The sequence below is a fragment of the Gavia stellata genome, chromosome 2 (assembly GCF_030936135.1).
Source record: "Gavia stellata isolate bGavSte3 chromosome 2, bGavSte3.hap2, whole genome shotgun sequence".
NCBI lineage: Eukaryota > Metazoa > Chordata > Aves > Gaviiformes > Gaviidae > Gavia > Gavia stellata.
In genome coordinates, this window is record NC_082595.1 from 31,987,077 (window position 1) to 32,057,765 (window position 70,689).

At 45.4% G+C, this 70,689-nt stretch overlaps 3 protein-coding genes across 5 annotated transcripts in view; 1 reads left to right on the forward strand and 2 right to left on the reverse strand.

The window, feature by feature from the left end:
• Positions 1–3,606: 3,606 nt before the first annotated feature.
• AGT (angiotensinogen) lies at positions 3,607–8,939 on the reverse strand. The gene is made up of 4 exons (XM_009813541.2): positions 8,123–8,939; positions 5,281–5,545; positions 4,658–4,802; positions 3,607–3,798 (listed from the first exon to the last, which is right to left on the reverse strand). Exons 1-4 carry the CDS (start codon positions 8,913–8,915, stop codon positions 3,607–3,609), a joined length of 1,395 nt encoding a protein of 464 aa, XP_009811843.2. The 5' UTR covers positions 8,916–8,939.
• Positions 8,940–23,912: 14,973 nt separating this feature from the next.
• On the forward strand, positions 23,913–50,424 carry CAPN9 (calpain 9). 3 transcript variants are annotated; one of them, XM_059835850.1, is made up of 20 exons: positions 23,913–24,125; positions 28,857–28,926; positions 29,390–29,508; positions 30,114–30,247; positions 30,835–31,003; positions 32,595–32,678; positions 32,932–33,017; positions 34,851–34,928; positions 38,901–39,061; positions 39,754–39,911; positions 40,572–40,780; positions 41,409–41,445; positions 42,468–42,542; positions 43,046–43,103; positions 43,683–43,747; positions 46,124–46,192; positions 47,607–47,685; positions 48,366–48,482; positions 49,516–49,574; positions 50,398–50,424. In XM_059835850.1, the coding sequence occupies exons 1-20, from the start codon at positions 23,913–23,915 to the stop codon at positions 50,422–50,424; spliced, it is 2,067 nt and encodes a 688-aa protein (XP_059691833.1). The 3 variants fall into 3 exon arrangements, with proteins under 3 accessions (XP_059691833.1, XP_059691835.1, XP_059691836.1); XM_059835852.1 differs by lacking the exon at positions 34,851–34,928; XM_059835853.1 differs by lacking the exons at positions 28,857–28,926; positions 29,390–29,508.
• Positions 50,425–69,785: 19,361 nt separating this feature from the next.
• Positions 69,786–70,689, reverse strand: part of C2H1orf198 (chromosome 2 C1orf198 homolog) — a 24,404-nt gene continuing 23,500 nt past the window's right edge. The window contains exon 4 of the mRNA XM_059831263.1: positions 69,786–70,689. This exon is cut by the window's right edge and continues 1,572 nt beyond it. The gene's annotated coding sequence lies outside the window, so the exon portion shown is untranslated.

The window sequence follows — 70,689 nt, forward strand, 5'->3', positions numbered from 1 at the left end:
ACAAAGAGCTCTCTTGAACTTAAAGCGATTTGCCTATTGACACTTCTCTTTTGTATGTGAGGGACAGGTGACATAGTCTGGGGACAGTAGGAGGTGAATCAGGGAAAAGGATGCAATCTGTGTACCAAGCCCAAAAGGCATGAAAAGGTTACTTGCCCTTTTCTTGCACATGATCTCTCACGTCTTCCTGCAATACCAACGCTTCCTACTTGTCATCAGCTTGCTGAGCATACAGGCTGAATTCTGTTCTTTTCCATTGAAGACCAGCTTTACTTTCAGGGCAGGAAATAACATTGTATAGCAAATCAAAATTATTGAATAGTCCTGTGATTGCTGTAAATGTCTACATCACAGGTTTTAATGTCAGTTCCCCATCTTTTATTTTTGTTCACTTGAATAGCATTTAATTTTCTTTCAGTGGAATATGACATTAATTAAAAATTTCTGTGATACCCTTATTGAAAGAAAGAAGAGGTGTGAATCGGCTTTGTCTTTGGTAAAATGAATTTGAGCATTTCTCAAATACTGTAGATCAGTCAGGAGGAGAGGATCTACTGTGTAAGTAAGTGCTTTCTGATAGAGATGTCTCCTACTAATCCTCTTTCTTCTATTCATCAGATTTTTTTTTTAAGTGCACTTCACTTCATGACAGTAAGGCAGATTTTGTGCCTGTTTTTCTTCTTTCCTTCTAGGACTTCTGGAAAACTTGCTATGCCTTTCTAAGTCTGGAAGGAAGGAATTTAGCTGGTAGAGGTTTTGTATAATAGCATTGAGGAGGGAAAGACTGGTGGCATGTTTTCCTCTAAAATGGTAATTTGATTCTCAAGTTTGTGGGTTATACCAGAAGTGGATCAGACTGTTTTTGCTTCGTCACTTAAAGATAACTAGCAATATGTGTATTTGGCTGGACCACATACTATAGAATATTGAGGAATATTTACTCTCTCCTTTTTCTGTCAGCAGTTGTAGTTTCATGTGGGTTTGTTTTTTTTTTTTTTTCAACTAGAGGGATGAGGAAGCAAACTGCCTAGATATTTTTTTTTTTTAGGCTTGTCAGCATAATTGTTAGCTATGCTCAGGGATAAACTATGTTGTTTTGATGAAACTTAAAAAGTTTGTCCTTGTCTTTGTTTTTGTTCTCCAAATCTCCTGTCTGTTAGAGCATGATTTTTAGGTGCTTCATTCACTAGACTGTTGAGCTGTAGACTGCAGCTGAGAGCTCAGAGTGTGAATGATGCTTGGGTTACTTGGAATGTGCATCACTGTGTGCCTGGCAGAGGAGTTTGGTGGAACTGGAGAAGAGTGAAGAGTATAAAATGCCATAAAAATTTTAGATGTAAAATTGATGTCAGAAACAAGTCTCAGGAGAGTATATATTGTTGGGGAAGTGGAGAGATTTAGTTGGGGTTCTTTTGGGGTGGATTTTTTGTTTGTTTGGTTTTTGGGTTTTGGGGTTTTTTTTTAAACCATTTGAATATCTAGGAGAAGGGGTACATGTACAGATAGCTTATCTTTTTGGTACGGTAGCACTTGCTCCAGCACCTCTCTCTTCGCAGTCCTTGCTCTGGCCAGTATACTTTTAGTTCCCTGTCTCAGCCCTTTCTTCCTTCGTTTTCGTCTCCAGGGTGTCAGTGGATAGGTGGTCTCCACCACAAAGTTTCTTTTCTGGAAAGTGGTTTTCTGCATGGTGTTTGTTTTTCTGCCTGTAACCACTGAACAGGGTATGGAGTCCTCCAACAGCATGCAGCCCCCACCTGTGTATAATGGCATTTTGTTCCAGAACTTACTGGCAGTATGGCCAGGGGCTCACTTTCGTTATCCTCCAACTTCATCATAGAAATGGAACATTCTGTGGTCTGAAATTTTATTTGTGGCTAATGCTATCTTCTGACTTCAATGAGTAAATGGGATAACTTTTAAATTAGTATGAACACTTGGAAGCTGCCTCTTTCATGCTTACAGCTTATCGTTGGCTGTATTGCATGATAATTTGCAACCTACTGTCTTAAAAAACATAAATCAGACTTGGAGCAAATTTCAGAAGCCAGAACAAGGGATGTGGTTATGGACATAAACCCAATTGAACTGTGGCAAAGCAACTTGGAAGTGGTTTTATTTGCATCTTTCTGTCTTTGCGTATTTATAGTTAATTGCTTCTGTATGTAATACAAGTGGAGTATTTAGATGTTAGAGCATCTGGAATACATACAGTATAATCGGATAAATACGTGGATGCTAAATCATAGCACTTGAAATCCTAGTATTCTTGAGAGTTGTGCTATTCATTAGTCTTTTCCATTCAGCTGGAAAGATCTGTCACATATCTACATCACCGATAGCAAGCCACTGGCATTAGTGAGTTTGGATTAGACAGACATTTTGGCCACTGTGGATGACAGTGAGCTGTCTCTGTAGGATACATCTGGCATCATATGCCAAAGAGGTTTGCAGTTACTTTCTAAAAGCCATCAGTGCTAAAGACAAATCTAGAGATAAGAGGTGGAAATCCTTGTTCCACTGAGAGGCTTTCCTTAGTACCAAGATTTAACTCCCAATTCCTCACTTCCTAATTCAAGAGATGTCTAATAATCTATTGTTCCAGTTTAATGTTCCAAACCTTTACCACTCTGTTAAGAGTTGACTTGGACCACTTTTTATTCACGTGTAGCAGCACATCCACCATTTATACTAGTATAGATTATCACCATTAATACTATTTTTTAAGAACATATGTTTTGGATATATTAAAGTTTACAGATCTGGGCTCTAACCAGTAATGTTCTTTTTTACTATAAGGATGTAATAAATGCCTCTCAGGTTAGAAAGTAATCAAAGGAATGGAATTGTATTGGAATAGTAGGCCCTATTGTTTTTCCTAAAAAATACCAGATAATTCTGTCAGGCTATGACAATTTATCCATCACAGTTCATTAATGCTACCAAACCCTATTTTTAGCTTTTCCATGGAGTTAAGAATTGAACGTATCCATCTGGGCTGCAGAAAGAAGAAACTTCCTCTAAATGTGTTTTTGCTTCCAAGGCAAAAAAAATCTTGTCTCAGTGGGACAAGCCTGCCCATGCTGTTGGCAGCATTTTAAAGGAAAATGTTGCTGATGAAGCTAGAAATCTCTGTGGATAACTGTGAAACTCTCGCTGTAATGTAAAAAGGGTTCTCTCTTGCAAAACTGACCAAACTAAAAATTAAAAAGTGACCTCTTAAGGAATGAAGAGGTCCTTTTCTATACCTTTCTATAGTAAATGCTGCTTCTGCTTATAAGACTTTTTTTTTTTTTAAGTCAACACCCTGCTGGCTACTGCTATGTCTCAACTGCATCGAAAAAGGGAGCTGGGGGCAGAAGGGTGACGAAGGGGGAATAAGGAAAGAAGAGAAGCTGGAGGAAGAGTTTGGGTCACCTTGTGTGAAATAGATGACCAAGGATGAAATGTTGCAATGTTTTAGCTTTCAAAAAGCTGTATTTCAAACACTACCTGCTTCATCTCAAAACTAAGAGCATTCAACAAGATCATAAAAATACCTGATGAATAAGAAAAAGGTGATGGGAAATGTGCATCATTCCCCTCCCTCCCCATCCCCCGTGCTTGCATTTAAACCCCATGCAGTGGGTTTGTTACTCTGCCAAGGAAAAGCATTGCCCTTGACTTTTCTTCAAAAACGGCTAAAAGGAACGGCTTGTTCAGTGTTACTTCCAGGAACACCAAATCTTCCTTCTGTGCTGTGGGGTCTTCTGGCTGATCTGTTCCATCACTGGTCAGTTTGAAAAAGGCTTTATTTATTACCTGTAAGGCAAAACATATGAGTAAATCCAGAGTCATCAGAGCATGATAGTGAAGAAATGAATGACGGTTTAAGTGCTTTCTAGCGCATGAAGTAATCGGTAACTTAGATCAGCTGTAAGCAGCACAGGACAGACTCCATGGATGTTTAAAAAAGACCTTGGAGTACTTCTTCCATAACATGTGGAAAAGCTCTACAACTGCTTGTACACTTGGGCTGTATGAAATCCTGCTACCCTTGAAGCCCCTGACAGAACTTCCAAGGAGGACACCTTCTAAAAATAAAATTAAATAAAAGTAAAGGCACTGGAATTATACTTCTGGAACGTAATTTGCCTTCTTTTTATGAAAGGCAGCGCTCTCCTTCAAGCTCTCTCTTCTTCCCCTTGGGACTTGAATGCTGGAGCCTGTCTTCAGGTAAGGTTGTGTGCTGCATGCACCTCTGCGTTAGCAGTTTCTGGGAGTTAGTCCAAAGTGATGGAGGACTATCCTCAACAGCCCAGTAGCTGCAGCCTCTACTACTTGCTCCAGCTGCAGTGCCTGGAGGTGTTTGAGCTGGAGGTGGTAACGAATGCAGTCTAATTTGTACTCGGAGTACCTAGCACGCTCAGACATTAAACTTCGTCTCTCTGTTGCACATTGTTTGCTGCAGTGATGAAATTTGAATAGTTTAAAGCAAACCTCTTCCTGCTGATGGGTTAATCTAAGAAGTATTCACTATCATTCAGTCATCTGGACAGTCCCCTACTAGCATGTGTCCCACGTGGCTCTGACTGGTTAGTTTTAGGTAATTTTATACAGTTAATGAGGCTGAAACCGAGCAGGAGGCATATGTTTTAAATGCCAGTGATGTATACTGTACCTTTCCAACTGTTAGATTGGTGTAGCTTATTTTACTGAGATCTGCCCCCTTCCCCAGAAGTGCGGGCAGTTCCATATCTGCAAGAAGCTCCTGTAGATCAGAGCTGCCTTCGATTGTTAACTCCGGCAGTGTTAATTTAATTTCTCTGCAGAAAAGAGAGAGAGAGAGACAAGTGAGTGTCTGCTCTCCACTATGAAAGCATGGTGTTTGGGCAGTCCTGGGGAACGGGCATGTGAAAACAGACGCAAGACGTGCTCAGTATGTGGGGACAGACAGCTACCAAGGGCCGATGGGCCTCATGTTACTGTTTCCAAGTGGGAGGTCACCCTAAATCTGGCCCGGGTACGCTATTTAACCCCAGATCATTCCACTTTATGGGTGCTGTGTTGTCAGCTATGGAAAGGTGCTTGCTTGTTTCTTTGAAATACCCCCAGATAAAAGGCCAATCCCACTGAAGTCGCGCTCCCTCAGAGTGAGGTCCCCGGGATTTGCAGGTGTTTCTCTTTGTACTCGGTGTTAAACCCTTCCTGGCAGGATCCAACCCCGTCAGCACGCAGGCAGGCCTGCGCAGGGCACCCTGGCTTGTTCATCCCTACGGGAGGGCGCACGTGCCCGAGCCCTACCTGGGGGACAGCTGCTCCAGCCAGGCCGAGGACTGCAGCGGCAGCTCGCACTCCACGTGCTCCAGGTCGCTGCCATTGATGGGCTGCAGCAGCACTAGCAGCGCGGTCTTGCTGAGGGGGACTTCCACCACAGAAAAAGTCCCGCTGGCATCAGTTTTGTACTTGAATGTCCCCGTGACTGACAACATGGGGACCAAGGCCTTCGCGTTTGAATCCACCCAGAACTCCTGAGGCTCTTTGAGCCGGGAGGCTTGCTTAACATTCACTGAAAAACAGGTTGAGAAGAAGAAATTGATTCTCTCTCATCGCTCCTCCCCTCTGCCCCTTAGCAGGTATATACGTTTGTTTCAAAACAACAGACTGTGCATTAGACAAGGGCTGTGTGTATAAAATCACGTTCAGCTACTGTAAGCATATGTATCCTGCCCTTATTATGCCTTCTGGTAGCATCAGGCAGAGGCTGGTGCAGGCTCACAGCACAGGGACTGCGACCATCAGGACTGCGGACAGATATATACGTTGTGGTAAAGAAAGGACCTCCTTGCATTAAAGTAATTAATATTGCTATAAAATAGGAGCTGGTCTAGCTGTACTATTAACTAGTCTATTCTCCAATAAATCCAGTTAAATGCTGGACCCTAACATATTTAATATGTAGTAAGTGGTTTTGCATAGGAACACTTGCCTCTTAAATGATCTTGCGTAAAAAGAGCGTTTAGGCATTTTCACCTACTCTAACTTCACCAAAAAGAAGCAGCAGGTAGGAGAAGTGAAAGGTGTAAGCAAAACAAAGAACGAGGAGGCAGAGTTGTTCACCTTTTTTCTTATAAGAACAAGGGATGCAAGCAGAAAGCAGAAAGGAGCCACTTTCACCGGGTCTGCATAACCTGCAGAATTTATTCTCACAGGATAGCAAAAGTCAAGACTGTAACAGAGTTAAATAAAAGGGAAAAAAGAGTTGAGCATTCAGATAGCTAAATGCATTAAGGTGGGATAGTAACTGGTTTTAAATAGTCTTGGGAAAGATACTGCAAAATTTCAAAGCTCTGCTATTGACTTTGGGAGTGAGTCCATTAATATAGTGCCAGTCATGAACCATGACAAATCAGCACCCTTGTATTTGCAACGGCTCCCTGTGGCCTTCTGCTAGGTGAGGGTCTGGACATCTGTGCCCTCAAATGTGTAACTAGGCGTGCATTCCCCTGTAAGTGTTCTAAAAGATGTTAGTAGTCTTAATGTGACTATTTGTTTCTTACAGCATTTTTTTAGGACATGGGAGAGATGTATTTACTAAAGAAACCCTGCAGCAAGTCTACAAATGTGAAAGCAACTGTGTGCAAGCGAACAACAGTTGAGACCATTGGAACATTTAGCTGTTGTTTTGTATGTATTTCTGTCACTTTATCAATCCTGTGGCTGCTAATAACATCTCAGGAGCATATACAATGTGTTTCAGACCAAAAAAATGTACTTTGTCCTTTCTGCAGCTATAGGGACAGACATGGAACATGACAGCGTTGGTTGTCATGGTTGCCTCTCCGCAATCAAATGGCAAAGCAAATGCTGAAGTCATCTCCTGTGTTTATTAGAAGAGAGCTGCTTATCTAATTCATTTGTTCTTGAGCCAATTTTCTCTATCCCAAGTGTGGAGACTACAACATCTCAAGTGCACCCTTCTAAGAGAGAGGAGGTACTAGAGCTGACACAGTGACGCATGTGTTCCTAAGCTAATAAAACTACAAGTTTTCAATACAGAAGAAGTGGAAAAAATTGTTCTGCTAAAGGAAAACTCTGATCTTGTGACCATGCCCGAATCTGTAACATGAGAATTATTTTTGCAGTATCTTCTCTATGCTAGACCTTAAACTGGAGAGAAGGCTGATGCTCACAGCTCCCTGAGGAGTTGGGATCAGTTAATGACAGCAACCATGGAAGGTAAAGAAAACCTGATACCGAGTTTGCAGGTGGGAAGATGAAGGCACAAAAGCATTTCATGGGCACCAGAGCTCCACCTTTAGCAGTAGAGGCCTGCTTAGAAACTTATGGCTCACTACAAGTTTTCTGAAATACCGTCACTGGTAGGCAAGCTGTCCTAAAGCGTGCGATCTCTGGTATTGCATTCAGTTGCAAGGATGTTGAAAAGCAGCTACACTCAGAAGAGGAGGCTGGGTTGTGGTACAGGGGGATTGCTGGGACAGCAGCATGGAACGACCCTAGGTAATTAAGGGATTGCCTTAATTCTTCTAGTTTTGTATATGCTCCCCACTTCCATAACTGGTAGCTTGTTCGGTTACTTCCTGAGCCAGAAGTTGCCTCCAGACTTCTGCATTTAATAGCCACTAGAGGAGTCATGTCCATCGTGGTTTTTTAGCCTTTCTTGAATCTGTACCTCCAGTGTGTTACCCCCAGCTCCCCTGTGGAAGTACAGGTTCTGGGGAAAGGTGTTTCTTTGGCTTGCTTTAAACCTACTTCCTGATGGTTTTTGCTGGATGCCCCCCATTACTGTTAGTCCCTTTTCAGTCAGAAATGCTGCGCAATCCTCTCTTATTCACCTTCCCACACCTTTCCTAATCGTTAGCTTCTTGGACAAGGAATATTTCTTGGAGGCCATCTCCCTCCACCTCCTCCTCGTTGACATTGCTGGCTCATGGCAGAGTGCAGGCAGGACCCCCAGCACAGCAGCGAGGTGTGGGGTGCTGTACACAGAGCAGCGGTCCAGCCTTTCATCTGAGCCCTTCCCTCTCTCTGCTGGCCAGGCATGACCTTGCTTCCTTGCCGGGAGCAGGACCGCTGCCTATCCTCCACCCAGACTGCCCCCGAAATGAGCAGTGCTGCCTCGTACCTGCCAAGCGGACATCCACTGCAAACAGCAGGTCAGCAGATGGATTGATGTCTGTCAGTAAGCACTTGCTTTGGCCCTCACTTTTGGCCTCCACAAAGGCGTTTATTTGCTTTGCTGCCTCGCTTGGGTTTGTAAAGTCAACAGCTCGGACATAAAGAGCATCAGCGGAGGGGAGCAAGTCCTGCATGAACAGTTGCGATAGAGGTATGCCAGGGGCAGAGAACAGGCACAGCGTCTTGAAAAAGAGCAGCTCCTTATCCTGGCTCTTTATGAGGCTTTCGATCATCCTCAGGCTAGAAAGGACTTTGTGTCCATCTACCCTGGAGGTGCAGTCAGGGTCTCCGGAGGGGGGAACAAATCCCAGCAAACCCTGCAAATCAGCTGCCGTCTGGTTTGAGGCACCCAGATAGAAAGACACCAAGGAGCCATAAAGACTGGTTGGGGATAGGAGCACGTTTTGGCCCCGCCGTGCTTCCCGCAGCTTGCTGTAAAACCGCGCACCCAGGACGTACACAAAGTCCTTCAGGTAGCTCAGCTTCTGCCTCCCCTGGCCACTCAGGCTCGGGGCTTCCAGCTTGTCCTTGTCATTCAGGTCAGCTTCATAGGCAGGTGTGGTTTGAGACCCGATCGAGACAGGGACAAAAGTTTTCTTTTCCTCCTGGACCGGGCTTTCCAGATCCTCACAGGTACTCTTGTCAAAAGAAAACAAATTGAAAGGGTGGACGTAGACCCGGTCACAAGTCACTGCGGTGAGGCACGCCAACAAACAGAGAAGATCTGCTGCTAGGTTCATGTCGAAAAATTGCTTCCACGGTGTCTGCTGAAAGATAAAGTGGGGAGGAAAAAAGCCTGATCAGCCTGTTGTAAATACAGTTCCTTTTACTCATGGGGGGAAGTGCTGCTAGTGCTATGTTGGAGTTACAAAGGCAGCAATCTCAGTATTTAGTGCCGGCTGGTCTGACTCTGCCCCCTGAAAAGCCCAGGATGAGATGGCCACCAGTTTCAATGGCGACAGGTGGGGAAATTCTAAGCACAGATTTGACTCCATTACCCGCTGCAGTACCCTAACGATTTAGCGTGGGAAACAATATGGTTGTGCATGCTGACTAGTTAGGCTTGCAAACTAGAGTGTGCTAGTTCTGGCAAAACATTATAATAATGCAAGTATATTGCTCCTGGGACCTGGTCAGAGCTATCTCTGCAAACTGCTGCACTAAATCCTGCTGACACACGGACGGGCTAAGCGATTTGCCTGCTGTTACGCAGGAAGTGGGTTTGGAAACCAGGTCCCTTAAGGTCCGACCACTGAACGATCCCGCTTTGTATGTCTAATCAGCATAATACTTGGCACTAGCAGAGCATTTTCTGTTTTCATAGCCCAGTGCAAACATTCATTCTAGCTGCTAGGCAAACACGCTCAAGGCTTCCTTCTACAAATGTGCTAACACTGAAACCATTTTCATAGCGTCTTTATCTGAATACAGAGTTAGAAAGGGTAAGCTGAGTTTTACTCCACTGTACAGGCAGTCTTCTCCCGCGGTAAAAGACCACCTGCTGCTCTTGTTTTTCCTGACAAGAAGTAGAGAATTTTACTGGATGTAGATGTCACTGGTGTTTTGGCACAAAGGGTCTGGTGCATATTGGGAATGAGATAGTTATGGGGACACATACACACACGCGCGCATGTGTGCAAACACACTGACAAATTTTGCATTTTTATAATTCCTATATCTGATTTTTTTATAACTAATAGCTCTGCTGTACCTTCCCTGAATTTCTAGTATTTGACTTTGAATTTGTGTATTTGAAATCCAAAGGTGTTGGAAATTATGCGTCTATAACACTTATCATTGGCCAAAATGCTGTTGTTCAGAGCTGTATTTTTATTCTACTAGTCATTTCTTGTTTACTGTAGCTCTGCTCACCCTCTTTTGCCCTTTCCAAGCTCTGCAGAGCTCAATGGATGGGCAAATGCTAACAGCCTTGCCAGTAACTAAGCTCTGCTCTCTGCCTTCTTTCTCCAAGATTTTTTGAGTCATGCCCGCCTGTCAGATATTGTAATTCTGGTAGCCTGAGCCTTTTGAGAGGACGCAGTGCAATGTCTGTCCCACCAACACTTTAATTTACACAGGGTGGAAGTGTCTGGGTTTAAATCCAGCCATTTGAGACCTGTTACCTTCCCAGCCTGATTTACAATGTATGACCATATTCACGTCACTGAGGGATCCCCAAGTGTTTCATGCCTAACAATACTCTGGTTTGCAGTATCACCCCTCTCTTGCAAATACAAAAAACGAGATGCACAGATGCTTGGTAATTAGGCATACCTTCGTAAGTATATATGCCTGCTAACGTGCACATCTACATTCCCAGGCTGTAGGCTTCTGTCTAACAGCTTGGTTTCCAAATGGAGTTTCTGCTGTTGTGATGGTTCCTCAGGATGTCTGAGCATCTTCCTAGTGGGTGCCTGCGAGTCTGGCCTGAAACTATTTGCTCCCCAGAGGCATGATGGGGAGAGGACCTGCAGCCCTGTGCCTTCATCCAAGGATTGCTCTTCCCCATTAGCTCCCACCCCATCCTCTAAATTAGCGTGTAGGCAGTGGCAGTTGGTGCTGCCGTCCCCTCTGCTTCCTGACATGTCTTCACCTCCCCAGCCCCGCTGGCAGCGTGTGATATGCAGCACTGCAGGGCTTCCTCATTCCTTATGACGTGTTAAAAATGATCTTGGGATGTGTCCTCCCAACTTCATCTTCACAGTTAGCCCAGCCGCTGTGGATTTCTAGTCTATCTGCATTTTCCAGATTGGGACAGCTCAGGAAAACAAACCAGAAAGCCACGAATTAGAGGCACTGCCCTTCCCACCCTGTTCTCTCCATCATACAATTCTTTTGAAGCATTTCTTAATCCTTCCTGTAGCAGCAGTGAGGATGACTGTGTGCCACCTGATCAGACTGTGCCATTAGGCACTGCTGGTGCCTGGTGGCTGCTTCTCTATGGCTGCCGGAGCCACCATGTCAACCCTTTTCTCATGAGCAGAAACAAGAGGGGCAGTTCTCACTGCCAGCACTTACACAAAGCCCCATCTGTGGAAAGCCAGTGTGGCTTATTTCCCTAAAGAAGTCAGCCCAGAAGCTTTCAGAAAAGCACAAAAACTTGAGCTGAAAAATTGGCGTTCAAAGTAAATCCAGTACGTGTGCTTACTTGCCTCTGGTGTGTGCCGCACCTCCGATGCCGTCCCGCCTCAGCCAGGCTCCTCGCGACACCTCTTCCCCCTGGAGCGGTGCGGCGTGATTGCTGGTGGATTTATGCCCTTTCCATGGGAGAGCCCTTTCTACATGTCTGCCGTGGCATTGCGCAAAGCTACTTTACATCACAGACTGGGGGGCTGAAAAAAGTTAGCTCAGGCCAGACAGGACCCCATGAAACCTGAGCACAGCTTAACACCGGCTGCATAGAAAGTTCTAGGGATGGATACACAACCTTTAACCAGGCCCAGCACATCTGTGTAGTCTGCAGTTACACATTTACTAAGACAGACACAGGCATTTTACTACGCAGAAAACCCGATTATAGGAGCTGAAAATAACTCAGCTCATTTTGTGCCAGACTCAAAGAAATGCAGATTTCTTTGTACCTGTATTTGTTGTACAGTCAGACCAGATTTTTTTTCTTCTCAGATAAATTGCCTTTAATCTCTACCGTGCAGCTTGGGTACCCATCAGTAAGTGAGTCATGAATGCTACTGCAAAGTAAAATGATTACACTCTCAATTTTTACCCTTTCCTTCCCTCTTGGCCTATCCAGAAGATCAAAAAGTTTGTTCTTTTTCCTCTTCAAAACAAAATGTGTTGAAAAGGAGAGGATGAAGGCTAGATGGGTTAGGTTGTCAGAGCCAAATCACCGAGACGTCATCCCTCCCAGTCTCAGCTTCCCAAGTCCTATTTGGCAAAAGAGGGGGGGATTTGGAGACCTTTCTGCTGCTTTTGGAATGGTCCTCCAGTTTGGCATGCCCCTTCTTCCTCTTTAAGCAAATAAACAGTGAATCAGACCAGGGATGATGCAGTTGGGTTAGACTGGGTCTCATTCAGTGCCCCTGTTATAGCTAGTAATTAAAATCCCATGGCTCTAATGGGACTAGGGCTGATTTAACATCCATGCTCTGATTTTAGAGGGCCAGTCAGGCATGGTTTGTACTGCAGTGCCCTGTTACGTGTTGCCTTCAAGGAGAGAGCAGAGAGAGAGGGATGTTTTCAGTGCACCTGGGCAGTTGGAGCTGGTGGAGTTGAAGGTGGAGACAGGGAAAGCCAAGTCCTGCCGGCCCGAGTGCTGTGTGCCAAGTGAGTAACGCCAAGGGATGGGACATTTCTGTCTCTGCAGCCCTGCTTTTCATTTAAACAGTCAGATTACTTTAGCTCTAATGAGGTCTGAAAGTGGTTCTGAGTGCAGGCCCATATGACATGCTATCATGCACACAAGGCTTAAACAAACAGCTTGAAATAGTTAAGGTGTTTTGTCCTCTTGCTGCCTGAGCATCTCAGTCGAAGAAGCATCTGGCAACAGACCAGTCCCTGAGCTTTTGTACCATCTCCAGACAGCTATAAGATGCATGCAGCCCAGCCACGGATCCAGGCTATGGGAGTAGTTCCTCCATTAAAAATGCATTTTGTTCAGGTAAATGCTAAGAGAATGAGCTAGTTTTCAGGTTGCAGGCTGGGGTAGAAACCTGGTCCCTTAGAGGCCAATGGAGGTGAAGGTGGGATGTGTGACAGCACAGCCCAAGTCTGTGTCTCCTGCACCTTCACCCACGAGGGTCCACATGAAGCACTAGGCACCAGCGGTGTACATGAGTGGCCAGACCGCAGCGTGCCTGTGAGCTATAGCTGGTCTGCTACGTCCTCCTAGGCGAGGCTTGAACACAGGGAAAAAGCAAACCCAGCCTGAAACTCTCAGTATCGAGGACACAGAAACCAAGGCTGTTTCAGTGAAAGGCACCTTGTGCTCTGTTAAACACTGAAAAGTATCCTTATTAACAGGAATTATTGACTTTGGCCAATAAGCTACAAGTGATGCTAATAACATATACATATACATATACAACAGCTACCAGACTAGTGGGTTTACTGTGGGCAATAAACACTGGAAGGGGAAATCACATAACCTGCACACACTGTAATTTTTTTTCCTTAAATCATTATGCCTTTATGCATGATTCAGAAACGCTGCTCTAGCACCCGGAGGGCATTGTTGTTTGGGTATCTCCTGTTTCCAGCTCCCTTGCGGTGCATGACCAAGTCATGCTGCAACTCCTGGTCTCCTTTTGCTACGGGCACCAGCCCAAAGGCAGGCATCCCTGGCTGCAGGGAATGCTGCCCAGCAGAAGAGGGGGAGCCGGAGGCAGCTGAACAATTACTCCTGTGTGGTGCTCTGGTGGCTCTGTCATGTAAAGGAAGTTCAGGTTTTAGTTGAACGTTGTCAGGGTTTTTAGCCAAGTCGACCTTTGGGGCTCTTTTGGTGTTTGTGCACTCAGTTCTATTGTTTTCTGTTGACAAAAGTTGTCAACATCTTTGGGAAGCACAGGAGTCTTTTTTTTTTCCCCCAACTCAATCAATAAAGTAATTAAAATAAAATACCCAGCTTTCTCCCGGAAAAAAGTTTCACCAGAAAATGTTCAACGACCCACTTTCACCACAGGGCTCCTCCTGCTTCAGACCAATGGGAATTTGGCTGGCCTCAGTAATGAGGGAGAACCTTTGATTTCAGCTTATATTCGCGCCCTACTACAAAGCTCAGACACAACCCCCCCCCAAATTTGCTGGTCCCTTATGCTCACGCAATTAATATTCCCTTATTAAGACGCATCATGCACTAGTGCTCTTCTTAGATCTTCTAGATCTTCTTAGATTTTTGTCTGAAAGGAGAAGCTTTCAGACTATGAAGAACATACACTGCTACACCCGGAACGTACTTTACCCTAGGAGGACTTAATTACAGTTAGTCTTTCGTTTCACTTCTGAGCCATTTTTAAGCAAAAGTGCACAAGCATTATTTCAATTACTACATATGGACCCTTTTGTTGGGCTTTTTTTTTGTTGGGTTGCCATGGTTTTAGGAATGAGCGTGTGCGTAAAGATAGAGCTTTGACTTCGGAAAGAAGAGAGTCTCTATCCTGCCCTCCGGCTCCGGTGTCCAAGGATTTGGCTCCCCAAAGAGAGCTGCACCAGAAAACCTGTGTCGGGCCAAACTTGGATGAAAAGCATTCCAGCAACTAAGAACTGAAGAAGGTGAAAGCAAGGCTGTTCCTAAAGGCAACCCCTATGCAAAGCAAGCCCAAGGCCCACACACATTTTCTAACAAATCTCGTCCTGCAACAGCCACAGTAAAGGTAAAAAGAAACACAGACCTCTCAAACCTGCTCTTCAGCGAAGAGGTTTGCACTCTCCTTTTGCCCCCCTCTTCCTGATTTGGGGGGGAACTCAGCTCCCCCTTTTATACCCAGTCTTGCATAAGCGGGGCCCTTCCTCCCCCCTCCCCGCCACTGCCCTCATTTCTCTTCAAAACCTGCCTCTGTTTTTCCTGTTTGTTATTCATGGTCGCTGCTGAGAGGGAGCAAAGAGGGGTGGAAAAACACTGGTGCTGCAGTTATGGGTTCCCTTGCAGTCCTGCTCCTCACGTCCTTTGCTCTATTGAGATCTCTATTGAGAAGTGCTAACAGGGAAGCACTCTGCTGCCCGGTGAAAATTTCTCAGTGGTGGTGCTGCTAGCGCTACTTCGTGTAAATCCCATCAAAAAGGCTTTGGAAATTTTAACCCTGGCAGAGGAACACTAAACCTACAGCTGGCAGCGAGTAATTTGGTCTTGAATGGGAAAATGATTCTGTCCAAGCTAGAATTTCGATTGATTGGCCAAGCAGCTATTCTTTCACTGAAGAACATTGCATTTCCGTGCTGCCGAAAAGTGTTTTCATTGATCCAGATTGTTCTGGGAAAGGGTATATAAAATTCAGCACTTTATGCAGAGACAATAGTAAATATTTTATTCTGTTTTGTTCAGTTTGTTTTCCAGCCTTCACAAATTTTGCTCTGAGATCTGAACTCAAAGGGGCCAGACGTATTCCTCTGATGATGTTCTTGTCTGCTGTGAGGTTATGGTGGGAGTCAGGGAGGAGGGATAATAAATTACTCTGCTCACAGCTTCGGACCACAGGCCTTCACATGAGCTCTTCCTAGGTTGAGTTGCCATGTCTGACCTACATAGATTATGAATTAATGTATGGTTAACTCAAACATAATAGCATGTACATGGTCATATATCACTCATTACTAAATGTGAGGGTTTTGGTTTTTAAGACTAAAAGTACCTTGAGTGAGAAGTAGGCCACAAACAGTTCGTTTATACAACCTGTGGGTTGACGTTGGTAACCGTAAATGTCTGGACCCCATCCACATTCATAATGTTCTCTCTCTCTTCCGCTTTGTTAAGGGAAGACAGCATGGGGTCTGGACAAGGCACCCAATGGAGAGGGCAAACAGGCACTGGGAAAAGGACAGGAAGGAAAGGAATGCCCATATGGGAGTATCCAACAAAAGGGAAACAGGGAATATCACTTCACCGGCTGGTGCAGTGGTTGCCCCAGCTGTGGCAGGCAGTCGTGATGGTGGAAGACCCACCGAAAACTTTCTAGAGCAGCCAAGTGCCTACAGAGACCAAGACGCTTCAGTCTGGAAGAGCAATCACTGGTATGGGGACTATAAATGTAAAATGAAGAAGGTGGACAGAAAGTCCTGAGTCACTGTTTTGTAATGATGCCATTATCAGCGGTTTCCCAGTAAAATTATCAGGCAGCAAATGTAGATGAAAGGAAGGGCCCTTTCACATATATAAGCTTTAGGAGGCACTGACATATGATGCTGCGGAGACCAAAAATCTTAGCTGGTACAAAAAGAGATTAAATGAAATCACAGAGGGCACGGCCATTGGAGGCTGCACATCATGATGGCCCTGGTGCGACTGCTAACTTGGGAGATCCCTGGACAGCCGGCTGTCTGAATTTTAGCTTGATCCATATAACAGCTCTGGTGCTCCTCTCTAAGGGCTTGTCTTCAACTTGCGATAGAAATAGAGATGTCTGAGCTGAGGCCAGATTATGCTGGCTCATCTTGCAGCACAGATTGGAAATAACTCTTTCAACAGAGCTATGCCAATGAAACATCACACCCAGCAAACCCCACCCTCAGCCCTGGCATTGCTGGTCTGCGCTCCTGCGCACAGCGCATTTAGGAACCCACTGCTATCTCTTCAAAATCAACATAAGCCCTGGAAAATATGAACAATTTTAAAAAACTGTCGGTAGGCTCTTAGTATTAGTTAGCCACTTTTCAGGTGTTTTTTCTCTCTTAACCAGGGTACATGTACTAACCAGTGGCAGAGTTACTACACTGGGATCTGAAATGTGGCTCTGTGTCCTGCCAGACCTTTGGGCTCTGTTCTTACTTCAGCTGCACACAAAGTACTTGGTGCCTTTTTCCAGAGTAAATAAGCAGGGAAGAAGGGGTACAGCTCTGGTGATGGGTCAGGCAGGTTTTTCCCCCCATTCTGTGAGAACTGTGGCAAGCTGCCATGGGCCTGATTTTATTTGTTTATTTTTACTATCTTTGGTGGGGAAAGGCTGTGCAAAGTAATTTTTTTTAAAACTGTTTTAATAAAAATTTGATAAGGAATAGGTTTGCATGTGATTTTTCCCATGTTTTCTCTGTACACCTGACCTCTGCCCTTTTTGGCTGGAACCACTTCTCTGTGAAAGCAACTGGTGAGCACAGGGGATGTACTCAGCTTGCCCAATTTTTTGTGTAAAGAGGATTGCAAAAATGCTTTTCAATAATACATTCAAAGTACAGATGATGAAAGGGAGAGATTATGCTGCTTCTGCTGCAGGTTCTCACAGCAAGGAGCAATGGAAAAATTGGTAACGCAGCTGCTACAAACCCCAAGGACCATGTGTGCCACTCCTGTGCTGGGGCGGACGGACGCGGCGTGCCAGCCTGGACGATGCCAAAATGCACATGGTGAGTGGGTGGCAGGAGAGCTGACTCAGGTAGCTGGGGCCTCCCCAAAAGGGCACATGTGGCACAGCACTCCCTCCTCGCAGGAGCAGAGGGGCCCTGGCTGTTCCGGCTGCCCCAGCAGCCACCACCCTGGCAGTGCCGCAAACCCTCCGTGATAGAGGAAGGAGCATCACCATCTCCTCATCTCTTTTGCTGCTCAAGGAACGGTCCCCTTGAGGGACGTCGGTGTGCTGATGATCTCCTATCTGTGGAGCTCTTCTAACAATTAAATACCCAAATGAGCTTATCTTAACACTAGCATATGTTGTTCCAGCTTATAATTACATTTGGTTTGTTATGGCTTCTGTTTGCAGGCCCTCAGTGTAGAGATTGCTTTGAATTTTTGCAACCCTTCCCAGTGGAAAATGCAGTTTTTAACAGAGTTTTAAGAATGGTCCATGCACAGCCTGCACATGCACACACAGGCATGACCGTGTGCACACTGTGTATGTGGGCAAAGGGAACCTCCTGCCCTGAGGACCTCAAAACACTTTGCAGTGTAACAGTTATATTGGCTATCTATAACTGATTTTGGGTCATTTCCTGCAGCAGGTACTGTACCTGTGAGGAGTGAGAGACAAACCCGGACCGAAGCAGCCAGGACAGAGAAGCCTGTCCCAAGTGGGAAAGCAGACACAAAGAGGTGACATGATTCACCTTCAGTCACACAGCAGGTTGGTAACATCTCAAGGACAAGCATCCGGGTTTCTTGATGCCCAGCCCAGTGTGTTACCTATTTGATCACACTGTATCTGCATCCCTCAGGTGAGAGCTGCAAGGCAGAGGAGCAGGGACGGCAATGCCTGCACAGCAAGATGCCTGCCTCAAAGAGCTGGAGCTTTGTTATCACAGTTGATATGCTTTTTATGATACTCTCCTGCCAAATGCCTTTGTATCAGGGAGGGAGTTTGCACTGTCCCAACATTTCCCAGCTGGGTCAGCCACTGAAGTCTTCAAGCTGTTCCCCAAGGTGAGTGAGGGAAGCAGCCAGGTGACCGCTGTCTGGGAGATGCTACAATATTCAGCTCCAAAAGGCTCCACCACCAAACGTTCTGCTCCTCTCAGTATTGCAAGGTTGCTGCATAAAGCTCAGTGAAGATTTACTCCCTGGGGATCTTCGAAGTAAGCCCTTGGGAGGCTAATTCTTGCTGGCAGTACTGGGATTTTGACACTCTCATTGCACTTTTTGGTCCCGAGCTAAATTGTCCCCAGGGCACCATGCAGGACGGTTGTTTTCTTCTAGCGTGGAAATGGCTGCTATTCAGTGAAACTAAAAGCAGAGCCATAGAAAGACCTTTGGAAGCTGGGATACCCCTACTCCCCATGCAAACTCAGGTTCCCCATCATCTTCTCCCCAGCCTCCCTCAAGCCATCTCCACCCCTCCTCTGGCTCCTCTGCCCACAGCTTCTTGCCCTGGGTGGGCAAATAGTTGCAAGCAGCAGGACTCCACTATTTTGGCTGCTATTCCATGCTCCTCTGAAAAGACTATCTGTGGTGGTCTCCTGCCTCACTCGAGGAGTGGTTTTAATCATGTATGGTTTATGTAGTTCATTAGCCAGAAACTGACTGGCTCCTTCCCCACTGTGGGGGTTACGGGACTCTTCTGTTATCTGGAGTCATAGCCACTGAAAGGCAGCTCCCACACAGCCAGCCAGCTACAGAGGCAAAACTACAGCTCTCTTGCGCCAGCAGCAGTAATAATCTATGTTATAAAAAAGGACAGATGCCTTTTGCGACCTGAGATAAGGGCGTGGCTTTCAGGTTCACTTTAATTTGAGGGGTGCACAACTGATGACAGCAAAATTGTTGGACTCCCTCCCACTTTCAGATCCTGGTAGAAAGATGGAAACGTAGAAAGCAAAGAGAGAGACTGAGCCAGACAGCATTATGTTAAGGCTGCCCAGGTTGCTAGAGCCTCGCAGGGTCTCTCTCCTCGGAGCTGCGGTGCAGACCCACCACCTCCTTCAGGACCAGCGCCAGCCACTCCACGCAGAAGTGGGAGCCGACTTCCCACACCAATGCCCATGTGGAACTATTCACAGGTCTAAAGTTTACACTAATCCAGGCGGTTGCAGAACTGCATGGATTGCTGCAGACTCGTCTCTCCTTAGCTGAAGCTGCCTCCGTGCGGAGCGCCTCCGCATCGCTGCTCCCAGCTCAGTGGGGCTGCGCTGAGCGTGTGCCGTCACAGCTGCAGTGCCAGCAACATCTGGAAATGTTATTACCTTAGTGCACTTTGTTAAACCAGTAATTCTGAAAACAAGAGGAGGGAAAAGTTAAATTTATACCCAGTGGTGGTTTTTTACAAGAAAAAATGAAAGAGCTTGTAAATTAGGTTTCTGGGGTTTCAATAAGTGGCAAAAATCAGTCTTTTTGCAGATCAGAATTTCCTGCTCTTTTGTTTTTACTGGATGATTTTTAAGCAAAGGCTTAAATGTTTGTTGCAGTTTTGGGTTCATTTTATTTTTACTTTGCTTCATTTTTCCACCTTCTCAATGTTAATTGTAAAAACATGAAATAACATTTTACTTTACTGCTTAAGGAATAAAGCTGAGGAACAGTAAATTCAGCCCAGGATATTCCTAGTGAGAAAAGAATTAAGATTGCCTCCTGGTCAGGATGCTGAAACGCACACTGACGAAACCCTCTGAAAACCATAAGCTCCCCAAAAAATTATCATTGGGTGCTCTTACAGCTATTCTCCCAGGAAAAGCTGAGCTCCCGTAGGGATTGCCTCTGACTCAGGGGTTTGAAGACATGCTACAACTTGGCTCCTCTCCCACACTGCCACTTGGTGTTTCACAGTCTAAAGAAAAAATAAAAATAATCTTAAAAGCCCTCTTTTGTTTGTAAAATGGCCCCTCCTCCAAAGTACTGAATTAATACAGTGGTGTATGCTTAGCTCTGACAAAAGCCTGAAACAACAGCTCGGAAAGCCATGGCTGTTTGTCTGAGTAAAGCACTTAGATGGCTGTCTAATGATAATATTTCAGCTGCCAGCACAGATAATGTTGTCGTTACTTACCAAAGCACACAAGAAGGCATGTTTCACTTTTCTTTCTGGGTGTACAAAAGGTGGGGTAGCCCATCGGGTGATGCTGGGCAGAAAGGGGACAGGCAGAACAGAGCTGCCTCCTGGCCCTGGGGTGCCTTAAGCGTCAGGGTAACCTGGGCAAGGTGGGCTATAGAGGGGGAGCTGCCCCAGAAGGTGACTCCGACTCAGGGTGGCAGCTCAGCACCCACCTCCCCTCAGCCCTGCAGCATGTCTGGCCCATGTCAGCATTTCATAGCCAGGCATGGCAGTAAGGGCAAAGCTGCAGGTGACATGAGCACAGATTAGTCCTAAGATCACATTTGGGACTGACACCTCTTTAGGAGAAGGACCTTTTGCTATTACACAGCACAGTGAAAGCAACCAGGCTGTGGCCTCTGGCTTCTCACCACTATGCAAAACTATAATGAACATTCACTGTAATTTTAGGATCCTCCTTTGAATGAGATTTTGATATCCTGCAATTCCTCCAAGATATTTTTTTTTTCTTCCATCAGCTCAGGGCAGGATTTTCAAAGGGCACTGCTTAAAAACCCTCCCCTTGATTTTCAGTACCCTTTTTCTCATTGCTCTCTGGCATTTTTCACGAGGCTGTCCACAACATTTTGTAAGGCAGTCCAGTCCTCGGGTCTGGCTTGCAGTCCCTGCACAACCCCTAAAGCCCTGCACAACCTTTCTCACCTCCCCTCCCTCTGCCTCGCTTTTGCCTCTGGAAATGAGGGAGAGAAGGATGCTCCAGCCCCTCTGTAGCAAACACTGGAAACACCAGAGAAAGCATGTATTACCTTATCGCGGGAAGCTGAAAGAGAAGTCCTTAAAAAACCAGCCCCAGGCTAGGCTCAATTTCATCTGGTCTCAGCTGTTGTTAGAACAATATAACATGTCCCCAGTTAGCAAAGATGTGTGCAAACCCCACCAGGCTGCAAGCCACTGGGCAAAAGTCCATGCTCTGCATTGAGCCAAAGTAATGGAAAGTATAAGGAACAGCATGGTTTCATGTGACCGTGACTGTGGCATTTGGATTGAAATCAATGCAAGGTTCAGAGTGCGCCAAGCAGTATGAAATGAGACTAATCTCAGAGACAGAACAAAGATGTTTTATATAACTTCATACAAATTCAGAGGAAGAAGGAAGGACAGAGAGCTGCTGAGCTTCACAGATAGTACCTCAGTCCATGTAATAACATCTACCCTTAAATCTTTGCAAATATAAAGGAGCTATAAAGGGACCAAGAAAAAAACAGTCATGTCTCTCAAACCCCTGGAGAAAGAGCACAAAATGAAATCATCTAGCCTAAAACAGTGCCTTAGAGAAGGTCAAATGACACTGAAGTGGCTTAGCCAGCAGGCAACAAGCACTGGAGAACATGGGATCAGTTAGGTCAAAGGCTATGGATAAACCCTCCAACGTTAAACTGAAGACAGGGCATGAGGTTTAATGACAACAGGGTTATGAAAGACTTAATCAGGTTGCTGTCGCTTGAATAACCAACCTTAAATCCTGAATGACCAGGGTCCACCTGATGTTAATGGGGAAGGAATTACATAAGTGTGACTCAGAAGAGCACATGCCAGATGCTGAACAGCGGGGGCTGAAAAGCAGAGCTGTAGCATGGTGCTAAGCAAGGAGGCCAAGGAGAAGTGGAAATCATAGTTTCCTACATCAGGCCTTTTGGGTTCCCTTTATGTCACCTTCTACTCCATGAATCACAGATGAAAAGAGAGAGACTAAGAGTCTCTCTTAGGTAAAAAGCAGTTAAAAACACAGAAAACCAAACCAGACTTTCTGCTTTCTTGATGAAAACAAGAACATCCAAGGAAGTCTGACCCAATAGCATTGATGATAGGAAAAAGACATGTCAGAAATGACTCTGCTGCTATTCCTATCAGCAGTAAGTGTGCCTGAGGCTCTGCTCTTGGCAGAGGATGCTCGCCCTCTGCCACAGCCACTGCTGCTTCAGTGCAACACCCACCCAGCCCCCTCTGTGGATGTCGTGGGATGAGCAGTGTGGCTAGGAAGGAGGGCAATGCCTGAGGGTTCACACTCTCTGTGTGCTTTGGAGCCATGGCTGAAGGTAACAGAAAAAACTCCTGGTGTTTCAGGAACAGGCATTTAATGAGGGTGCCTGGAAGAAGACAGTAGCTTGGACTCTATTCTGCAAACCTAAAGTTCAGTCAAATGACAGCCACGTTTGGAGCACCAGTCTGCCTCTTCTCACACGTTTGGACAGTGTCCATACATTTGGACAATGGGAACTCAGTCTCAGCAGGGAGCCTGCAGGCATCAACAATGGATGCAATTATGGAGAATAAACATGGGAATATATGCTCTGAAAAAGAAAGCTTTCCTCACAGCACTGCTGTGAAAAATAGCAGAACAGAAAGGAACTAATTCTGTTTCACCTAATTGCTCTCCATAAATCATCTCTTGGCAGCAAGCTCGACTGGTCCACCAAAGGGCCAATTAAAGCAAAGGAAGGCTGAGCGCTGTTTGTACTCAGGGCTGTGTTTTGTATTACAGGAATTGTAGTTTGTTCCAAGAGGTTGGCATCTCCTCCCTTTCCAAGCAGAGAGGAATATCCATGCCCATCTAGCTCTGAGCCTTGCCGTTATTCCTTCAGAGCATCCACGGCACGTTGACTGTCATCCTCTCCAGCACAGTGTTTTTTCTGTCCAGCGTGAGATACGATGCTGCAGGTAAAAGCTGCGTAGCGGAAGAAGCACAGTGGGAAGCACAGTGGCAGATGAACAAGGCCATGAGGCCTGAAAATCAGTGGCAAGCATGTATGTATTTGTTTTTAAAATCCTGTGTTACAATGCACACAGAACACCTTCAATGTGCAGCCCATTAAAATCCCTCCTCAGGACAACATTTTCTGACACTTTCCCTGGGTTTGCCCTGCTGCTTGGTACCCGCCCTGCTCTGAGGCCTCCCCACTAGCTACCACCACCCCTCCTGTGCACGCCCAGTCCTTGCCCTGTAGCCAGACCCCCCCGGCAGAGTGGCCCAGGCCCTGGCCACATCTTGGCCCTGCTCTCCCTCCTGGGGGTCATCTGGTGAGGACAACACCTGCCCGCTGGGATGGCCCCCCACCCGCCACACCGGGCTGCTCTCCCGCCTGTGAGGAACAGCAGTTACACCCCGCCGTGAACCTCTGGTTTCCCTCCCAGGGCTCGCCACCGCACGATGGAGGGCTCTGGCTGGGTGCTGGGTACCTCAACGTCAGCCCTGGCCCAGCGGCAACCTCCTGCCCAGCCCGTGCCTGCTGGGGAGTGGCACCAGGCCCCGCGCACACCCTTCCCGCTGGGCGCTCCCGTTCCCGGCTGAGCGGCTGGTGTGGCCGGGGCCGACCGCTTTCCTTCCCTGTTTGTTTTCAGGGTGTTCACCTCTGCTGCTGTTGGGAGCAGCTGGGAGGTCGGTCTCGCGCTGCGGTTCAAGGAGGCGCGACGGAGGAGGGCTGGAGGACGCCACTGGCTTCCCCACAGCACGCTCCTTTCCTCCCCCTTTTCCTTCACAAGGCACTAGAGGTATGTTTGCTCCCTCTTCCTTTTCCTCCTGTTCCCCCCTCCTTCTGCCCCCACTGCCTGCTCAGCCTCAGGTCCCTGGGATCTCTCTCCGGCAGGCAAGAGGGAGCCATGCGCCACCTGTACCGGGACTCAAAGCCCAGGCCGCCCGCGCTGCCCGGGGACGCACATGCCACCCACAGCTCGGGGAAGGCCTACGAGGAGCTGAAGCAGGAGTGCCTGCGCAGGGGGGTCCTCTTCGAGGATCCCGACTTCCCCGCCTGCAACTCCTCTCTCTTCTTCAGTGAAAAGCCACCTATTCCCTTCATCTGGAAGAGGCCCACAGTGAGTATGCCCTTGTGCAGAGGAGGGTGAGCCTTCCTCTCCTTTCATCCTGCAAAAAGTCAGACGTTGCCGTACTTTGAGATCGCACCAAATGCGTGGTGTGTTCACAGAGGAGTGGAGGCAAAATGTGGGGGGAAACACTTCCCACTTCAGCGGCAGCAGCACGGGGTCGGGATGTTACCCACAAAGAGCTCAAGCTGTGGGATGAGAGGGCTGGAAGGCTTCACCCCATTTTTTAGATATAGGTCATTGTATAGCCACACTTTATGCATGTATATAAATATATACATAAACAACTTGTAATCAGCCTTCTCTCTTACATTATTGCCAAACAAAAGCAATGTTAAATGAAAATAAGAGGGCAGGCAAGAAATTAAGGGTAAAGTACATTATGATGATGTTCTAACTTTGTAAAAATCGTGTCATTAATGTAGGAAATTCATAATTAAGGTTAAACTTAAAAAATCAAACCTTTTAACTTTTAGAGACCCTTACACTTACTTGCTCACTTCCATCATGAAACACTGAGAGATGACGAATACATGCCATGGTTACTGAGCCATTCAGCAGTAGCCAAGGGCTTGATGAGTATCTCTTAATGCGTCTTGCATAACAATCATTAATAACACAGCAAGTGCCTGAAGCTTCACTAGTCACATGCTCTCAGCTCACAAACCCAGCATCACTCCAGGTTCCTTCTCCCCACTTAACTCTGTAACTAATAGCCACAGAAAATTTGTGGCTACATTTCATTTCTTTGCTAATGACTGACATTCATTCTCTTTTTCTTCATAGTCTGAAAGCTTCTCTTTTAGTAGAAAACTTTCCTTTGGTGATAGTGATACCAAGAGAGACAAAGAACAAAATAGGCTTAAAGATGGGTTTAAATTTTGGCTTAACTTAATCCACAATGATAGGTGTTCAAATGCCTCAGCATCAGTTAATGTAGTGTAGAGCAGAATTAGAGCTATTACTCCTGGACAAGTTTCAGCTATGAAAAAATAGGAGATCCCTACACATGATAAGTGCAGCCCCTGCAGGCGCTGCTGCCTGCCTTGCCTGCCTGTGCCCCAAAACCCAGGTGGGCTGTAGAGCTGTCCCCTGGCACAGCATGGAGCTGTGGGGCTGAGATGCTTTTGGTGCGGTGGCTCTCGAGTGCTGTGGGGCATTAAAAATGCAAATGCCTGGGACACTAAATCAGAAAGAACGGTTTTTCTTTGGCCAGCCATTAGGTGCTAGTTCGTCTTTTTTTTTCCATTTGGGGCTTCACAATAGTTAAACTTTGCTGTAAAATGTGACCAGGAGCAGCTGAGAGCTTGCGTGCCCTTGTGCGTGGTACCCAGGGACAGCAGAGAGTGGTCTGTCTGTTGTAGTTGTCGCAGTCTTCTTCAGGATCTTTGTACACTGAACTGGAAACATTTCCAGGATGAGTAAGTTACCTGAAATAGGATCTGCCTTTACACTCCAGTTCCGACAAGGCAAAAAGATGAATTTATGTGAGCTGCACGGCAAGAAATAAAGCTCAGGGGAGACTGAGAGGATGTGTAAGGACAGGGTTTTAGTTATGCTCTTCTCTGGCTCCTCAGCATTTAAGATAAATCAGTTTCATCTCTATTATCCATCAGGAACAGCAGCAAAATAGAGGCACTGTAACACCATTTCAGGTTAACACTTTTTACTTTGCAAGTGGGATATAGGCTTGGAGCATGTGCCAGGTTAATTGCCACGGCTCAGCTGGTGAAGCTGTGGTGCTGGAGAGGCTGAGCACAAGAGTACGGCCTCTGTGTAAAGTATCTGTGTTCAAACTACTTTTCATGGTGACTGGTTTTTACTGCCTCTCCTACCTGTATTTTACAGTAGTTTGGATGAAGTGTAGCACAATACATGCAGGTAATTGCAGGGCCAAATAATGTTAGTCTTCAGCTTTACACCCTGTTAGAGTTTAATATTTAGTAATGAGAGTAGAGAAGGCTTTCTCATTATTTTGACATGCATATACCTGCATGTATACACATTTGTATACAGTGTGAACAAGACCCTCAGCTAGTCATAATCTGTAAATCTCCCACTGCAATCAGTGAGCTACGTGGATCTGCACCAGATGAATATCTTGCTTTCTACATAAATCTTAAGTAAGTGCTCTAAGATTCAGAAAGATATTTACCAATTTTGTTTAGCAATCCCTTTTCATTACAAATTAAACCTTTGAAACTGTACCTTATCAAAATTTTAGAATAATCTGATGAACAGGAGACCCTTTTCTCATTGTATTTCCCCTTCCCTTCCCTTCCCTTCCCTTCCCTTCCCTTCCCTTCCCTTCCCTTCCCTTCCCCCTTCCCCCTTCCCCCTTCCCGCCTCTCCTTTTTACCTTCTTAATTTATACCTAAATTCAACTGTTGGGATAAATTCAACCGCTCAGTGTCTGGAAAGTTAGTCCTATAGGTTGAAGAATGAAAAGAAAAAAAAAACAAAACAAAAAAGGAAAGACAAATGTGTTTCACCAATGCCAAATGAGTCTATGGTCTACAGGAGGAAGTAAGAAGGAAATTCTCCTAATATGAACCACCACTGGCAACTGGTATGACAGGTACTGTATGCTGGAACCAGGCAGAGAAATTTAATCACAGAAATAAGGCCACCTAAACAGCCTCACCCTCAGCCTTTCTTAGGTCTCCATGTACCCCCTCTACCAATGTGAGACAGAGGCACAGGGGATGCAGTTTTCTTTTGAGTCTAAAAAGGAGAGTGACGGGTCGCCTTGTTTCATCTCTCTGAAGATTGCACATCCCTGCTTCTAGGCAATATCCTTGTGCAGGCGAATCCTTGAATGACTGTGTGTGAATGCAAGATCCAGCTCTGGGTTTTATCCTTTAACATGCTGAAAGCCCTGATACACAGTATTATACCATCCAGTCTGAAAATCCCTTTAAAATTAATGTTAGTTTTGCAACATCCACCCAAAAACTGTAGAGCGTGGTTTTCTTTTGTATAGCAGAGAACGTGGCAGAGGTCCCATTAAAATCCTTTCAATTCCTTTTTATTGATTATTTTTTATTATTTTTGTTTGCTTTGGACATAGGAGATTGAAAATAGTTTTCTATGTGTCAGTTGTAGAGCTGTGTAATAAACAATGAGCCATGAATCTAATGTTCAGACCCATGTCAGTGGAAAGGTTTTTTATTTTGTCCCTTGCTAACACATGGAGTTTCTTGGTAACAGCTAAATACAGTTCTTGCCATGAGAATTATGTTCCCCAGGAGCAGCGATGCTAAACCAAGGCATGTTATTGAAGATCAGCTACTTTATCAGCCATTCTTATATTTATGTCTAAAGGCAACAAGCTGTTTTTTTTATTGTTCACGTCCAGTCCCAACAAGGCTGAGTGTATTTAACAAGCAGGCGGGCCAGGTAAGGAGGAGTTGCTCTTTGATTTCCCTTTGCTCTACACATTGGGGACACGACTTGCTGCAGTGCCCTCTCCCCAGGGCACTTGTGGCTGCCGCACAGCCTGGCTGCCACCTCCTCCCCAGCAAAGGCAAACAAAAAATATGCAAACCAGCTTCCTCCTGAATATCACCTCTGCAGGGTGAGCTTCGCAGGAGCAGTGCTGGTTCACTGGGGACCATGTCCTGGCTCCAGCAGTGGCCAGCAGCAGATGCTTCAGCAATAAGTGCAGGAAGATGAACAACACTCTCAATATCCTGCTCTGATGGCCTCAAAAAATGCGGTGATATGAACCAAAAGCAACTTGGTTTCCTTCTAGGCAAAAGCAGGATTTAAATGACTGAATGTGTTCTTCTATTTGTCCCCCCCTTTAGTTTTTTTTTTTTTTTTTTGCAAGCTTCTGCTGCTTAGGCAGAAGGGTCTGTTTCATGCTATAGGGTCTGCAATAACGTATTAGGGCAGACTGATTAACTACAGGCATATTCCTCTAGTAATATATTACATACCTTCCTCCTCCCTTTTCTGTTCTGTGCAATCAATTAAATTCAATTTACAGTTCTTAGGAAAAGGGAGGAGAGAGGGGAATTCCTGCCACATTTGTTGGTTTACCACTGTAATTTTTCTATCCAGCTGTGGTGCTAGTAATTGAACTAAAACAGTCAAATGAATGCTTGACAATTGCCTTAATGCCACTATGAGCACCAGTCCCTCTGACCTCAGACCACAGAAGGGTAGGTAGAGTTATCTCCTCCTAAAAATTAACTCTGTAAAACAAACAAGGCTGGGTTCTGCCTTTGTTTGCTTATTTGAGGAGGAAATGGTCTCATAGTTGTCAGACACTGTATGTTCCGGGTATCATGTACAGGTAAATAAAAGGCTTACTAGTGCATTTAAAGGTAAATTGCCAATTTTAGTTTTTCCAGCCATTGGGGGAAAACAAACAAACAAACAAAAAACATCATTAACCAGGGTTGTAGCCTAACGATGAGATTCTGGACCAGGTTGTGCTATGGTATTTTAACAATTGCCTACAGATGAAGAAAGAATGCCAGCCTTTCATTAGCAGCCAACTAATTACAAACAAATGAGGATAGTTGATTCTTTAATTGCTCTACACTGTAATTAATTAGCAAGGATTCCCCACCTATTTTTTTGTGGTGGCTACACTGCTGCAGGATAATATAGCTCATATGGCACACACCATGCTGCATGTCTGGGCTCAGAGTGATGGTGATACTTTGCTGGCATGTTCTAAGTAATTTCTGTGTCTCTCTCCCACTCTTGCAGGACATTGTCAAAGACCCCAAGTTTATCCTTGGAGGAGCCACAAGAACTGACATTTGCCAAGGGGATCTTGGTGAGTAATTCCCCCTGGGTGGATGTGTTCAAGCCTAATACCCTGTGAGGAACAACAAGAACATCCTCGCACATGGGGGGATGTTGTCCCTCCTGAATTGGTGGAAGCAGTGAAGTTGGAGGTACCACCTCTGCTTACCTTGCCCGCAGCTATGTCTGTGGTAGCCTACTCCCATCCCTACCAGAGACCACCCTGGTGCAGTGGGATTCAAGATCAGGGAAGGATCTCCACATGAGGGTACTGTGAGCCCAAGGGAGCCTTTTGTCTACCAGCACCTCCAAACTGCAGCACAGTCTGCCCTGGCCAGGCAGGGACACGATTCCTGGGGACACACAGGCTGTCTTCTGGATTTCAAGAGGTGTGGCAGCTAACTGCCATAACAACTCCTCTGGCCCCTACACCTCCTTCTTCTCCTCCTGAAGGGAAGAAAATGAGGGTTTTTTCCCCCTTTCTCAATTAACAGGTGACTGTTGGCTATTAGCAGCCATAGCTTCTCTCACACTGAATGAAAAAACACTAGCAAGAGTGGTGCCACTGGATCAAAATTTTGGGCCAGATTATGCTGGAATATTTCACTTCCAGGTAAGATAAACATCTGGCACAGCATGAACACATTTCTGTCATTACATGTCATGATCTATTTTGCAGTGGGGTTGCTGGTTATTGCAGAGGAGACATTCAAAAAACAGGGATTGCTGAGCTTACACTGCTGTTCCTGTTTTGAGTGACAATCTAGAGGGCTACGTCAGCCTCCCACAGGCATGCACATAGCCATTTCTGCTCTATGAAGAGATATATGGCTTTAGAAATCATTTCACATCTTCCTGGGCACACAAACCCCACTTAGGATATAAAGCTTTAAAGGAGTTGGACTGGGATGTGTATAATACATGTGTGTCTTAAAGGTGTCTTGAATCATGTGGTGACCACTTGTGTAGCTACATGAGTGACACTATCCGGACAAGGAGCTACAGTACAGCTCTACGCTTTTAGTCTTTTCTTAGGATAGATTACCCTTCCTTCAGATCAGCCTAGCATGGTATAGTGGGAATGGATGATTTACATATGACTGCTAATCAAGCCTATGATTGTCACTAACTTACAATCAAAAGTGCTGGGACACCAGAGTCCTACACTCAGGAAATGACATGCTGTCAGCAGACTCATGCCCCATCCTTTCTAAATAGTTTTGGCAGCACAATGAGTGGCTGGATGTTGTGATTGATGACCGATTACCCACCTTCAAAGGCCGGTTGGTTTTCCTGCACTCAGCTGAACACAATGAATTTTGGAGTGCCTTACTAGAGAAAGCCTATGCCAAGTAAGTCACTCTGTGCATACATAATTCACTATTTGTACATACATTATTCACTACTCAAGTGAACAGTTTCTATCCAGTATTTTTTGTGGGGTGGGGGGTGTTGCATTTGCTGCTGCCCTGATCTAAAGACGTTATGTCTCTATCTTGTGAGCTGGTCTAGCTTCCAGCACATCATTAGATATAACTATAGCTGATAGCAATAGAGTTGGGTCAAAGCCTGAATCCTGCCATTTGTGTCTCTGCTGAGACCTCAATTGATGGTTCTGGCTGAGTCTGTATTTTTAAATGATTTGGCAGGTAGCAAGCCACTGACACTCAGTGACAGTCCTTGCCAACCTGACAACTGACACTAAAGAAAGAAAAACCCCAGGCTTTAAGGATATGGAGAAATGAATTAATTAAAAAGGCAATTAACAAGGAAAGCAGAATGATCTCAATACTCTTCCCATATATCCTGGGTACATTTTGGGGTACTTCTTTGACTCCAGTGCTGTTGCTGCAATTTAATGCCCGTGTGAGAAAGCTCTCAAACATGAGTGTCTTCAAAGTTTTGAAAGCATGTCTCACGGTCAGCATGTGTTTTCCAGGCTGAATGGCAGCTACGAGGCTCTGAAAGGAGGCAGTACAATAGAAGCCATGGAGGATTTCACTGGCGGTGTAGGAGAAATGTATGAGGTTAAGAAGGCTCCTGACAATTTCTATGAAATCCTAGAAAAAGCTCTGAAAAGATGCTCAATGGTGGGCTGCTCTATTGATGTAAGTAAGAAATGGGGTCTGAATTTCTCAGTTTAGTTTTGTGGTTTCTGCCTTTAAAAAAACCCTACATTTTAAAGACTGGTTAAGTTAATGACAAGTAGATGGATATGCACTTAACTCTGCAAATAATAGCATATCTACGTAATATCTACAAACTGATAGATATGTAATATTAATGTAGTCCTTAGTACAGTTTTTTAAAAGAGAAGAAAAAGATCCATCACTTTGCAGCAGGTGATGGCCACTGTATTTAAGGCAATAATGACACGAGTATGAGCACTCAGTGAGAGTGAACTTTATTTCCTGACTTATTTGGTCACTTAGCATTAAAATTGGCCATAGCTTCTTGAGGATTTGCTGATTCCAGTGACTACAAAATTGGAATTTTTTCAGCCCTGAATTCTGTAACAACACCTGTGGGGATTTGGGGGACTCAAGACAATTTTCAGGATCAGTGTGTTTGTTTGTAAACAGGGGCTGGGGTTTAGGGTATGTCAGGTTTATCCCTCCAGAGACTAAAACCTCTAGCTTTCCCAGAGAAAAGGTTGCTGGTGGGTAGCACCTGCATAGGTTATTTACACTGCTCTGCCAGTGTGTCTGACCTAGGGTAAAAGGAGCCATCCATGTGTCCTTGGCTTTCTGGTGAAAAATGCCTGAGCTGCTCAACAGCAAGAGTGAAAACCCTTTTGCTGTTCCCGGCTGACTGTGCTCAGCAGAAAAGGCAGTTCGGAAACAAGTGTGCCAGGTTTCTCCACCAGAATGAGCAGCTGGAGAAAGAGGTTTTAGAGCAAATGAAAATTCCCACCAAGCACAAAATGTTTCATTTTCCTTTCGGGCACTTGTAACAAAGGCAAAGGAAGTGCCCAGACTGGGGGAGAAGAAGAGAGGCTTTCGTTTGCCCCCTGCCCAAGAGCCTCATTGTTGAACACTTGGCTGGGCTGAGGGAGACCTGTTGTCTCAAACCCATTGCCTTCCTGACTCAAAGCAGGGCTTTTGACAACCTCTTTTACTCAAGACTGTGCCCTCAACTTTAGGGTTCAGTGTTTTCTGATTTGAGTTTCCCACTCTCTCCTGATGAAGCTTTGCTGCTTCCAGAGACTTAATTAAATAGTTAATGAACGAGAGAGTGTGATACTCAGTTGGCTGATGGGACCGTTCACTGCCATCACTGCTCCATCAATGTCTTTTTACAAGAAATGAGACCCTATCAACACCTGATCTCAGTCTGACAGCACGTTTTCCCATCCCTTAGTTGACACAAGCTACATTTGAATGGGAGTTAAGATTGAGATCCCAGAAATGTAGATGATGTTGATAAAAAAAATCACAGAGGCAGAAAAAGTATTTCACCCTGGAACCACCTTATTTTCCCTCTGAGTGAACAATGCTAAAAAAAAAAAAAAAATTAATCCTTTCCTCAAAGGGCACTATTGCACCATCACTGTCTGCACTGAGCAGACAGGCAAGTTCCCTGTTCATAGTACTGATTAGCCACTGACCTTCCACCTGATGCTTAGAAGGAATCAGGTGGCATCACTTGCAATATCACTCTGAAGAGAGAGATTCACATTTTTTTTTCCCCATATTTCAGATCAGCAGCGCTGCCGAGTCAGAAGCCAAAACCCCCTTTGGCCTTATAAAGGGCCATGCTTACTCTGTGACTGGCGTCAATGAGGTATGTTCAGCAGCGCGGGGCAAGGAAAGACCTGGGGAAAAGATAAGGGAGTGTCCCCGACCTCAGGTGACAAGGGGGAGTTATCCTGGGGGAGTTATGCAAATTCCCATCCATCTTTCCCTCCTGCATCTCCTGTAGCAGTCTGTACCTTTTGCCCAGCTGTTACACCAGCTTGCCTAGCCTCTGCACACTGGAGAAGTCCTTCTCCCTAGCTACTGACACTTGGTATTTTCTCTGTTTCCTTCTTCCTCAGGTGAACTATCGGGGCCAGCAAGTGCAGCTGATAAGGATAAGGAACCCCTGGGGACACGTTGAGTGGAATGGCCCTTGGAGTGACAAGTGCGTGTGCTGTCCCATACATGCTGGCCTTGCAAAGGCCACATCTCAGCTGCTGCTCCACATCTAGCTTTCTGCAGTCCCAGCTATTCCACAGAAAATTAAATCAAGAGTTTGCTCATGCGTAACAGTATTACTGCCATACTAACACGTCACCCTCAGTATTTTCAAAGCTGCTGAATTGAGGGGACACCGTCAAGGTTGTTTAGCCCCCAAAATCTAGCATTAGCAAAAATCATGCATTAATATAAATGGGATAAGTTAATTTTGAGACACTCTCAATTGGAAAAGTTATACATTTGGAGTGATTTTTTTGTTTGTTTATTTTCTGCAAGCCTGTTGCTGTAGTAGTTGTAACACAACATCCATACTTTTTCCTACTGTAGATAAGTTGGAAACTGACATTGTATTACCCCCTCTAAGTAGCTTTTGAGTCTCTAGTTGCATTTACTCTTCTGGGTTCCTAAACATGTCAGGAATAGGCAGGAACCTTACAGGTTACATATAACCATTAAATGAGACCCTCTCCATGTGGTACCCACCAAAGTTGTGGAAGGACCCAAAAACACAACAGGATTGGTCTGAAAACCAGTCTGTTTTTACTACCAAAGGTAAACATAGTGCAAATAATACAAAAGAGAAAAAAATTATATAGTACAAAACAACACTACATTCCCCCAACATACACTTTTCAGTATATTTTTGTACATACGCATGGCTTCATTTTTTGTTTCACTTTCTTCCACTAAGTTGTTGGGTTTTTTTATTCACACAGTTGTAGAGGAGAGGAGCCATAACCTGCCTGGCCCTTTAAAATTGCTGAGACATGTAGTTATCTCTAGGACTACTTTGAATGTCCCTGTCCTTAACATGACTCAGAAATAAATGAAGTATTTCCACATCAGCTCTGATCCTTTGTTATCTTGAAAAAGAAAAATTTGGGTAATTGGCATATAGAATGAGTGATTAACCTCTCCCTTTTTTTTTTGAGCTTTAAGATCGGGACAGGCATCTGGCAATTCATGCTGTTTATTGAAAAGGCTGTCTCTGCAAAGCAGAGCTCTGATTCTGCACTTAGGAGGTTTTCTGGAACTCAAGATGCAGAGGAGCTTGCAGGTCAATACAGGAATATGTATTAACATTTCGCAGTGGTTGCTGGAATTAAAAACCTCAACATGAGGTGCCTGCTACTCCCCGTTTATTACGTCAGGTTAGAAATGTAGTAGGGCGTTTCCAGTCTTTCCAAAAAGCTTTAGTAGGTTTTTGTTTGTTTTTGATGTGCTACAGCTGAAGTTGTGGGGGTGAATGAAAAGGAGGCAAAGACTTTACCTGGAACCCCAGTTACTCCAGCAAATCTCTCTGTTCAGGGGAAGGAGCCTATTCAGTTCCCATTGACTCAATTTTGAAGAAATGCCTGGCCTTAAATTACTGACAAACATAAAAGAGGAGATGGTGCTACAAATGGAACACAGATTTAAGGAGGGGTGTGACTTACCAAAATCTTGAGGTTTACCAATAGCCCTATTATACCCAACCCCAACACTTGACAGCAGTCCCAACTCCGAGTGCAGGCAATAACTCATGCAGGACCACCCTGGAGCAGCTTTGGGATCTTTGGCCTGGCCCTTCTTCCAGCTACATTAGTTGCGTCTCTGCAACCATGAGTGACAGCAGGATTCGGGAAACCTCTTAAATGTATCTGTGTTTGTGTGAGCTGCTCAAAAAAAATACATCTGGAAGAAGTACAGGCTGCTGCTGTGTTCAGCCAGTCATTCTGAGCCAGGGAAAATTAATTGCCACGTACCCGTAGTAAAGCTTGGTTTTGTTTTCTTGCAGCTCTCTGGAGTGGCGTTCAGTAAGCCCATCAGAGCAGCGACACCTATCTCAGGCAGCACTGGATGATGGAGAGTTCTGGTAAGCCACAGGTTTTTAAAGTGTGTGAATCTAGTCAGAAATCAAGACACAACTGGGCAAAACGAGCAATAAGAAAGAAGTCTCTATGTGAGGAAATCCTCGGTTTCTGCCTAGGGGAGGGCAGGTAGAACACTCACTTGTGTTTCTGTGTGCTTCATGTGTGCCCATGTCTATTTGAATAACAAAATGCGTTTTAAAAGTCATCTTAGTTAATGGCATTAGCATATTTTAAATACTGTCTGTCTCCCATGAATGTAACACCCTTTAAATCCTTCCCATGAACAAAGACAGGCTCTACAGAAGGGAGCACTGTATTACACTGTATCACCTATGAAATGCCTTCAGGGTTGATGCTAGGCATACACTGGAAAGGAAGGGAGTCCTAAGAAGCAATACTACTTGTTACAGAAAGTAAAAGAACACCAAGATATCTGTGAAATGATGGAAAATTTTAAGAAAGATGAAATGAAATGGGAAAAAATGTGGTGGAAATTGCTTTAGAAGTGTGAAGTGTTCCTCATGCCAAATTCACAATCTCAGACAAAGCAGATGGCTGACTTGTACATGATCCCCCCCTATATCAACCATGCTGTGCACTACTGACAATGTGTCTGGTCACATTTTCCAGGGCCAGATGCTCATCTCTTTTACAGAGAGGTAAATCTAGAGACATATGCAGTGGGGCTATTCCAGATTTTGCCTGCAAGTTAAACCAAAGTTCAGCTTTAGGCCTGAAAAAATATTTGAGATAGACAATGCAGCATGTTAAGTCACATAAAATTATTTATCCCAAACGTTGATAGCTCTGGAGGGAAGTGGGTCCAGTGGCTGATCCATTACTTAAGCATTTTTACATAGGATATTTTGTTATTTTGCTATTGAATTGCAAATGCAGTGGGGCATTTTAAGTTTTTCTAAAAAGCTTTTGGTGGGTTTTTTTGTCTGTTTTTGACCTGGCTACAGCTGGAAGTTATGGGGTGAATAAAAAGGAGGCAAAGACTTTACCTGGAACCCAAGTAACTCCATCAAGTCTCTCAATACTGGGCATGACTTAAAGCCTGACTGTGTAATGGAGGTACAAATGTGCAAGTAGGCATCAAATGAGCAATGAAATTAATGAAAAAGTTGTCTGTCCAACAGAGCTAAGCTGATAGTTAAGTAAGTCCTTGGAAGGCTAATAAAAATTAATGAGGTTGAGCATACCCTGACAAATGTTGGCCATTGTCATCCAGCATCTCAGCCGTTCAGAGCAGAAACAAAAGCCATTGGGACTGAAATTTCTGCTGAAGGGGCTAAGTGGACAAAAATCATATGCAGAAGATGATAAATGCTTCCAAAACCAGTCAAGCAAGTTTGATACCAGCTAAACCCTCCACCCAGTCCATCAGACTTATTTTTCCTAATGCTTTTTGACTTCCGTGTATTTCTCTAAGGAGTGTTTACCTCTTTGCCCCCTCTATGCCATACCTTGATGGTTTCCCCATCAGGCTTCACATACAGACTTTGCATGAGCAATAATGTGATGTATCCCTAAAGGCATTAAAATGGTCAGATGAGGAAAGAGATGAACATCGCTGCTGCTCTCCAGCTTTCGTTTGCTCCTACTGTGGTTCTTGCTGATGTAGTTTAGCTGAGGAGATGGCAAATGAGCTATATTCCTGCTTCTGCAGCTGAGGACCTTCAGCTGGTCTATTCACCACTCCTGGTGGTGACTTGGCTTGCCTCCCTGGAAAGCTGGGGTAATCTTTATGAGGTGCTTTGAAACCTGGTGCTGGAAATAGTGAGTAGCAAAGTAATTAGGTCCTCAAGTGTTCAAAACATATTCTCCATGACATGCATTATTTTTGGGCTTAGAAAATAATGTAAGGTGCAATGGGGCTCTTCTCCGTGGTCTGATAAGACCTTTTGTCCCTTTTGTTCTTTGGATTTGTGAGGACTGAAAAAAAATCTTCATGGTAACATGCTGAAGACCTGCTGACCTCATTAACTACCCCAATGATACTTTGGCTACATATTAGCAGTTCAGATTGGTCTTGTCCAGATGCTTCTACTAGGTGTGAAGAAGGCTAAGAAGTTGGCTAAGAAATCAGCTTCTCACTCAGCCTAGTCCCTTCCCTCCTAAAATCAGAGGGTCAGAGTCTTCTCTTCCCTTCACCAGTACAAATCCAGGACAGCCCTAAGGAAGTCAGAACAGGTGTTTTACCTCTTAGGAGCCAAATCTGATCTATAAAGTGCAACTCCTTCGTCTGCTTTGCAGCACGTTTCCAAAGAGCCCAGAATTGCATAGTGTGAGCAGGAAACGGAGCCACTTAGAAACAGATTTTGCTATGCTGCCCCTGCTCTAGTGTACTGAGCATCAAAGTGAGAATTAGCAGTGCCTAGGGCTAGCAATACATGGGAATAGCCGACAAGAAAGAGGACAGAGCTCAGGAAAGCAAACCCTGCTGTTTCTTCCCACACTAAAAACAGGTTGTAAAATGGCCCATAGCAAGTGTAAATTAATACCACCACAGACATTTATTTCTTATGCAGCAGAAAAATGGAGCTAGCTGTGTTTGGGACTTACACTGAGGGCTATCTGGGTCCTATCTGCCACTGCCAGAAATAAACATGAGGTCTTGGAGAGCTTTTGCTCTTCTGCTGCTCCGTTTTGTTGTTAGGCATCAGCCACTGGAGGAAAAGGATAGTTATAGAAGTTCGTGTTAGGGAGATCAATTTCTGTATGTTATTTCTATGTTCCATGGAGAGAGAGGGACTCTTATAGATAGTGATTCAGAGCAGAGGACACATCTGGATGCTAAATTGCCATCAGGAAGGCCTAATACCTCTCTGCTTTTAGAGAGGGAAGTTCAGCCTACCAAGGCTACCCGCAGTCTTAGAGCATATGGGCCTCCTGTCCTTGCAGTGCCCACCATGCAAGCTGCTGTCTCTTAGCTTCTCTGCTCTGTTCCTTTTGCCCAGCGCTGCGCATCATGCCCAGTAGTGCCTGGCTCTCTCTGGTTGTCCCTTCTTTGGCTGTTTGCTCAGTCCTGAACAGCAGGCTCCTTGGCCAGCAGGACTGTTGGTATCTTTTTGCCCTTTTACTTGATAGATAAAATCACATAGCTTATCTGTTTCTCAGAATACTAAGCAGGCTAGTTTCAACCGGCCCAGCGTAGCAGCTCAAAACCACCCATATTGTGGCATTTCCTTCCTCCTTCCCATCGCCATGTATGTCCACCTTGGGTATAAAATACATGCAGTGCAATCCACGTGACACAGTAGCAGGCAGCAGTGTCTATACCACCTTCAAGGGCAGGTTGGAGCCACTACTCAAGTCTAAACACACTTTCTGTCCCTCATGTTTGGTGTATGTTTTTGCCAGGACAAGGTCCCAGGGAGAGTGAGCAACTTGAGCCTAGGCACCTTAGCAGAGGCCCAAATGTGACTTTAACTGCAGTGCAGACAGGCTAATCATATCATGGTTTGGCTAATCCATCACCATGTGTCCCTTGTAGTGCTGTCACATGGTTGGCATTGAACACAGAGACGATTTGTAGGCAGACTTAGCTCCCGCACAGATGCCTGCCATCCTTTGGTTGGCTCTTTCGCAGTATAGATGCAGCTGTAAGGCCAGGATGGTGTTGGTGAAATAATAACTCTTTCCATCGTACATTTTATGCCAGCATCACTTCTTTTCATCTTATACTCAACTGTAACTGAATAAAATCAATGGAGTTATAGCGTAAAAAGAAAGGTGTAAGAGATGTCAGAATCAGACCCATACAATAAGGTTGCTTGTGTTTTCCACCACAGTGAGTGAGAGCTAGCTTGTCCCCTAGTGTACATGGGCATATCTCCACGGTCACTGAAACTATTCAGATCCACACAAGCTGGTGATCTGGACCTGGGACTCTGGGGAGTAAGTACTTCTGCTGGGCATCCTTCACTGAAGTCAATGACTGTCTGCTCCTTCCCATGTCTTTCGCTCAGGATGACATTTGAAGACTTCAAAGTGCATTTTGATAAAGTTGAGATCTGCAACCTGACTCCAGATGCCCTGGAAGACAGCACTGCCCACAAGTGGGAGGTGACTATCCACCAGGGGAGCTGGGTCCGGGGATCCACCGCAGGAGGATGTAGAAATTTTCTAGGTAAATAGATACTACTTTGAAAATGATAAGCAGGCACTGAATTCTTTACCCGCCCTTACCCACTTCTCCTGTTACCCCATAGACAGAATTGTGGGTGCAGGCCAGGCCAGCTAGGATTCAGCTAGTAGGAACCAGCCAAAGGGGCAAATGTTCACATGGTCCCACTTGAGATTTTGCGGTAAAAGAGCTGCTTTCTTTGCTCTCAAGTTCGTTGGATCTGATTTGCCTCTCATTTACATTTGCATGAGCAGGACTAGCTCCAAATAAGTCACTTAAACTGCAGCAGTAAGGGTAAAATGAGACAAAAATCCAGCTCAGCCAGCATGTTTATGTGGCTCTGAAGTAGCATCATGGATCCGAACTGTGTTACTCCAGACTGGCACCAGCACTATGGGATCATTGTAGCTATGTACTTTTAACAAAATCCCATCTGACAAATCTGTTTAAACCATACTAACTTAATAAAATATCAGGCCTAAAATCTTTTCTACACCTAGTTCCATGAAGGACTTCGGGGTTTGGCTTATTTTCTGCAGAGCTTAGTGGAAAGAAGCATGACAGCTAATGGAAAAACTAAATTTGAGCAAAACCTCAGCTTAATTGTCTTTTTTGTCTTCTTTTATTTTAGTGGTAGTAGTGGTGGTATTATTATTCTGAAGCGAGAAACTCTCTGGTGTTCTTTACATTGGCAGACACTTTCTGGACAAATCCACAAATCAAGCTACGTTTGACAGAGAAAGATGACGGACAAGATGACTGCACATTCATAGCAGCGCTGATGCAAAAGGATCGCCGTAAACTCAAGAAGCTTGGCGCTGAAATGCTAACCATTGGCTACTCTATTTATGAGGTACTCTATTGCTTTTACAGTGCAGTAGCTGCACTGTCAATATTAGCATCTTTCTCTGGGTTTGTACCCCTGCCAGTCATCATGTATTTTTAGGGCCCTTGCTCTTAAAATAATCTTCTCAGTTACACAAGGCCCACAGAGAATTTTGATGTGGTTGGGATGGAGTCCTCTCAGAGGAGGATTTAAGAGTCCCTACAGGGCCTTCGGTTCCCAGGATAGACTCCTCGGCCCCATGATTCTGTCATCCTCTGCCTGGCTCCCGGGGAGGGGATGTTGCATCTTATGAGCCTCTTGGGGCACATCACACACAGGGGTGCCTGTCCCTGAGTGAGGTTGGGATTGGCAAATCTGTTGTCACTGCTCTGTGGCACCCCGCCTCGGATGGTGATATTTAATGGCAGGGAATGTTTAAGCAGGAAGACAATGTCCCAGAGTCCTCTTAGACTGCCTTCTGGAAGGGAAAGGACCACTGGTAATGGGTCCTTGCCATAAGGTGGGAGCTAGGTTACTGCGAGCACCTGGGTGAAGGGATGAGAGTCAGGGTCACAGCGGGGGGAGAGGCTTGTGCCAGGCAGAGTTTGGCTCTATGATTGGGAAAGGGGCAAGGATAGCCCCAGCACACCCCGGCCAGTGCAGCACTGCCTTTTTTTCCCCTCTTAGAGCCCTGGCAGAGATGGACACTTGGGCAAAGACTTCTTCAGGTACCACCCCTCCAAGGCCAGGAGCAAAACCTACATTAATTTAAGGGAAGTATCTAACCGATTCAAGCTGCCGCCAGGTGATTATGTTCTTGTTCCGACCACATTTGAGCCGCACCAGGAGGCAGATTTCTGCCTGAGGATTTTCTCTGAGAAGAAGGCCATCACTGAGTAAGTCAGCAGTGAGCCCCGGGCCCTCCGGTCCTCGCCTGCGTGTGGGGCTGGTGGCTGCTGGAGAGGGTCTGGCTGCGAGGCACCCAGCCCTACAGCAGAGCCCTGGCATGGAAAGCTCCTGATGCTTTTTTTGCATTTGCCCATTTTTCCTAAACCTGACTTATTTTTGGAGAGGAGTTTAGGAGGTGGGGAAATAGGGCTTGCCATGGTGAATCTGCTGGAAGCTTGACAAGGAAGAGTTGCTAGCTGCCTGACACTGTTTGGGAATCTGTGAATGCAGCAGTGTTTGTTTCCTCCCAAAGTCTGTTCAAATGACAATTTGCTGTTAAAAAAGGTTTTGGGGAAAAGGTGTGTGCACAATGAATAAGGAATGAGATGAATTCTTTAGCATACAGCATGCACAGCTTTGCCCTCCCTGAGTCCTGCTTAAAATCTGTTTTAAGGGCTTATACCAAAATTTAAACAGTGCAAAAATCTGATTGTCTGATGAATTTTATCTAAACTTAATCTGTTCAGTAAAAAATGCAGTTTTATCATTCACGTCTGGAAAATGTAATGAGCAAGCTTCCACCCCAAGCAGATGTTGAATATCTTCAGATACCGAATAAGGTTTTGTTTTCTCCAGGGATCTAGATGAAAATGTTGCCATTGATCTCCCCGAGGTAAGTCTGCAGAGTTAAAATAGCAAGAGAATAGCTCAGCAGAAGCCAGCACACACTGCTTTTGCTGTCCTTGGCTAAAACACATTCATTTCACAGGAATGTTACACAATTGCCAGCTTTGTGTATATGACTGAAACAGTCAGTTCTGTGAATATGGTGAAAGAGCATCTTAATCACTATGCTTCTGCATCCGCTTAAAGGCAGTCGGCATCAGCCAGCACCAGAGGCGGATATCAGCCATCACTGGTGCACTGAAAGCACACCCGTTAGCACCAGGGAGACACATGGCCGTTCACATATTTTAAAATTTTCTTTACTATGAAAAAACAAGAGGCAAGAGAATGTCTACAGACCTTCTATCTGTCCACATACATTAATTTTGCATACAAATATCTTTATTTTACTTATCAATATCCACAGGGCTTAGGAGGGAATGCTTGATACATGCATGTGCCTACTGAAATGATTACGTTCTTTTTGTTTCTGAATGGCCTGGTCTGTCTGCTGAGCACTAATTGCAGCTAAGTCTGAGTCAGCTCTTGTTTAAGTGTATCCCTGCAAGTAAGCCTTTGATTGTGGTGTGACTTTCCATGGAAACAAGCTAAGCCAAGATCTCATGTGTCCCTCTTTAGTAAAACTTTCCTCCAGGGACCAGCTAACAAGTGCGTCTCCATTTCTGGGATCTCAGGGCCATGTTCAGTAGCAAAGTACATCTATTCACCTGTCCCAGTATCATTAAGGGTCTGCAGCCAAACTTGAGCAGGAAGTCAGGAACACACATACGGTCAAAAAAAGTGTTAGTGGCCAAGCAGTGTCACCAGGGCCACTCTAATGACAGTACACTAAATAGCACCCCTGTTGTACCCCTTGGACAGCTAGATGGTTGGGAGGCCTCAGGTCTAGCAATGTTCAGGAGCATGTGTACCCTTATTTTAAGACGTACTATGGTTCAGAGGGGCTATGCACGGGAGAAATGTCATGTTTTACAATTCTCACAATGACTTGTGTGGTTGATGTTGCAGCCTCTAAACCCAAGCCCACAAGAAACTGAAGAAGAAAAGCAGTTCCGGGCACTGTTTGAGCAGATTTCAGGAAAGGTGAGTGCAAAATCCTTGTGGGTCATAGCAAGAAGTAGAATGAGGGGAGACACTTCTGCTCCCACCCAGGGCCAAGTGAAACAAAAATTACGATTTTGGGAGGAGTATGCTTAGTTGTAGTGTGTTGTTTGGGCACCAGATGTCACCGTGCCTTATGTCTAGATGGAGAACTGTGCAGTCGTGGTGAGCAAGCAGGAGGACCAAAGCTAGAACTCAAACTCTGAGGGAGCCTACGTGGTTCAGTGTGCAGCTGCAGTTTATTTTTCTTTGACTCAATGGTTCCCGCTTGAGATCTCCTTCAGACAGCCTTATGCACAGCAGCACTCTTGTATTTTGCCAGCCCTTTAGTTTTTAGCCTTTTCTGGGTTTTGTATGGTTCTCTTTTCCTGAGTTGCAATAAAGTACAGATGGGTGATGTTTGTGTTTTCCGAGGTTTTTGGTATGTCTGATTACAGAAACATTCAAGTAGCAGATGCTGCACTTTTTTTTTTTTTTTACTTTAGGACATGGAGATAGCTGCAGAAGAACTGGAGTATGTTGTGAATGCTGTATTAAAAAAAAGTAAGTGCTGATAACCTCTAAGTTAAGGGCTGTAAAGAACTTTATAAAAGTTACCATTAAATTAACTTACAGATACAAAAATAAAGGCTGTGTTATGACTCCTGCCTGGTATCCTCCAGCCAGCCAGAGCAGAGCCAGAAAAGCATCTGGTCCATGATCTAACCACAAGCTTGCCCTCCCTCCAGCATGATCTGTGTCAGCTCAGTGATCCAGCTCTCCATTGCACTACTGCTCTGCTGTGGAGAGATAGGCAATGGGCTGGGACTTTTAAGACCTGGACATGGTTCATGACCCTGCTACAGGCTTTTTGTCCAATGGGAAACCTGTTGCTCTCTGAACCTCATCTGCTGATTTACGAAATAAGGACAGTATTTCCTGTCATGTCTTCAGTAAATATCTCTTCTGTCTGGACTGTGACTTCTCTATAATGAGGGCTGTCTTCATCTTCCAGTGCACAGGTCCTCCCACAATGGGAACTAAGAGCCAGCTATCTCTGCTTATGAAATCCTATTTTCTATTTTCAGTTTATAAAAGGCAAATTTGCCCAACGACTTCTTTCTTATTATTGTCCTTTTTCAGCAAAGAACATCAAATTCAAGAACTTAAGTCTCATTTCGTGCCGAAATATCATTTCTCTTATGGATGTATCCTTTCGAATAAGTGCTTGTGAAGCTAAATGAATACTGAATATAATTGTCCATAGCATTACCTGTCATGGATATCAGAGATGGATGGGGTAATGTCATGGCAGAACACTACCCAAAGAAAAAAAATATGTGGAAGTTATATCCCGATTTTTATTTTAGAAATTTAGGGTTAAGAGCTTCGAGACAGACCATTTTCTACTGCAGACTTAGAAGCAGATGCTTTAATGCTGAGCACTTTTAAAAGTAAATCTCAAATTACTTCTGTATAGAACAGTGCATTTTTGAATTTGTGGTTTATTTGAAAAAGGCCTAGAAGAGATAACTCAAGAAAAGTCTGTTGTCTGGAGGGTTAAATTCACCAGACAGGATTGTGCATGCAAGTTATGGGTCAGAAATTAAGGATCAGCAGAGTGTTGAAAATCACTGATATCAAAGCTGTGGGTTTTTTGGCAACCAGACTAAAAGCTGGAAAATCTGGTCTTTCAGCTAGATCCTGGAACTCCAGGAAGCAGACATGTGGGCGAGAGTTGTCTGACCAAATTTAGGCATTTATGGTGTAAGTGTCTACATCTAAGCTAGCTTTCTAGTCTTCCTTTGTAGATAGTGAAGAGGATGGTGTAATTATGCTTGTTCTGGATGCACCTAACTGTGAGCGATGCTAAATGACTGCTCAGACATTAGGTGAGATGAATCACAGCCCTGGTACTTCCCCACCAGATTTGTCCTTTGCAATGTTCTGGTGCCTGCTGAGTTTGCTTAGCATGGCTTCTCCTCAGGTAGAGCTGGTTTTTGCAGTATACTTTCCTGATTGATAGACAATTTTGTTACAGGCGAGACAAAACAGATACAGTCCTAACAAGGCAAGTATCTATCATTTGGTTTATGTCTTGCTTGTTCAGCTGAGAAGTTCTTATCTTTTGCTTTTGTCCATGACAGAAGTAACATCCTCTCAAAATTTTCTAACAGAAAACCAAAACAGGCAAACCTTGATCCTGTTAAAGCTATGTCCATAATGTTAAAATTCAGTGCAGATCAGTCACTATACATATGCAATGAGAAACAGGGGACCAGTCCTAAATTTCCTCCCTTAAAAACCAAGTTTCAGTAGGGAGCTGGTCCACGTTCATATCTCATCCTTACATGGTATTGGGACAGAGCCAGGGTCTGCACTTAACCCAGGAGCATGGCAGCAGTCCTAGGTTTACTATTTAGGATATAACTAAATAGTTTCCATGATTTGCAATGCTTCCAAGCAAATCTCTGCATAGTTTTGAATAAATGGGGAGACATCTCTTCCTCTGCTTTGGAACCACAGACACAACCATCCCACTCTGGACATGGTATTTGGAGCACAATGGAGAAGCAAAATGACACAAATGCAAACCCAAGTCAATGCTGGCAGAGTCTCCTCCATTTCATATGCCACCAAATTCCCTGGCTACAGTCACCATGCGGTGATACGGAGCAGGGGCAAAGTTCTACGTGACCCCAGGAAAAAGAACCTGGCTGGGTAAAAAGGCAGACTTTCTGCAGGAGTGATACCTCCTTGGGATCTGTGGGTGCCCTCAATAATGTCACCAGTGGAGGTGCTTAAATAACGGCAGGCATTAGCTAGGTTCCACTTGGCACGTTTTGACCTTTGTGAATGCTCACTGAGTTAGTGTCCATCTAAGCAAGGGCTTTGTCCTGGTAAGTAAGATGGAAAGGGGAAGGGGAACGAGCCCGTTCCTTATTTAGCATTTCAGAGCAAGTGCCCCATCCTGCAAGTGACCTGTGCTTGGGCGATATCAGTAACTCAGTAAAATAAGCTTTAAGACCCTCACACTTCAGGCAGAGGGAAGGCCAGGCAGATCCAATCACTGCCTCTCAGAACTGCTATACAGATATTTTTTTCAGACCATAAGGACCAGATTTTGCCAGCCTCACCCCACAACTCCCATTAATTTTCAGTTGAGCCATTGCAACAGAGCCTGGTCTCTAGATAAAAATACCAAATAGCACACTGGTTGACTAACTCCTTCGAGTACAGTAGCAATTTGTTTTAATCAGGTAATTTAATTCTCTGAATCATTTATATCCCATTTACATCCAAAGCTGTTCTTGCCTTAGAACAATCTGTCTTTTCTTCTCCTGTGGAGTCTGCATTGCTCAGCTGTGTTTTTATATCATATCATGTTCCCCAAGTATCACAGCCACAGCCATGACTGTAACTGCTCAAGCTGCACCTCATGAGAAATCCCAATATCGGTTTCAGCAGCACCATAGGCTTTCCAGGCAACTTAACATTTTCTGCTTAAAGGAGCAGCGCTGATAAATTCAGACAAAATTTGGACCTTCGTGTAGCACATCCTTTTCCTTAATTCAGATTTCCAGACCAGTGGCAACGGGAAACTGGAATTTAGTGAGTTCAAAGTCTTCTGGGAAAAAATGAAGAAATGGATAGTAGGTGACATTATACATTTTATTTGTTTCTCCATTCCATTAGCTATTTCCTGCATAGTTTATTATGTATGCGCAGACAAAAATGGAGACAGGACTGTTTACAAGCTACAAATTTTAAACTCAAAACAAATGTTTTAAATGTATGGGGGCTTGTTTTGGATAGTCAAAGGCATTCTTAGCTTTCCATGATGCTAAACCATAATGGTTTTCTGGAAATAACAGGGATTTTTGTAAGCAAATCAAGTATGTTTGGGATAAAGAATGCAACAGGCACTAATAAGCAAGCCAATCAAAATGAAACTTAAGGAGTTTCCATTGCTGCTGTTGTACAGAAGAAGAAACTGATGATTCATGACTAATAGGAAATAATAATTTCCCAAGTCACTGCATTTCCATTATTGATCTCTCAGGATTCAACTGTACTGAAGTCTGGGAAAGCGTTGATTCTAATTTTAACATTTAACACATTTCCCTGCCACTGTATATGGCTGTAAGAATAAGCAGGCTTGCAGAATCAGGCCACAGACTGAATATGCAAATAAAGGCATCATAATTGTTTCCTCATGGTCATTAATAGTTTCTTCTGAATTCATGCTTCACCCAAGCATTCAAAATATGCAGTTCTCTGCTTCTTGTCTAGCCCACCAGAAATGGCAAACCCTTCTTCTGGGTACTAATGCCACATCTCTTTTAACAAAGGATGCATTGTTTTTTAACAAGGGGGCTTGAGAAATCCTTGTATCCTGCAGGAAGATTTGCACGTATGTTTGCTGGAAAATTTTAAGCTGAATGTGACGGCAGGTCTAAATAACTCCTATTCCAAGGGAGAGTCGTGTTTGTTGTCTCATTAAAAAGATGGAATTTAACTCCAGTTTAATAATTATTTAATATTTAGGTCAAAATTCAAACCATTTGTACCAGTTCTCTTGGTTGTACTATGAATGTGGCTGTTCTGATCTTTTATATCTAGAAGCAAATGAGTAAGTGACAATCTTAACTTCATGTTAAACAATTTGTCTCTAGCCTTCCAAATTATAGAGAAAAACATAAAAAGAGATTAAGAGAATGCATCAGTTAAGAGTTAAAAGACAAAGAACAATACGTCCTTCCCAGATAAAACCACTTTTTAAAAAATCATGGAATTTTTTATGAAGAGCAGCTCATTATTTTTGAATGCTTGGGCTTGGCAGTACTTGTTTAAGTTTCACAACAACCTATTCATATGACAAAGAGAATTGGGACCCAGATTTTCTTCTCAGTTACAAAATCAGACTGGATCTAGACCAAAGTCTTGTCAGCTTTCTTAAATGCTTACGCTACACAGTTAGAGATAAACACCTTGCCTTTCTATGCCATATCTGTGCTCCCTCTCATATGCAAATACTGAACTTTCCATGTGCTCCTTTTGTAACAGAATATCTTTCTCCTATTTGACTTTGATAAATCTGGTACCATGTCCTCCTATGAGCTTCGCAGTGCTCTTAAAGCTGCAGGTAAGACAAGCACTGCATTTTATCTGGGAAACCTGTTGGGCAGATTGGCTGTGGTGAAGAGAGCTGCAACCAGTTATGCAGGCTGGGTGCCCCTGAACAAAGAGGAGGTCTAAACCCCAAAGAGGACCTGGGCACCTAGAGAGGACATTGAGTGGACTATTTTGCCCCAGGTATCCTCAGTCCTGAAGGGCAGTCAGTCAGAGCAATCTTTACATTTTTATTGAGCTCTGTTAAACTCAACAGGGCTGTATATGTGAAGGGTTAGACCCTGAAACAAACCACTTCAGAGTCCATCTCCACTGAACGGTTGGAGGAACAGTGAGTAAGCTGTTTGTTATGAAGAGCAGTCAGTGCATTTGTATTTCATCACAAGTTATTTTTATAAAAGCACCTAGTTCTGCAGAAATTCCTCGAAATTTCAAGGAGGCAGAATGGTCCCTTATACATCAAAAAGTGCATAGACTAGAAACTGCAGTGACTGCAGAATTTCTTGTTCAGAGTTTGTTATTCATTGCAAGCTTGAAGAAATTTGTGGTCAGATAGCTTTCTGGATGGATGTGTGCCACAGACTATCCTCCCATTAACTGATTTTCAAGATTAGTTAGTAGAGATCTGTAGATTCCTCCCTGGCCTACGAGGTTGCTCACTTTTCCTTTGTGCGTGCGTCTTTCTTTGGGAAGGATACCAACTCAACAACTACCTACTGCAGCTGATTGTCCTCCGATACTCTGATGAAGAGTTCCAGATTGAATTTGATGATTTTCTGAACTGTTTAATTCGCTTAGAGAATGCAAGTCGTGAGTATCTTCTTCCTCTGGATTTTCTTCCCCTTTGAAAAAAAATGTTACACTGTCGGCTGTCGTTGAGCATATTGCACAATATCTGAGATCAAGTGTGTACATGGCTAACAGAAAGGACCTGTGTTTAGCATTTGCTTTTAGGATGGCTTTTCTCCTGTAAATTGAAAAATGTTCTGCTGCTAATGGAAAATTTCCCCATGTGAATAGAGCCTGCTTCATAAATTCTGCAGCAATGTAGAAGGCATGTGAAGAATCCTGGCAAAGTCCGTGTTGTAGCCTTTCTTGTGGCTCACCCATGAGCTTAATTTGGGACAGAAGTTCAAGGTTCAAATATTGCTTGTGCCTCATGCAAAGAGATAATTGGCATGTGCTTGGATAGGTATCTCCTGTACCTTTTACATAACTTGTCTACTTTTGGCCCAAGATATTGTTCCCTGTACATCAAGGCACCCTAGGTCTCAGTTCATCTGTGTGCAGGGTCACTCTTGTTCCAGAGCAGCAGTAATAGAGATAGGTAAAATGGCTGGATAAACGCTGAAGTAATCATTAGTGTGGCTCCAAATTCAAGTCAAACGCAACTCACTCTATGAAAAGCTAAATCAACTTTCTTGACTGATTTTTTTTTGTTTTGTTCTTCTCTTTACTTTCTGGTTCAATCTGTGGCAATAGAAGTATTAAACTACTGAGAGAGAAAAATTAAATAAGACCTATAAAGAATTGCAAATTGCTTGGCTTCATTTTGGAGTATCATCCAAATCCGACTGTTTAGCACATCCAGGACACCTTCTTCCAGTCAAGTTCTGAAGTGAGACTTGCACAAAGGCCTTAAGTTAGCAAGACATTTCCTCTTGCAAGGACTTTGTTTTGTCAGAGCAGGTACCACCACCAAGCAATCAATCCTAAGCGCTCCGCCTTTGCTCCAGGCCTTCCCTCTCCTTGGCATGGCTGCCGGTCATTGTGGGACGGGGAGCTCATGTATGAATATGAATGAAGTGTATTTATAGCACTGGTGTCCTGTTTTTCATTTCAGGAGTATTCCAAGCACTGAGTGTGAAAAACAAGGAGTTCATTAACCTGAATATAGGCGAGGTATGAGCACAGCTTCATAAACACTAACAAAATGATGGGGCTTCTGTAGAGCTTTGTCCTCTTGTAAGAACTGGAGTATTTCTGCATAACACTTCAGGTGACATCTATGTCCATGAGAGTGCAGGGGGCATCTGCCATAGGTTTCAGCATGACTGGGATTTTACAGCGCACTCACTGATTACAGCTCCTCTGTGCTATTTCCTTCCTTCCTTGCCCTGTGGCATATTGACAGCTTCCCATCCCCCTTTCTAGATTCTCTGCTTTTTCTTTCCTTTGGTGCCAGCTCTTGATGGGGGAAGGGGGAAGCAGCAGATGGGGACAGGGGATCTTTCACTTCCCCTGAATCCCCCAAGAGTTCAGATCAGCCTCTCCTCTGCATGTCCATCATCGCCTTCTCACACTGCTGAGCACAAGTGTCTTATTCTCTTGTACTCTTTTTGTCTCCCTGTTGCATATGTGGGTTGTCTCTCATTTTACACTAACCCAAAGCTTCCTGGGGCAAGGCACAATGAATTCCCTGGCACAACAAACGTGGGAGCTGGTGTGGACTGCTGGGATGCAAAAAAAATCACTGCCATTATCATCATCTAGTGCTTGGAGAGCTCTGCCTCCTTCCCTCCAAAGACAGAAGTAAATGCTGGCTGAGGTCTCTCCTTAGTGACAGGACATAAATCTTAGAGAGCAAAGGTCCTCTTCCCTGCGTGGGGTCAATTCAGAGCAAGGCAGTGCTTTTGAACATCTCTCTTTCATTTGGGGAAAGGGAGGGGGAGGGAGAAGGCCCTGAAATAATTTATTGTAAAGTTGATCTTTCTTCCGGTATTAGTTTATCAACCTGGCAATGAACATCTGAAGAAGTCTGACTTGGATGCCGGGAGTTTCTTGCGACATTGCTGTCGAGAATTCTGCCCCAACAGCTGAGGTCCCCTTCACTTGCAAACTTTACCAGGAGATTTTGTGCAGAGGAACATGCATGCTGCCTACCCTTTCCGGTCTCCAGCCCTGTTGATGAGTTCAACAGTCAGAATACATTTTGTTTTTATTTTTGGTGAAGACTGATACTGGATTTGTTGCTGTGAGAGGCATTTGGATGGGGCACATATGCCTCTCAAGCAGACGGAAACTGATGTCCCTGAGTGAACACAGTTTTTTGAGAAATAGGATTGTATATAGTTTCAGCACAGCACAGACTATAGTGATTAAAAGTCTTTATTGCTGCTTGGCTGCAGATTACTGTAAGGTGCTTTTGAAAATACAAAGTTGCGTGAAACTTTGTTCAGTTTGGAATTTATTTCCAGGCGTGCTGTGTGGCTACATAACAAGTCCTGTGTTGTAGCCACATGAATTGCAGTCTGGTGGACTGCAAACAAAGGAAGACTGGGGAATGTATGGATGAAAATTCATCCTTGAATATTTATGACAGAGGTCCCAGGTCCAGGCTTCCTTAGAAGGATGCTTAAGCTAGGGTTTGACATTCATCACAGATTTAATTTAGTGAAAAATTGCTGCATCTCAGCTTCCCTTAGTCCTTCCTCTGCTGCCAACAGAGTTCCTCTGCTGCCAACAAAGTTCCTCTGCTGCACATTTTACTCTGTGGCCAGAACGTGTCCCACAAGCCAGTCTCTGCAGAGTTGTACACAGCTTGCCTTCATGTTCAGAGAAACACGTGGCCCCTGAGACAGTGAGCTCTTGTGTGGGGCCATTTTCCTCCAGGCACTCTGAGATTGTGTCCCACACCAGCTATGCTCCAGAAGGGCAACTATAATAATTTTAGATTAATTGAATGTACCCATTGGTAAGGCCCTGATTTCTGCAGCTATTGCTGTTTTGCATCTGTGACTTACATAGTGTTATTCATGTGACGTGGGTAGCCAGTGCTGACTTAAAAAATAGCAGTAATAGCAGCCAGGGACTTAAGAGGTTTTCATAGGATTTGTTTCCATTATTATCTTCATAACTTATGTCTATTTTATAATGAATTAACTGTCTGGATTTGTTTTCTAAAACCTTTCTTACAGTGAAACACATGGCCCTAGAATAGCCTTACATTCCCTACTGTCCAGGATCACTGAGACAGCCAGGGTTTTGTTTTCTCTAGATTTAGACCTAATGAGCAATTCTGGAAGGAAAATCAAGCTGCAGTAAAGGTGAAGTTCAAACAATGAAAGAACGTAGGGATCATGATGTTTAAAATACCCACTTTCTTTTTTTCTAGCAATTATAATCTTGTAACTATGCAGAAGATGCTCTGGAGCTAACTGGAAGCTAAGCAAAAGCTAACGGTTGCAATATTTGATTAACTGAGGTACTCAGCCCCATGAGGTATATTGATTTTCAGATGTGCTGATTGTATGCCCTTTTGACAGCACTGGAGGCAGCTGTCTAAATCTGTGAAAGTTTGGATTAAAATCTAGACTGTCCTATAAACATTCAGCCACATACTTGAAACAAAAAATCACAGATCTTTAATTGGTTCATTGTGTGAGCTTAGATGTGGATACAAATTTGTTGTAATACAGCATCCTTCACAAGCTATGCAGAAGAAAAGAGATGTCTCAATGCCTGGCATCACCAGTGTAGCTTTCTGTTCCTCTACAAAGAGTTGGGAGTGTCTTGGTGGAATCAGGATTGATATAAGAAAGTGATAAATATTGAGATGGGAGCAATGGGGCACAGGTAAAAATCTCCTCTGCATTTAAAAGAAAATTCATGCATTTAAGAAAAAAACCACCCTGAGGTGTTTTCTGCCCACTCAGAGCAGCTGCCTGTTGACTGTATCACAAGGAATTTGAGAGCTAACCTCTGAGTCCTGTACGAATTAAGCCTCTTTCCTGGCCAGCCAGCTCGCTGCAGAGACCCAAGTCCCCATCCTACCTTGGGGTTTACACAACACCCATAGCCACAGCAGAGGTGCATGTAAGGGGAGTTAAGCACAAGAAAACCTGTATGTATGACCGGGCTGGCCCGTGGCCACCCAGAGTCTGTTGCAGCACAGTCCCTATCTCACCACTTTGGCTATAAGGGTATTATGGGTGCCTGTGCTGAAAGCCTTGCTAAAATCAAGGTGAAGAACAGGAACTGCTCCCTCTTAACCCATGCGCTAGACCATTTTCTTTCTGCATTGGAGTAAGGCCCACCTTACAAAGGGAAAAGTAACCTTAGAAGTAAGCACATTGGAAGATGGAGGATTATATAATCCCTGGTAAGGTTTTTTTTCGGTCTGCTATTTTACTGCTCGTGTGCGTGACAGAGTGGGCGAGTGAGAGACATTTGACTTCACAGCCCCATCCGAGTATGATAGTCCTTCTCAGCACTGCACCGGCCCGGTGTTTGAGCAGGAGGGCAACTCAGTGTCCAGAAGCAGGGGTGTGGGCTTGCTGGTCTTCTTTTCTTTTAATCAAGGATCTTGAATTTAAAGCTAGACCTTGCTGCCTTCGCTGACATGAAACACAGATATGTTTGGTTCTGCACCATTACAGGAGCTATGGCAAATCATTTATGCTACTCTGAAAGCTGTGTGAGTGGTGCATTCCCTGATGTGGTACACACAGACCTTGTTAGCAAGAACTGGCTCACACTGGGAGCCCTGCCTGTCTGCTAATAGCAACATTAATGGGGAACATGAGAGGCATTTTTCATAATTATACTACTGGAAAAAACTAAAAATCACTCAGCTACAGAGTTGCAATCTGAGCATGCTCTCCCACTCCCTCACAGAACCAAAAATCTCTCTCTAAAACCTGCTGCTAAAGCCTCAGGCCAGATGTTAGTGGGGGCTGGCTGCTACCCTGGTGCTGGTTGTCTCTCCTCTGCTCCCCTGTGCCCTCTCAGCAGCCTCAGCTCCCCAAGAAGTTGGGCAGTGCTCACAGACACGACATGTTTCTGAGTTTAAAGGAACAAAATCAATTCAAGCCATAAACCTTTTGAGAGGGGATTCATCTGGAGTTTGTCCTGACCTCAGGCACCTCCACCACCCTAACCACCCTGACAGTAGATTTGGCAATGGCATTCTCCTGTCTTGAAGAAGGTTTCCTGCCCAACCTGAGGCCAGAAAGGATATAGTTAGTGAAAACTACCATGAAGAACTGCCATAAAAATGTAAAGAAACTGAAAAATAGTGAAATTGCATTCTGCCATTTCTGCGTGCAAACAGAGACAGAAACTGTCAATAAAAATTTTGTGCACAAGTGTGGGCACAAATGTGGGCAGAAGTATCCCCATGCTTCTTTGAAAAGCTCCCAGGGAGTGGCTTGGCAATGCTGAGTCTTCGGCAGCAATACTTGCCTCAGAAAATCATATTTTTTTCACAGGCCTATTTTAATCCCCAGTAGGTTTTTTGGGGGTCCACAAACTCATGTGTCAGCACAGGGGGTGCATGAGGCATTGTAGGGTTGGAGGTGGGGGGGAAGAAAAAAAGTGACATCTAGCCATCCTGCTGCTGGCAAAGCCTCCATATTGTGGTGCTGTGGCATCAGGCAGGAGAGCTGCTAGAACTGATGTGATGGTTCACCCCATTTATAACAGTTGTGGTTGCTTTCAGTCATGAAAATTAAATATTTGTGAATAGATACCAAGTTATCTAAATCATTTTCATTTTGACTGCATCATCTCCCCACTTATCCCCCGCCTCTCCCTTGAAATATTTGAGTCTTCGTGCTTTTTGACTCATGGCAGTGTATGTTTTGGAAGCACATCAGAGTGCTGAGGGCAGTTTATAATGTTCCCAGTAAGGCTGGAACCTCAACATTTTTAAAATGAATTACAAATACTTGCTGATTGAGGTAAACGCACAAGCTGTCAGCAATTGCCAACAACTATCTTTTGCACGTCAGCCACTTCTAAGGGCAAGTGTGTTATAAACTGCTCTCCTAAAAACTCTAATTAATTTTCATCCCTTGCCATTTGCATGGCCCTTCAAGGGAAGTCAGCTCCACTGAGCAGGGTTTGGCCTCCTGGGTAGCCTGCATACCTCTTTAAGCGTTATCTGCAGAGGCAGAGGTGTCAAACAGGGCAAGGAGAGCAGCAGGCACTAGTCCCATGCCTCTTCTTCTTCTGGCCCAGAGAATATATAGCCACAACTCTTCACCACCATTTTTTCTTTGTTTTCATTTAAAATGCCCTGAACCAAATTAAGACAGTGTATTCTTCCCCATTGCCCCCAAATACACAGTCAGGAATGGTGAGTATTTTCATTTTCAGGTACTTCACGAGAATACTCCAAGCACACTTTTTTCCCTGGTCTTTCATAGAGGAAAAAGCATTTATCCACTCAGAGCCAACAAGGCATCATGATCAAGAGTGCCCACGTTTCATCTGCCCCCGGGGTGCTGCCTCCTCTGCAGGCAGCCGGAGCAGGGGGAAGCTGCCTGCATGCCTTGCTTGCAGTGCAGCTTTTGCCATGCGTGAGGGCCAAATTCCCTCGCACCTTTGGGACAGTCCACCGAGGGGACAGGGACAGGCATGGGTGTCCCCCCATGAGCACCGCGTGGCCACCTCGCCTGGCAGACTGCCCCCCCAGGGACACAGCCCGGCCTCTGCCTTGGTAAGGAGGGCACTGCCAGCATTTTGTGACAATTTTATCCAGTTGCTAAGCAGCTGGGTCCAGGGACACAAACACAGTGAAAACAAACTGCCCCGAGGGAAAACGGCTGCGCTGCTCTGGGAGGGCACTCCCCACTTCGGACCCCGTCTCTTCCTCTCCCCTCCTCGCTCAGGCGTGCACAGTTTCATGGGGCTGTGCCAGGGTCTGTCCCAGGACCTGAGCGAGGGAGACTGCATGTGCGAGGCTTTGGGAAGGGGCTCTGGCAGCCAGGGTCCAAGCTGAGCTGTCTTCTCTGCTCGAGGGGGTGCAGCCCACGCCTGCCTGCTGAAGGCTGAGGGCACAGACCTGGCTCTCCCAGCCCGCCCGGCTGCGGCCATGTCTGTGCAGGGCAGCATTAAGCACCGCTGGGGCCAGAGAGCAAAGCCGTATCCAACTCTCCAGCCCAGCACTCAGGGCACCCGCTGCTGGGATGCAGTTTCTGCTCCTCCTGATGGTTAAGTGTTTTATGGCAAGTGTTCTCCTTGTCTGACCAGCAGGACAGCAAATCATACTTCTAAATACTTATATACTCTCTCCACCATCTCTGACCTCTCAAAGGACTACTTTGTTTCAGTGCAAAGCAGACTAGCTCCAGCACAAGGAGCTGAGAAGACCCCTATCACCATACCACGGTGCCTCATATCCCAGTGGTTAGAGCAGAAACAGGAGATCTGGGTTCAAAACCTTTGAGCAATTCAAATACCATTTACCTTTATCCAGTCTCCTCTAGCTGCTGGACACTCAGCCTTTCAGCATCAGTTTAATACCCAAATCAAAGGCTGTCAGCCATCCAGGAATTAATCTGTGGGACCTTTAGAAAGATACATCCTTTCCGTGCAGCATGCGAGAGTGGGATGTGCCATACCTCTGCAGGGCATTTTAGGACATGCTACCGTGTAGCAAAACCATTTATTGTACAAGGGGGCACCAACACAAGTCTTCAGGGATGTGGCCACATTGCACTACAACCCCCTTAGTCATCCAGCAGCAGGCTGCCAGGACAGGCATCTCAGCATCTGCTCGAGCTTGAAAACAGATTATCTGGTGCCACAGAGAATGGATTTATCATGACTGATCCCATTTGTTTCCTAGAGGACACGCCAAGTGACTGAAATAGAAATGGGGTCAGCAATTAATAGGGTAGCTCTCAGTCATTGTCACCATATGTTGATATGATGATGGCTGGTTTACATATTTACCTGATAAATAGCTTACTGAAAGTTTTAGCAGGACACAGGTCAAGGAGAGTGGAGACAAAACTCGAGGGGCCATTGTACAGAAACTGCCATCCTCATAGATTTCTTCTCCAGCGTGAAAGCATGCATAAATATTTCTCCTATTTCAGGGCGGGTTTCTTCATGTCACTGGGGACATGGAGACTGAGGAGTGGATGAGTCGCAATTCGCTGCAGCCTCAGCTCTGCTCTCTGCCCCACCAGGCTCAGCTGAAGAGTGTCTGACTTTATTCCTCACAAGGATGTCATATATGCTATATTTTCTTGAAGTGGGGTAGGCAAACATTTGAGCACAAGAAACAGAGGTTGAGAAGTGTCTTTGTGAAGGTGCCACAACAGCAGTGACCCAGGCTGTGTCCTACACTGGAGCCAGGGACATCTTCAGTACTGCCCCCATAAGGGCTGTTTCAGTTTCTGATCCTTTTAATAAGCCCAACTTTCTCTGCAGCTCATGGGTAATACTTCTCCAACAGAACCCATGGCACTTTTTTAGAGAGATGTTTTTCCTTCCTGAGGCAGGAGATTTCAAGCTTTTCTGAGCCAACGAGAGCTACAGTAGAAAAATTTTGATCGAAAACAGGTGCATGGCTGGCTGGCCAGCTGAAAAAGAGTCACAGTGCAGTTTGCCTAAACCCTGGGGGAAAGACACTTGCTCAGTGTGAGGAAAAGAAAATGAGCGCTGGGTTGAGTGTGACATGGTGAGCCTGCAAGGAGCCGGGGAGCGATGGCTCCCTCAGCAGCTTGCACTGCAGTCCACAAACATTTCCTTGCAAGTCTGGCTTAACTGGGTGCCAATACAATTTGCCTAGCCCACTGGGGAGCAAATGTTCTGCTCCCTTCTGCCAGTGTGATGAAAGCATGCGAGCCATAAACAGCCGCAATGGTCATAGGTTTAAGCCTTGGGAACCAGAAGCAAAGGCTGCATCCCCACCCCAAAGGGCCTGAGGAGAAGAGACCTGTTTGTCAGGGGGGCTGAGGGTCCCAGAGAGCCCACTGACATCAAGGTATGATGGATGGGGCAAGTCCTACTGGGAAAAGGAGGCTGTCTGTATGCAGTTTCTGGAGATGGGACACTTGTCTTCATTATTTTAGCCTATAAAGACCTCCAGTAAAAGCATTTAACCTGATTAGTCAAACACCTATGGACAGTGTTGGAAAGAAACTTTCCCAATTGTGTATAAATTCTGCATTCAAGCTGACCTCATGCTCTTCCAGGCATATCCTGGAGGGCAGTCATCTGACTTCTGCATTGCCTAAAAATAGATGCCTATTTGGGAATAAAAAAATCCCCTCATGGTGTCAAAGCCCATTTGAAGAAGAGCTGTGCGCACAGAGCAGCTTTGCTTCCAGGATGCAGCCACATTGCACCCCAAACGTCCCGATGAGGATGGCGTGAGGGGCTGGGTAGGCAGTGGCTGGATCCCTCTGCTGTGGGCGGATGCAGGGATGTACCCGCAACACCCAAACCAGAGGGACAATACGCCTGTGTAAGGCAAACATGGCCCCGTCCTTATTTCCCTCCATAGACCACAGCAAATTTCTCCAGCAAGGGGTGCCATTACCACGTGACACCTGGGACCTAAGACGGCCCAGGAGGCACCAGACAAGGTACCTCTGCCCTGGTTACGGCAGAAAGACACAGCCCGTGATTTGGGCTCACTGAAAAGATGCTCTGTGCCTCGTGTGGGGTGGAAATCACTCCGCTGCTGCTCAGAATTTCAATTTGCATTAGAAAGGGGCCTGCCTTGCTGGCAGCCTTTACAGTTGCACTGTCAGTGCCACAGAATTTCATCTTCTACAGAAGCCTCTGTGAAAGTGAGAATTGCCAGATTTTTTACTGGAAGCTCCAGCTTTTATGATTACAGAGCATATCTAGAAAATGGCATCTGAGCAGGCCTTAAAGGTTCAGAAACCAGAATACACATAAAGATCAACCCCAATTTATTATTTTTTGAAGTCTAAACCCTGTTGATAATTTTAGTGTCCCTAAGTCACAGCTTGTGAATGCTTTGATGTGTTGTTACTGCTCCTGACATGAAATAACCCTATGCTGGCTTTGATTACAGGCACGGATTTCCTTCCCTAATAAATGATTGAAAGTGTTCGGACAATTAAGTCTCCAGAGTTGTTAATTTAGTAGTTTCCCTGATCACTAACAACAAGCTCGTAAAAAACATGAGCACCAAACTACCACAAGAGTGGGAATTGGTGCTTTAAAGACCTTTGAAGACCTAACATTAGTTTTCTAATGCTGCATTTTTTAACTAAGTGGTATTCCTTTTCTTCCCATAGTCTCTCTGCTCTTGGGCATCTCTCAGATGCACAAACAAGGGAGGGAGACATGGAAAGCCACTGCTTCAGAGGCATATTAAATATATATATAAAGTTAGGTATAGATACTTTATATAAAATATGTAATATAACTAATGTTTTTTTCTATATATATATGTATTTTATATATGTGTAGGAAAGCTTGTGTACAAGGCTTCAGTAACAACCCCCAGTAGTGAGGCAGTTGGTCACCTAAAGGTACTGAGAGCCAACTTTTGATTCGCCATGCATGGATTATCCAGTTTCACAATTAACTGGGAAAGGGTACCAAAGCCCCAAGCCTGCTCCGCACAGAAAACTGTCTGTAGTCACACACCCACCTCTGTCCCAAGGGGAAAATTCGGTTTCTCCAGTTACTCAGTAACACATAGGGCTTGAAAAGCCAAGAAAAATATCCTATGGGTTTCATGGACCCCTGAAGGGAAAGACACAGGCATGTGCGTGTGTGCCCACGTGGGGAACCTGGATGCGGTGGCTGTAAGGAAGAGCCCGCTGTGGCCGGTGCCTGCGGTAAGCAGGGAACTGGCCATTGTGGGTGCTCTCCATCAACAAACCCCATCATTCCAAAGGCCCTTGCATCACTTGTTTTGCCTCTAAATGGGAGTCAGCCTTCAAAATTCTAAATATTGCCCAAGTAGCTGGGACAAGCAGGCAATAGCAAATGCAGAACTTCCAGCAAAATGCCTTTTTTTTCCAGTCTGTCCCTTTGCTGTGTAGGCTGGTGAAGCCTCTGCGACGTGGTTGGTCTTCTTGAAATAAGGAACCAGCTGTCCCTGGTGTCCATCCATAGACCTGAAGGAGGCTCTGGGCCCTGCAGGTATTAGCGGCTTATTTCTGTGCTTCTAGCTTTCATCCTGCATATACATTGCACACGTAGATTTATTCTCAGTCCAATTTGCACTGGACAGCAAACTAGAAATATCCCAGGCATTTTTGCCTCTTCTTGGTGTCTCCTTTAGTTCCCAGTCCCTGCAAGCCTCAGACACCCTGGGTAGCTGTATGCTGAATGTGGCCAGCTTCAGCTTCAGTCAAAATTATGTTTAAAATTCAGCACTTAGCCTTTCCCATCTGAAAGCCAACTTTAGGCCAAGCAGCATCAATTTAGATGATTTATCAAGGTATGCTGCAACCCAAGAGGGCTTTCAGTGCTCCTGAGGCTAAAATTAGACATGCCAGCTACGTTTCAGCACTGGCAGTGCACGGTACGCTCCTCTGCTCCAGCCGGCCCTGCCGGCTGTGGCACCGGGGCGAGATGCTCAGCAATGAGGTCACTCCCGGACCCCGGTGGTGCCCCCCTGACCCAAGGGGGTCTGCCCTGCAGATCACCTGGAAAGCCGCAAAACTGACCTTCAGTAGGACATCATCAGCGGAGAGGCCTCATGCCATCTCCGGGCACGGGCCAGGATATTTAGCTGTGTTTGCACAGGAGGTTAAAAATAAAATAAACAAAAAGCTATAGATCCATGAGTAGAAAGTGCATCCAAAAGCAGCTCCCAGGCTGGCCGCGGGTGCGCGCAGTGGCAGGAGTTTTGGAGGTGCTGCCTCTCTTTCTGCCAGCCGTCAGCACGAGCACGAGTGAAACGCCGGGTCTGCCTTCCCTTGGAGGCACCGGAAGCTGCTGTTTTCCCAACACAGGATTTCGGGGGAGCAGCCACCTGCCAGAAACACGGCACACAGAAATGTTAGGGAGAGAGGCTCCCTGTTACCACTCTTGCTGAGAGCTGGGAAGCCCTCCCCCAGAAAGGGCCACCACGTACGCACAGCTGGGACGTCTCCTGTCCACCATCGATCCTATTCCCACTACGTCTGAGTGTCCTGAAACACCCGTGGGCTATAAAAAGCTTCTTTTCAGGCATGTTTGGCAACTGAGAAGGCCTTTTGTGTTCATTAGTGTATTTTGAATTTAAGTTTCTCCATAAACTGAGAAAGACTTGCTCCAGCAAACACCTGCTTTTATTGCATAGTGGTGGGTGCCACCTCTGCAGGACGCCTGAGTGTGGGAAATGCTTTCGGGTTGTGGATAGTAAACTGGCTGGCTGCAATTTCATACTGTGGCAGCATCCCCGTGCAGGCCCCAGCATGAAGCCTATCAAAGTGTGGGGCCATTTACTCCACCGCTAGCACGTGCCTTCGGCTAGTGTCCACAAACGTCTTTGCCACCATCCCAAGTGACTTACAAAGGTCTATTTCTTGCACTTCCCACCATGAGGCTGCTTTCAAGTGACTTCAGCTGATGCTTTTTGCAGCTTTTCAGGAGGTTAAAATGATGCTTTGAGCTGCATGCCGGCATTCAGCCTGAGGTGAGTGTTGCCATTTGATACCAGGATCAGAGCCTCCTGCTTTCACTGGATGTCTCAGAACAGGAGTCTCGATGTACTTTCCATTATCAAGAGAATATCCAAAGGATTTCAGTGCAGAAAAGCTCTTGGGAATAACTTCAACGCTGGACCAAAATGATGTCCTAGAGTAACCAAATTTGCAAGTTCATTCTTCGGCCTACAGCTCATACAGTCAGCTGGGAAAGGGGTGTCCTCTTTGGCTCTTCACGGAGAACTGTGGGCTATGAGTAATTTGGGAAGGGAAACACTGCCGTCATTAGTCTCGCTGAGGCTGAGGTGGGCCATGAGCACATGGTCTTTACCAAGGTTATTAGCAAACGCTTTTGCCAGGAAGTTTTCATATTCTATGCCTATATTTTCATTTTCTGTTTCATATGGAAAAAACTAATTCACAGACCCCCATGGTTGTTATCTAGCTGGTCCTCAAAAGATGACAAGAAATGTCAACATTACTGTCCCTAGGCTCATGTGCTCTACACACACATGACCAGTATCCCCACAGGACAACCTGCAAGGGCATCTCGAGGTGAAGCGAGTGATCTGAGGTCACGCCAAGTTTGCAGGCAAAGACTTGAATGGAGGTATCCCGCAGCAATGCCCCGATAGCTGCCGCTCGTCTGTCTGTGGCTCCCATCCCAGGTCACCCCTTCAGCATCGGAGCAGGAGGAGGTGCTTCGGGGTGGAAGCCCATCCCTGCCACCAAAAGAGACAGCAAAGAGCAGGCTGTGCCGCAATCTGCTCTGGAAACAACATGACAGATGGAGCTGGCCCCGACCCTCAGAGTTTTGCTGAAAGGGGAAATGCTGGCAGATATTCAGTGTTTCGATTGCTGTTATCAAGAATGAATATTTCTAAGCCCTGATTTCTTGAATTTAAAATTATGCATACATATTTATTTGCATCCTGTTGACATTTGATGTACTTCAGGACTGTGAACTCCACTTCCAGTTGGCAGCTGGTCACGAGTGATGTTCCCCAGGGCTCAGTATTGGGTCCAGTTTTGTTTAATATCTTTATCAATGATCTGGATGAGGGGATTGAGTGCACCCTCAGTAAGTTTGCAAACGATGCCAAGTTGGGTGGGAGTGTTGATCTGCTCGAGGGTAGGAAGGCTCTGCAGAGGGATCTGGACAGGCTGGATCGATGGACTGAGGCCAATTGGATGAGGTTCAACAAGGCCAAGTGCTGGGTCCTGCACTTTGGTCACAAAAACTGCACGTAACGCTACAGGCTTGGGGACGAGAGGCTGGAAAGCTGCCCCACAGAAAAGGACCTGGGGGTGTTGGTTGACAGCTGGCTGAAGATGAGCCAGCAGTGTGCCCAGGTGGCCAAGAAGGCCAACGGCATCCTGGCCTGTATCAGAAACAGTGTGGTCAGCAGGAGCAGGGAGGTGATGGTGCCCCTGTACTCGGCGCTGGTGAGGCCGCACCTCAAATACTGTGTTCAGTTTTGGGCCCCGCGCTACAAGAAAGACATTGAGGTGCTGGAGTGTGTCCAGAGAAGGGCGATGAAGCTGGTGAGGGGTCTGGAGCACAAGTCTTATGAGGAGTGGCTGAGGGAACTGGGGTTGTTCAGTCTGGAGAAGAGGAGGCTGAGGGGAGACCTCATCGCTCTCTACAACTACCTGAAAGGGGGTTGCAGAGAGGTGGGTGCTGGTCTCTTCTCCCAAGGGACTAGCGACAGGACAGGAGGAAGCGGCCTCAAGTTGCATCAGAGGAGGTTCAGGCTGGATATTAGGAAAAATTTCTTCACTGAAAGGGTTGTCAGGCACTGGAACAGGCTGCCCAGGGAGGTGGTGGAGTCACCATCCCTGGTGGTTTTTAAAAGATGTGTGGATGAGGCGCTTAGGGACATGGTTTAGTGGTGGACTTAGCAGGGTTAAGTTAATGGTTAGACTTGATGATCTTAAAGGTCTTTTCCAACCTAAACGATTCTATGATTCCATACAACGACCACCGATTCTGAGTCCTGCTGTCTCCTGCAATGACTGGGCACAGGAAGAAAACACGTGTTACACAAAAATGGATCAGCTGTAGGTAAGGGCTTTTGAACTGAGCACATTTTGCAGGTAGCTGGTTGCAAGAACTGAGGCTGTTGAACTCAAAAGCGATTTTAAATGCGGCAGAAATAACTTGAAGCCTATGAATTTTTAAACAGCAGAGCTCTGGATCAATTAAAAATCTTTCAGTGCACCTCTCCAGTAACAACTTGTTTACGTGCCACGTGCTTTTCCTCTCTCTTTAATTGGGTTATAATTACTCTGTTTATAATGCTATGTGTGGTGAATGCACTTGCACATCTTGCCTGCTCTTCTCAAGTCAATCTGGCAGCTCAGATCTGGTTCCCCCCATCTCAGAAAAGTCGCTGCCCTCAATGGGACTGGTTTGCAGCCACTCAGCCCTGCACAGGTGGCTCAGCTCCGTGAGCAGAGCAGGGAATGGAGCCACATCACCCGTGTGCCAGGCAGATGCTGGAGCTGTTGGGTTTTACCTTGCTTTTGCTGCCTTTTTTTTTTTTTAATTTAAGCTGTGAAATACCTCAGCCCCATCTTGAGGCAATGGGAAGCTCTGAAATCCTGGATTTTCCCCTTGCATGGGGCAGGAATCTGGTTTGCTCCCCCACCAGTCGCCATGGCTGACTCTCGTCTCTCCAGGGTGGGTGAGGATGTGGGATGGGTATGGTGCCGGCCTGGAGGCTGAGACACCACGGGTGCCAGTAATCACCTCTCCCAGCCTCATGGGAGCCACTGGCAAATGCGGCTCCCCCAGAGCCCGTGTGTTTCGGCTGGGTGCTGGTCAGGCTGGGCTGTGTGTCCTAGGAGTACCTGGAGAGCCAGAGCTCCGGTCCACCACCACCACGTGGGCTGGTGGCGTTACAGAGACAGGGAGAAGGTGCAGAGGGGACAGGAGGGATGGGTGCCGCTGGCTCTGTGTGGCAGCACGGCTGAGCAGCCGCTCCAGAGTCTCCCTGTGATGGATGTAGCGAGGAGACTGCTTCTGAAACACTGGGTGCAATGTGTCCTAAAAAATATTTTTTTAATTGGAAGTTTAATAATTTCTTCCCTAAGTATTTCTACTGCCTGGCTAAAAATGGTGTCTAAAATTAGCTTCCCCAGATAAAGACATTTTTGTCATATTTGGTACATTCCTATCCAAACACTGAAAGCCAGCTGTTTGGGCTGGGTTACGGAGACAAATCTGTTTGTAACTATACTGACCTGGCATTGTTAGTCCTGGAATTAATAGCTTTTTTATCTGTCTACATCCTATGCTCATTTTTTCCATACTAAGAGAGTGCCAGAGGAAGCATTATAAGGGCTGTATAATTAAAACCAGAAGTGCCTCCCAGTGAACTTAACAGTAAATGCTAATGGCATTTCTAGCAAAAGTAATGCCCTGGGGGACTCATTGCGAATGAACTAAGAAGGACTCAGTGCTGTTGCTTTTATGGATTTTAACTGAATCTGTACAGTTGAAAGGAGTCAGGATTTGGAATTTTTTCATGTCATTTGAAGTCCTCTGTAACTGCGGTTACCAACTGCTGGGTAAAACCTGTGAGACCAGAAGCCACCCCTGATTCTGTTGTTTATCATGGTGTATCTTCCCTTACCAGGATATTACCATCACGACCCAGTTTTTCCAGCTACTCTTCTGACTCTAAACTGGCGAAAGTCATTTGACTTCAGGGAGTGGTGTTGGAGTGAGAAAAGAGCTGGGCTCTGGCGTGAGGAAAGGGTAGTGGGAGGCTGGTGACCTTGTGGTCCCCAATGCCCACCTCTGGGCTGATGCCAGCAAAGGGACTGAGGGCTGGCTCTGCATATCTCAGGGCTCTGCACCCTTTAGGGTGGAAAAAAAGATGTTGAGAGAGACAGAAATAACATATTTAAAGAATGCCCACAAAAATCCAGCGGTCTCGTAATGGCCGTGCTTTGTAAATACTTCTGTGCCTGATTTTTCCAGACATGCGTGAGAAGTTTGCACAAGGAGTTTTAAACTGAGTGTTTTAGGAGACTTTGCTGCAACTAGTGAAGCCTTCCTGTGGCCTGGCCACCGAGGTGCTTGCTGCAGGGGTGGGGGCTTGGGCAGGAAGGCAGAAAATTGGGGAGCATGTAACAGCTCAAGATGAAATGCTTTTCTGCGCTGAGGGTCGTGAGGATTGCACTGGTGGGCTGCAGATGGGCTCTGGTGCCTGGCTTACATGCTACTGACAGCTAAATGCCTCAAAGGGAAAGTGTCCCGTCCTGGCACAGGGCCTTTTGCTAAAGCTGCTTCTACAATAACAAACTGTGCTGCTGGGGAGCAAGCCGGCAGCACGGGAGGCGAAGCCTTCCTTTAAAAGGGCAAGCCCAGTGCTGGAGCAGGCTGGGCTGGAAGCGGGCAAGCTAGTGCCCAACTTGCCAGCTCCCAGTTCCTGCTCCATCTGTCAACACCAAGCCCCCCAAGAGCCCTGGAGAGCCTAGATAACCCAAAATGGACAGCTGTCTGCTAGAAGTGACCTAGAGCAGTGATTGTCTGGGCAGGGAGAGGTCTCAGTCACTGGAGCATGGTTGTAGGCCTGAGGGACCCGGCTTGGTGCTTGTGCAAGTTCCTGCCATGCTGGGAATGAGGGGAACAAACGTTGTTCCTGGCAGAGAGGTGCTGGACACGTCAGCGATGAGGGACCACATGGGGCTACAGGGCAGAAGTTGTTTCATCTAAGTCATACGCAAGCTTTGCTTGCTTCCGGCCAGCACTGATTTTGAACCAACTGGTGGAAAAACCATACAGGAGCGTACATCGCTCTTTGCTAAGCTTGTTCTTAGTCATCTGTGCTCCTGTAACATTACTGGTGAAATCTTAGTGATGAGGAGCTTCCCTGGGGCCATTGCAGGATTTCCACACAGTCAGTTGAGTTGATAACACAATTAGAGGGTCAACCTAAAGCTTGAGTCAAGGTTGGTGGTAGAGATATGGTAAAACTTGACCAAAGATTGGGTACTTAAAAGGGTTTGATCTGGGACTTTTTCCCCCTTCCTCAACTCTTTTTAGTGGTTTCTGGAGGAAATGCAGCCAAGGTCTGCATGAAATATAATACGCCAGGTGTGCCTCAGTGAAAGCAAGTACCTGACACGTAGCTATGTTATTAAAATGTCTTGCAGCTTTACATCTTCTTGCTAAGATGACACTGCATGACTTCAGTGACAGCAAGACCATTCTCTCGGTGAGATGAGAGCCAGAGAGGACAAAACAGAGGACAAGCAATAAGCAGTACTCCTGTGTTGGCAGGGCAGTAGGCCAAGAAACTCTCATCTATTGGTACTTTTGCTGTGACTTTGGCCAGACTGAGTTTCTGGAGCCAGCTCAGCGTGTGTCTCAGACTGCAGGTCACGAGATTTGCTGAAGGGCTTAGAGGCAGGGGTGCAGCCCTGGGCAGCAGCTACCAGCAGCTCAGTCCCTCCAGCAGCCGCCGGTCGCTGCCTGCGCTGCTGCCAGCCTGGTGGGAGCTCCCAGGTGCCCTGAATCACCAGCAGCAGCTCAGTTTCTCCAGGATGGGGAACAGAAAAAAAGCTGTCATTACTGGCCACAAGCATTTGCAGTATTCTGTGCTCCGGAGGAACTGAGCTGCAGCCAAACAGGGGCGGAAGCCAAAGGGTTCAGTACAACGCACAGGCCAGAACAGGGTTTCTTAAACATAAGCTTATAGGCACACAGCAGAAGTTTCCTTCTTGGCAGAAGTAAGCTCTGAAAAAATGTGGCATGGAGAGCAGGATGTTCAGTCAACCCTTTAATAACAAACAGCTGTAATCAAGTCCGGGCTTCTTACAAATCAAAATAGATTTTGCCACCAAGCTAGCTGGAGCCAGTGCTTCAGCTCACGTAGCTGGGAAATGTCAGGGTGGAGGGGACCCATGTGGTGCATTTTCTCCTCCCATTTGAACTTGGTTCCTCCTTCTGTCACCTTTCTTTCTTCTCCTGTCTCCGTTGCGATGCTGCATGCCACTGCATCTTTTCATAGCAGCTGGCGTTTTATAGCAACAAAACCAATCCTTGTATACACTTTGTATCCAGCTGCAAGTGGGAGATTTTCAAAGGCTGCCTTTGTTCTGGTTATTTGGCTTCAGAGAACAAGCCCAGGAGACAAAGGCCAGATGAACTTCAGGGTTGCTGGCACTCTTGCCACTTTTGGTAAGAAGGGAAGCTAAGGCTGAGCTCAGGCCCTTGTGTAAACCTCTGGTTGGTCACTGAAATCGTTGAACCACCCAAAAAACACAGAAGACTCTTTCCCTCCCCCAGCCATTTTTTTTTTCATTCCCTCATTCGTTTTGGAGACAAGCATTATAGGAAAATTGCAGTAAGCTATTTTCAGGGCAGCTACATGTTTTTTGACTTGTTGGCATCCCAGTAAAATCCTGACCTGCCAAGGGCATTTAGCCCTGTACCGTGGTCCTGTATGAGGTCCAAGTTTCGCAGCCATTAGGCAGCAGAGCTTATAAATGCTGTGATTTAGAGGTTGCCTAATGGAATCTTTCGTCCCAGAAGACATTCAGAGTAAAATCCACAGTGATGCTTACAGAAAAATGGTAAGCTTTAAAAGTAATGTGTTGGGCTGAAGGTGAGTAGAGACATGGCTGCCAGGCTTCAGCCAAGCCTGGCTCAGGGGTAACGGGCGGGTGTCCACCCCAGCAACCGCCCTAAGAGAAGGTACCTTTACTGTGCTGAACACATGAACTTGTCCTGGCAAGAAAACCAGGCTGCTGGTGAGGAGCAGGATGAGCTGTGGCCTGTCCTTTGGCATCTTCACCTTGAATAGCAGGGAGGAGAACAGGGAGGAGCAATGGACAGGAAGGATCTTAGGGGACAGAGGGTCTGTTGAAGGAGAGGGATGAGCTAATCGTAAGATTTCCTTCTCTGCTCCATTAGGATGGAATAAACTTGGTCTCAGATGAGCATCCTTTGGCTGCAGTTCAGTACCACTGGGGAACTACTGGATTAGGGATGCAAACAAATCTTGTGATCATCTCCCACCTTGCATTTACTGAGGGCGCTATCAAGGCCCCCCAGATGGTGGGAGGTCAGATGAAGATGTAGATCCTCGTTGTGAACTACTTGGTTATATTATGTGTTGAGGTCTAAAGCCCACTTGTGAAAAGGGGACAATAACAGAAATCTTCAACAGAAATGTAGAAAGTGTCCTGTTGAGAAGAATCAGTTGTGCCTGGCTTACCTGCTCTGTAAAGGCTTTCACTGGCATTAACTCACAAATTTAGGACAGCCAAATTATGGGTTTGTCCTCACAATAACAAGAACATACTGATTCAAGTGGGTCACGGGCAAGCTTGGACAGCAAAGCCCAGGGCCTGTCTGTCAATAATGCTTACAAAGTCGGGTTTGTATCTCAGGGACATGACTTGCAAGTTCTTTGGGGGATGCTGTTGCTGAGCGATCAACAGGACTTTGCCTGTGGGGTGCTGCTCCAGCACCCACAGCTGTGACCTCAAAGACAGCTCTTTGCTGTCTGAACCTCAGCAACTATGACTGAAGTCACCAATAAAGAAACTGATGGCTATCCTTCAGCAGGCAGCCACAGCGTGTTTTCTACTCTGCCTTTACAAGTCTTCACTCAGTCATGGGACCTGCTGACTCCACACGCCGATGCAGCACCCAGATGCTGTGTATTTACCTTTATTAGAGAGGACTTCTCAAAAGTTAAGACAGAGCTTAAACAAGACTGAAGCAAACTAGGTGTAGGCCAGATCCTAAATATAGTTGGAATACCACCCCTTAACTGGCTGTCGAGTCTCTCCAAACCAAATTCTTCTTCAAATGCCTTTTTAGTTGTTGGTAGAAATTCAGCTCAAGTATAAACCAAACTGAGCTGGTTTTCAAAATACATTTCTGGAAGAAGTGGATGTGGGCACGCAGAAGAAAAACTATCCTTGTAGCTGCACATTTGATTCTCTTACACTTTGAGATCTTGCTGCATAAGACAAATGGCAGAAAGTGAGACTACCCAGCTGCCTCTGCTAGCATCTTTCTTTTTGTGACATGCTTTTAAAGCCCGTACGTAACCATCACCTGACAGGAAAACTGCCTGAAAGTTTGTCAATGCCAGTTCTGGTCATTTGCACTAAGCACAGAAAGCCTGCCGTTGGGAAGTCGTGAACAAATTCCTTACTTTCCTTTGCTTGCGCGTGTGGCTTTTGCTTAACCTATTGAACTGTCTTTATCTCAACCCACGAATTTTTGCACTTTGACCCTTCTGATTCTCTCCCGCATGCTGCTTGGGGGAAGTGAGCGAGCAGCTGCGTGGTGTTTAGTTGCCAGCTGGGGTTAAACCATGACATATAGTTTTCAAATTGCTCCTGCAACATTGATCCAGATACTGCTTTGGATTACCTGAAGATACTGGGGGTGGGGGCATGTTAGGTTTAAGTCTATTACAGTGAAGTACAAATCGATTTTAGTCTTTATTTTATAAAGTCCCAAATCTCATCCTGTCCCCAGCTGTCAGATAAAATGATAAAGCAAAGATACTTGCCCAAACAGCCTCACTGAAAAGCTTGAAAACCAGCTGCAGTGTACTGATTCTGTTTTTTTATCTGAACTGAAAAATTCAGTTTCTAAATTCTAGACCAGATCATTATTGGCTGCTTCTCAGGCAGATTCAAGATGCCCCAAACAACTCCAATGGCACCGAGGAAAGCAGAGTATAAAGGACAATACACAAAGCAGCACAGAAGCCTTGAATGCTCTATTTAAAGTGACTTTATTAAAACATTGTTAATATAAAATGTGACCAAGTACAATTTTTTTGTAAGAATGTTTAATAAAAACATATTAAAGAAAGAAGGAGCATCAACTCTTGTCAAAGCACAGGAAAAACCTACCAGGATAAGTAAAAAGTTCTGCAGCATGTTCTACCAGCTGGTCCCAATGTGTATTAGGGTCAAGTTAGCTGATGGAAGAGACAGGCAGCCCAGGTTCTTCCCTAAGAAGCTTTAAGGTATTTAGCAGAGATTTAAAATAACACTCCTCACCAGTAGGAGACTTTGCTTTCAGCTCTCCCCATATCAAAGTAAGATTAGAATGCACATCTTCACGTTGGATTTATAACTTTTCAGCAGCTGAATGTACAGAAAATTGGATTCACTGGTAAATGTAAGCCCCAGGGTTAAGATTTGTCAGCTTTGAAAAGAAGGTGCAAGTCAATACTAATTATACACCTAAAGAATTTGTGCAAAAGTTGTTCTAAGCTATATTAATGCTGGACACTTGTAGCAAATGCTAAAAAAGTTCAGCTAAGAAAAAACCAGCAGTAAAGTCCAGGCTGGTAGAAACAAGTATTTTCTGAACTGCTGAATGCAGATACAATATCCACAACTTACAGGAGTTTGTACATCTCAGGAAGCACGTAAAGAAGCTTTCAGAAGTCTATAAATAAGGCTACACAATGACTTATACTCTGAGGCAATCTTCCCCTTTAGCTAAGAAATCTTTTAAGAAAGCACTAGAAAAACTGGAGGTTCTGGGCTTGGTGGTTCTATTTTTTTAAATTTTTTTGGGGGGGGGCGGGGGGGGGTGTAGCTTACAGCATTTTCCTTGATCCACAAGTAAGTTTTAATGCTCTATCAGCATCTTCTGCTTGTTCAGAGCA

Coding starts and splice junctions, on each gene's coding strand:
- CAPN9 (XM_059835850.1), top strand. CDS start 23,913: ATGCGCCACCTGTACCGGGACTCAAAGCCCAGGCCGCCCGCGCTGCCC. Junction 29,509..30,113: donor CTGGAATATTTCACTTCCAG/GTAAGATAAACA, acceptor CTTTCTAAATAG/TTTTGGCAGCACAATGAGTG. Junction 46,193..47,606: donor AAAAAATGAAGAAATGGATA/GTAGGTGACATT, acceptor CTTTTGTAACAG/AATATCTTTCTCCTATTTGA.
- AGT (XM_009813541.2), bottom strand. CDS start 8,915: ATGAACCTAGCAGCAGATCTTCTCTGTTTGTTGGCGTGCCTCACCGCA. Junction 4,803..5,280: donor CTGGAGCAGCTGTCCCCCAG/GTAGGGCTCGGG, acceptor TCTTTTCTGCAG/AGAAATTAAATTAACACTGC. Junction 3,799..4,657: donor CCAATCTAACAGTTGGAAAG/GTACAGTATACA, acceptor TTTGCCTTACAG/GTAATAAATAAAGCCTTTTT.